We start from the raw sequence: 72,089 nt of genomic DNA, 5'->3' as shown, positions 1-72,089 counted from the left end.
TGAATGTTGATACCACAATGGATGGAAAAAATGTGAGAGGCAGAGGAGGAAGAGGAGGAAGAGTTTGTGTAAGAGGTGGTGGACGAGGAGGAAGAGTACAAGGAAAACAAAGAGCAAGACCAAGAATAGTAATTTCAGATCAAATTCGGGCAACTGTGATAGACCATGTTCTTGTTCATGTAATGACAATGAGGGAAGCAGGACAAAGAGTACAACCCAATTTGACCAGATTCTCTGTGGCCACCATAATCAGGACATTCAGAGAAGAGAACAGGTAAATGTATTGTTTTTCTAATTTGTGCGACTGAAAGTTTACTGTATACATTTGATATAGTACATCAGTTTGTCAATAGAAAGGGGACTGGGGAAAAAAGAAAAAAAGATTTACAATACATTTTACATATGAATGTGATGTCCATTACTATTGTTTCTGTATGTATACATTTGTAAGAGCATTTTCCCTTTTGTAGAATTGCACGACTACCAAATAAGGGTGGAAGGACTCCTTTGTTCTCCCAACAGCAAGAGGCTCTCATTGTTGATATGGTCCGTCAAAACAATGCCATCCGACTGCGTGAAATACAGCAAAGAGTTGTAGAAGACAATGTAAACTTTGAAGGAATCAACAGTGTCAGCCTTTCTACCACTGCCCGTGTCCTCCATCGCAACAGGGTACGCATGAAGCAAGTGTACAGAGTACCCTTTGAGCGCAATTCAGAAAGGGTCAAAGATCTACGATATCAGTATGTGCAAGTAAGTGTACACTTTAAGCACTGATGCTTACAGTGCAAGTTTGTAGCCTACAGTTATTGTCCTATACTGTTACTATAACTGCACTATATTGTAGTATATGTATTTTGCCAGAAGAGTCAGGGGTTTTGTGAATGTAGTTTAAAGACTGGGTTTTGTGTTTAAAGTTTTGAGAATATGGGTGAAGGTTTCAAGAAATGTGTCTTAGCAATTGTGAAATACTGTAATAGGCTTTTCCCCTTTCCTTTATTGTGTTATATATCTTTTTTGTGCACATTATAGGTTTACAAAGTGAAAAAGCCCAAAGTCCACCCCAAAGGGACTTACCATCTCCAACAGAAAACACTGTTCACCAACTGCTCCAAACAGCTCTATTGTAGTCCAGCCTTTACTTCAGAGACAAACGTGGGTCACTTTGTAACACACGTTATAATGCTCGCCTAGCTGCTAGCGTGGCACGCCATCAAACCAAGCTAGTTAGAGCGGAGACCTGAAGAGTTCAGGTAGTTGTATCGCCATGTCCAGGAGACAGTGCAGAATTAAAACGTTACGTATGAAAGACTAATTTGTTAATACTAATTTGCTGTGTTTGGGATCAGACTCGGGTTTGAACATGTACGGCTGAGCTGTAGCCATGGTTACTTGCTGAAGCGGGTTTGTTTTGGATCACTGCTTGCTTGTCAGGGCCCGCCCTACTCAGATTCTGGCTGGCTAGTAGTCCTTACCTAGCTACTGCGCATATGCGACTCCCAACTAAGATAAATAGATAGAAAAAAGATAGAAGTGCGATGCCTCACTCTGTAGCTAAAACAGAGAGCTTGAGGAGCTGCAGCAATGTGCAACAAATATATGGTGTTTTTGGAAAATAAAAAACCTATTCTGGTACAACCTCTAAATACAATTATGAACCTGAAAATGAGCATAATATGAGGTCTTTAAGGTTAGGGGTTCTGTATTGTGATGTTAGAATAATAACCACATGGTTATTAATGTGCAATAAACCAATCAGAGCGTCATCTCATATTCCCTTTAAGAGCAGGCGCGCTTGTTCCATGGCGGATTGCTATTATGACGGCGGATTTGCCTGGCACACGCCAGAGGGAGCTGTCCGAGATGCGGCAAAGTAATAAATGCCCGTCTTGACCGGGTTGTGATGTTGCTGCTCCTCTAGGGCGCATCTCCTCAAGTCTGGAGAGGATTGCTGCAGCCATGGAGCATGGGCCTCCAAACGCACCACCTGCACGTGTTGTGCCCCTTCCTCCTCCCCCCACTCCATCTCCGTCCACCCGCTCCACCAGGAGCGCATTGCCATTCCCGGACTAGATTCCGCCGGAGTGTCCAATCCCACCGTAGTTCAACATCACGTCTCCTTAAGTCCTCTAATATTTCCTCATTTATGTCATCAACACATCCATGATTCATGGAAATGTTGTGTAAATCACAACAAGCCACAAAGAATGCTGCGACTTTTTGAGGATTGTACTGTAAAGTTCCTCCTGACCTATCCAAACACCTGAAGTGCATTTTCAGTAATATTTTTCCTTGTAATTATGCATGGTTTGCAAAAATGGGAACTGCTGCGTGTAGATGAGAGAAGCAAAGTGTATGCTCGTTGTGCACACGCTACATTATGACCAAGCATGCACCCCTAAAATAGCATCTGAATAACGCGCCACTGACTTTAGACCAGGTTTTTCCTGATCAGAGGCGGAATTGTTTTCTGAAACTGCAAAATAGCACCAGGGAACGTTTGCACCTGAACACGCCTCCTCTTTTTGCTGAACCGCCCCCGGGAGCGCAAATACATTCCCTAATTTACCGACGTACGTCTGTGGAGGTAAAAGTCCGCTGTGCGTCGGGTGCAAAATAGGAATGATACATGTGTCGGTGTACAAAGGCAATTGCGCTGAGTGCAAGATAGGGCCCCAAGTCTTCCAGAGTTGCAGCCAAAAACGATTCCAAAGGCCATCGTCTTTGTTTTCAAGTAGCGGGGAATTCACGCGGAACCGTCGCAACTCTGCCGTCATTATGTTAAGCCCGCCCACTGACTCTATACACGATGTGATTGGCCTGACCAGAGTTTGGTTTTTCCAGCTCGCAAGCCAACGGAGTGTTGCTAGACTGACCCTGGCTGAAAATTACATTTGCTGCCTCTAGGGTGGTCTAGATTTCTAGGCTGTAGGAATTATGACTCTTTAAAACTGGAGAACACTGTGTATAAGTTGTTTAAGTTTCGAGGACTTGTTGTGACAAGACCTTTTTCAACACAAATAAATCACCCTTCAGGGCTCTTATATTTAGGCTTTATCTTTGTAGAAATATCTGTGTTGCTGAAAAGCCAAACTTGATGTAAAATAAATTAAACTCATATATGTGATGACTTATAGGATGACATTTCAGATAGACAACTCACAGCACCAGCTTGACATACAGTGCAATGTTGGATGTTGAAAGATACACCACTGAGGAACACACACACACACACACACACACACACACACATAAAAACACGTACAAAATGGCATTGCATAATTAAACAATGCAACGCTACAAAATACCACACAATGACGCTCTTAGAAGGTGAAATGAGCTTGTTAACCATTACAACAATGTGGGATGATGGCAAGCTGATTTTAGACTTTCAGATAGATCTATTTAATTCCTTCTAGATGCTGTAACACACACACACACACACACACACACCAACAGACGTACAGTATAATCGGGTCTTTTCTAATCATTAATACCCAGGGCCATGCGGGTTTGTTTTGAGTCCAGATGCGGCCGACGATCCACCGATTTCTGGCATCAATCTGCTGCTGTTGGTTGCTCGACCAGCCAAACAGAAATATAGATTTCACCCCAAACACACACACACTCTAACATTTACACTTGCATGCACATTACCTTTGGCTGTTATTATCACACTGCACCCACTCAGTGATTCGGTGTATTGGTTGAGTGGCCAGGGGCTTGAAGTATTGAGTCCTATTACAGTGGTCCAAGTCGAGCTGGATAGCATCAATGTAAACTTGGTAAACAGCATGCTTCCAGGCATGAAAATGAGCACAGACTTCAAAATGTCATTTGTGGTTGCTGGGCAGATTAAATGGATGTATACATTTGGGGGAAAGAAAGAACAGATCTGATGTAAGTCAGAGCAGTTCCTGGCTGTTTGGCTGCAGTTAATAAAACAAGTTGCACTTCTGTCTGGATTGTTGAATGGATAAACATTTTCAGACTTTAACCTGCAAGTAGACAAGTGACAAGTCCGTAAATTAAGCTAAAGCTGCATTATGTACACAGTATTCAACTTGTGTTATAGTGGAATGTGGATAAATCAAAAAATTCTATAGCATTATGTTTGCAAGTGCCTTAGCTTGCTAACATGTAGCTAACGTTAGCTTACTAACAGCTAACTTGGTAACTCCTCTCTGGTGGACAACGGGTGTAGAATATCAGCAGTTAAAGTTATATTTGTGCATGTTGCAAAATAAGCTGTGTGCAGTCATTGAGGAAGTGGTTCAAGGAAATGTCACTGACGCATAGAAGGTTAAACTTAAGCCGTAACTATAGTTTAAGCCTTTTATGGCATAAGAATGCTTTGTGTACTAGACAGATAAGCAGAAACACAGGAAAGATAGTTCAAGTTACAGAACAGATGAGGAAGTCCCGACCGTGTGTGTGTGTGTGTGTGTGTGTGTGTGTGTAAGTTTCTGTCTAGAAACTAGTAGACCCTGTGAGGAGATAATAAAGTCACAGGAAAAACTCAGATCAGGGTTCATTTTCAGACGAGATCTTGGTAGACCAGCTCTGACTTAAAGTGTCTGTTGCCAGGGAAACTTAGATGCTGTTTGTGAATCCACAGCTGTGTTGTACTTTTATGCTGGACTCAGGAAACTTTGCTTAACTGAACTCTTCATCTCAGATTGATCCTTGTGTTCTAGTAAACTTAAGTCCGATGTTAGAAGGCGGGGAATCAATAAATTGGAGTCAGATTTGACAGGCCTTAGGGCCTTATTTTAGACATAATTCCCTCTTCACGGGTGCTAAAATAGTCCTTTGACATGCTTTAATCAAATTTTTTCAGCTAGCTTCAGGCACTTTGTTGGCGCTTCAGAGAACAAGTTAGCTGTTAGTAAGGTTAGCTGACACTTACTATAGCTTTTGGTGCCTAAACTTAAACAGGTAGTAAACTTTGTAAAACAGAACTGGTCAAGTTTAGGCAACAAAAATACATAATTAGGGTTAGTAAAATTTAAGGGATTATCTTAAAATGGGTCACGTAAAACTACTAAAATGAGGACATAAAGTGATGTCACAGACAGAGGTCCGGAAAATTCGGTTAATTTCAAAATTACAGTTCACTTTTACTTTGACAAATCAAACCCCGGTCCAAATCCAAATGTTCAGTCAGACTATCCCTTTTCTATTAAACTTCACTTAAACTTAACAAGTTACAATACTTTCAAACATGTTATCCAACCAAATGTGACTCTCAAATTTACACTCCAAAATTTTCACCAAAACGTTCAACTTCTTCCAAATTGATCTTCAAGTTTGCACGTCATAAAATAATCATGTTAACTATTATGCACATCGTGCGTCCAAACTAGATGCGAAACCTTCAACTGTATCCGATACTGTCCTTCCTAATCTCCAGGCCTTCGCTTCGCCTCAATGTTTTTTCATCACTTTGGATGCCTTTCTATGAAGTTGTGCTTTACACACTTTTTCACAGATTATTATTTGTTTGTCATTTAAATCTTCACCATGTAACTTCCCTCCAAGCTGAATCCATATTTTAACCATCTCAAACCTCCACATCTATCCAAACTTTCAACTTCATCCAAATTTTGTTTTTCACCACCTAACTGTGCAGCCAGTCTCAAGCTGTGACTGGCATTTATCACAGCGTGAAACACAGCAGTAGTAGACCCGCAGCTGTAGGCTACATCATCTATTCCTCCTCCGTTTACACTCTCTCCCAAAGGTTTACCACATTGACAAATGTCGGAAATGTCCTCTATTGACTGACAACTGTTCCTGCATTAACTGACGGTCTCCAGGGATCAACTGGCTTTGGACGTCGACTGTTTAGCAGCGCGAAGCAAAACCTCGTTAATGGGGTCCGGGTGAAAACAAAAAAAATGCTCAATTAAACCTAGGAAGAGAGGAGCTGAGGGAGAGAGAGGAGAACCAATAAAAGACAGATGGAGAGAAATAATAATTGAAACGAACAAGACCAAGTGAGGACGGTGGAAAGTGAGGCAGAGGGAAATAATGAGAGGAAGGTAATCCCAGGTAGAGTCAAAGAGGAAGGTGAAATAAGAGAGGAAAAAATAAAGAAAGTTGTAGTGAAGGAGGAAAGTAATGCAAGCCAGTTAAGTATTCGCAGTTTGCATCAGGGAGCTGCAGGCCTGAATGACAAAGTCCCCATTAAACCAAGATGGAGTCTCCTGCCTGCAGCAAAGCGCAGCCAGCGCTCAACTCGCTCAGGTGGATCCATTACCGAGACGTAATTAAAGGGAAGAACACAGTGATTTCCTCAGTTGGGTCACTGCTGCAGTTTAGCACAACTGCTGAACAACTTCACAGAAAAGCTGCATGATTTCTGGATGGGGCAAACCCACATGATGGGTTCTTAAAGTCTGGACTTCTGCCATTTTATCCAAGTTCTGTATTGTATTTGTTGTCTGTTTTAAGATTGGCATGATACTGACATGTTGAGATGTTTAGCATCACCAGACAAATGACAGATGAAAGGGCCACCACTGGTAAATGGACTGTATTTATATAGCGCTTTTCTAGTCTTAACAACTACTCAAAGCGCTTTAACATGGTACAGGAACCATTCACACACATTCATGTGGCCGAGGCAGCCACCTGCTCACCAGATAAACATTCACACAAATTTACGCTCTGATGGCGCAGCATCGGGAGCAATTCGGGGGTCAGTTTCTTGCCCAAGGACACTTCAACATTCTGCGGGGCCAGGAATAAAACTACCAACCTTCTGATTGGCAGTCGACATTTTAATCAACAGAATGTTTTGACAAGATTTCATAAGATTTGCCTCAATCTGCATAAATTTGAACGCGGTTGGGCACAGAACACAGAGAGTGTAGGTCATGAACCATTCGTACATATAGCTACGAAAAGTAATGCACTTGTTATTCGTATGTATTCCACATATTTATTACTGTCAGCATCACATTGACTGGCGCTGTAAAAGAGTGTGAAGATTCGCATAGGGAGGAGGTCGGGGGTGATGTTTGGGTCCTAAAACACAGGGCTTTCAAGCCGAGCGAGCGGAGTTCATGTCCTGGAAGAAGTTAAGGAGAAAACACAATACTTTCACCCAGGAAACAGGTGTTCATGTACTGATAGTACTACTTAAGGGGGCTGGTGTTTTAAGATGAATCTTTTTGGCATTTTTGGGCCTTTATTGATGACAGGGCAAGTTAGACTTGAAAGGGAGAAGGGGGATGACATGCTGCAAAGGGCCGCAGGTCGAAACCGAACTGTCATGTGACCAGCCGCCAGTCGCCATACTTTCATAGGAATATCATACTAATTGTTTTCGTACAATATCATACAAACCTGTTCATGGAACGTGTTGGCCAGGTAGCCATACAGCACCCTCAAATATTTCCACACTGAAAACCAATCCTGAACCGATATGACTCCAATTTATAACTACACAGAGACAACAAGGAAGGAAAAGGCCTGTAAGCTGACCGAAATGTATTGTGTAAAATCTGTTAAACAGATAATAACAGGAAATGAGACCTTGAATAAAAGATAACTGGCAATAAACAACTCTGAGTGTAAACATACATTTGGTAAAAGAGACAAAACAATAAAACATAAAAAAAAAAATCGGTATACAAAAACAGCGGTACAGCAATACAGAGTAAAATATGGTAACGCGCATATTAGAAGAAAGTAAAACACGGCAAAATATACAAAAAAACAACAAGGACAAGGAATAAATGAAAAGTATAAACAATAATCTCATCCTCCAGGCCTCCTTCCATCACTTTTTATCTTCTGTTAGCGCTTTCATATACGTACAAATCTCTCCATCTATCTGTCTCTGTCAGCCACTTTCATTTTCCTGCATATCCTCCGCCATCTTTCATTATTTCTCTCTCTCTCTCTTTCTCTCAGCCTCTCAGCCTTAATTGAAGCAGTAGCAGCAGGGCGAGTGAGGCGATACCTGATTAGGAGGTTAAACCAATGGTGCGGCCCGATGGTAGATCCATCAGCTAATAAAAAACAGGGAGACGATTATATCTGCACAACGCTCTCGCTCTCTTATTTGATTTTCAATTCAAAGGTGTCTTATTGGCAGAAAAATCTAAAGCCTCTCATCAAAACACAAAACATCGTATAAATCTTTCAGTTCACTCGTCCCATATCACATCCAATATCAAATCTATCAAGTGGCAAAAGATAAGACTCAACTATAATAGGGCGAAATTTTATAGCGGACCCTTGACGATGCAATTTGTATTATACCTTACAATACAAAGTCCTTACATTCAAGTATAGAGTTGGGAAGTGACAGGACACTATTCTTTTTCCTAGACAATGTTAGATGACTAACAGTTGGGAAACTGAAAGCAACAAGTCTTTCAAAGAAGAATATAAATAAGATATAAGTTGTTTATTCCTACCCTCTGATACGACCCGGTTGCAGTTTGGATTAGGCAACCAAACTAGTTGGTTAAGTTTTGAAAAAGGTAATGGTTTGGGTTATTCAATTGGGTTCATCCAACTTTGGGTCAACAGTTTGTTGTTTCAACATGACAATCCCCCTGTGGACAAAGCCAGCTCCATAAAGAAATGGTTTTCCCAGTTTGATGTGGAAGAACTTGACTGGTCTGTACATATTCCTGACCTTAACGTCATCCAACACCTTTGGGATGAACTGAAACCCCGACTGTGAGCCAGACCGGATCACCAACATCATTGTTGGACCTCACTGTTGCTCTTGTGTCTTATTGGGACAACGAATCCTACAAACCATACGACGTTATGGGTCGATTGTTCTTACCCTCTAATATGACCCACAGGGGCGATTCATAAATTTGCGCTTGTTGGTCTCGGTTTTGAACGCCGTTAACGTTGTGAAACGGTCGCAGTTTGGTTAGGTTTAGGCACCAAAACTACTTCGTTAAGTTTAGAAACAGATGGTGGTTTGGGTTAAAATCAGACTTTACTCCATGTGATGCTGAAAGAGTAAAATAAAAAAGTCACCGTTACAAACTTGTATCTTCAAATGGATGGGTCAAACGAAATCTTAACCCGGGAGAATGGGGTTCAAGTCCTGTGTTTGTTTGACCCATCCACCACCCAACCTATCTCCGTACACGGAGAGAGCTCTTCTATTTCGTCACCTTACATCCTCCTTTGTTGCCATCATAATTACTACGGCTACTAGAGGGCACTGCCACTAAAAATGTAAATATAGGTCGTAATTGCTACTTGAACTTGTGGGAGCGTTTTTCGGGGGAGGACAGTCTCAAATAGGACCAATTCCCTGCAGCAGGTTCCAACATGATGGGAAGAATGAAACCAGCGTGGAGGCTGTTAGAGCAGAATATTAATGCCCATGATTTTAGAAAAACATGTGACATATGGGTATAAAATTTGTGTGTCCACATTCTTTTGGCTATGGAGCGCATCACCACTTATTTTGGGACCAAATTTCCAGACCAACTGTTCTCTCCATCTTTTGGCGTCCCCAACTGGGCATTTTATTGAGGCTTCCAGTTTGTCCAAATTAAATTCTGGTAATTAAATATCCTCCTCCACACAGGATTGACCGATCCAAACTGAGGAGTCAAATCCAAAACTTTTCCTAAAACAGCCGCACAGTCGAACTGTTTCCTCTTTACTGCCGTATGGGACCAACAAACATACACTTTTAATCAAATAAATTAGAGAATCTGGTCACCTAAACAGAGTCTGCAACTGTAATATGTTGGTATAGATTTTGCTGAAGTTGTGTTTTCGCCTATAATATAATATGCTCTTTCATTTGGGGCAGGGTTTTCAAAATAAGTGCGTACTATTTCAACTTTGGGAGTTGTTACTACAAAGCTTCTATTTCTCTTCCTCTGGTTACACTGTTGTATTAATGGGGTTTCTGACAACACGCATACAGATTTACACACACACACACACACACACACACACACACACACTTATTACTGCAGCCACTGAGGTTCCTCCCTAGGTGAGGCCGAGCTGCTCATAAAGCTATATGAGGTATGGGATTAAACCTCAGTGTGTGTGTGTGTGTGTGTACACAATGAAACACTTTGAATTGTTTCTAAAATGAAACTACATGAAAATCTAAAGAACACAAAACATTTTGAAAGTTGCAGACTTAATCCTGTCCTGCTCCAGGCCCTGACCTCTGACCTTTGGTTAGTGTAGGAGTAGAAGAGACCAGACAGGAACCTAAAGGTTCTGGAGACTGACACAGCTGGAACAGCTGGACTGAAGGGCAGAGGATGCTTTTCCTGCTGTTGTTTGAGGATGTCTAAACCCGGCAGGATGGTGAACTGAACACTGAGAGTTTGTAAGATTAACTCTTCAGTCTTTTGGTTTCACATGTTCTTCACTGCAGAGGATTTTAGTCCACGAAATAAAACGAAACAGAGCCTTTGGAGTCACAGTAAAACCTGAAAGTGTGGGATTCCCAAGGGGACAGGAATTCCCCCAGTGTGGGATTAATAAAGTCTATCTTATCTTATTTTAGGACCACTTTTCTACCTTGTATTACCGTGTAATCTGTATCCGATTTAAGGGAGAAAAGGCGAGATATCATCCCCCTTGTAAGCAAAATGACCAAACTACATCCCCGTGTCTAACATGCCATCCCTCCTCTTCATCCCCCTGTAGCAGAGTGAGTGCAGGGGTAGAGGGTTGTTTAGTTGAATATGTTAGTCTAATCTGCCTGACACATTGATCCTTTATCTAAAGGAGGTTTGTGCAAGTTAGAGTCTATGGCTCCGACCATGGCTCTGAAATATCAGTAGCTAACTGTGCATTAAGAAAAATCCATGCTGCTGTCCGTGGTTCTGAAGAAGCAGGTGGATTTGTAATTGTGACTTTTTCTCTGAGTCCCACCCTTCTGTCAGTTTCTTCTTGGATCTATAATATTTTTTTAACTACTGGAAAGGGCAGGTATTAAAAAATGCAGAACCAAAGGAGCCGGTCATGCCACGGTTCTCTAGTCACAAGTGAATGAAACGAACAATCCCCCCCTGTTAAACAAACCTGATCCCAAGCCTTAGCATTTACACCTGGTATTAATAAGCACATTTTGATCAGGTTCAATATGCAAAGTCCGTATTTAAATATAATGGCGTATTCAGATGCGTCAGGAACTGTCGACTTGTGGGCTTACATAAAACACAATAGGTGCTTGTGTTTGACTTGCGTCATAAACCACTTTAATAAGCTTCATAATTAGTTTAAATGATTTAGCATGATTCCAGGACTCTGGGTCGCCCGCAGCATCTCATACTTATTTAGCGATTTGGGGAAGTTCGATATTGTCCTCATTGATGGCTGTTTCCAAAGGTTGCAAAGAAAACCGAGCCAATCAGAGCTCTGTAGACGGATAAGAATGGTGACGTTATCTTCCTGTGCCCAAGAGAAAAGGCTGTTGTAGCAGCACGTTATTGCCAATGATTTTAGAAAGACATGTTCAATGTTCTTTTGGCTATCCAGCGAATCACCACTTTGTTTTGGACCACGTTTCTGGACCAACTGTTCCCTTCCATCTCTGGTTGTGAATTGACAGAAATGCCAACTCTTAAAACAACATATTTCTACAATAAACATGACAGATATTAACGATCGCTACCACAGAAAGTGATGGATATGTCTGACTGAGTATTGTAACGAAAAATAAATGAGAAATCCAGTCTGGTAATCGGGCATGGTTAAGTACTATACCCCCAAATAAGAAAAGAAAAATAACATCAGACATGTTGAATACAGTTTTATTAAAACATTTTGGAGAAGAAGAAAAAAGCCAATGTTGTTTCAAATAAGCAGAGAGGGATTAAAAGAGACGAGAAAAGGAAAGAGGACTGAGCAGAGGATCAGAGAGGGAGAGAGAGAAGTGAACCTGGAAGATAAACCTCCATCAGCAGCAGCAGCTTAGACTCTAATAAATGTTTGGTGTAGAGTAAATTGCCTGCTAGCTGCTGGTGTTTGACCACAGTCGGCTCTGTCACTGAGCTTTACAGCCTCTGAACTCACATCTGAAAAAAAGCCCATCTGGGCCTCTCACACACACTCTCCACTTGCTGAGGCCTGGAGAGCAAATAAACATTTATCTGCTCTGTGGATGCTGGAATATAGAAGGAAAGAAAAAAAAAAAAACATGTTAATTCTACAAGCTAGACATCGTGTTGTGGCCAGGATTTCGTCATCCTGTTGCTCTCCTCATCCTTTCATTCCTTTAAGGTTTAACTTGACTTTTGTTACATTTTATTCACACATTCTACGCATTTCTGTGACTCCAGAACGCTCACAGACAGATATAAAGAGCTGTTTTGATGCTGGTTTATCTCCAGCTTTCGTTCTTTGTGCACGACCACCAAAAAGACCAAAACAGAATCCCGAAGCCGACACAAAGCCGGCTTTCTCTGTTGAGTGAAAGGAGTATTTGAAACACAGCTAAGTCGGATTGGTTGTTCCTGTGAGGCTGAATGAGTGTTTATCGGTAAAATCACCTGGTGGAGGACTTGGCAGCTGTAAAAACCTGCAGATTTTTGGCTCTATATGGCACATAAAGGCCCAGGAAGATGTATGGGAACATTTCAGTTTACGTGTACCGCACCAGAAAAATGGTAGAAAGGAAGAAAAAAAAAAATAAGTATTGTTTGTTTTTTTAAAATAAAACCAAAATAAATAGAAAAATAACAAAAAATGTACTCGTTTCCAAAACCAAACCAACAAAGACAATAGAGAACTCTAATAGGTCTCATAGTAGAAATCACTTCCAGGTCACGCGATTCACACCAGTTGAAAATATAATTGGATGAAATGCTCGTTTTTTTTTTTTTCTTTTAATTTGAGCACAAATTCTAGAAATTGGAAAAACGAGTCAATATCCGTTTTTTTGTTTTTATTTTGGAAACGAGTCGTGTTTTAGTTTTTTGGATTTTTGGTTTTATTTTGAAAAACAAATGAACGAATGATACGCGGATTATAAAGCAACTTGTGCAGGAAGATGTAGTTCACAATTTAGGTAAATTATTAGAGTTAGACGGAATTATTGATATTTTCAAGTCTCAACCGCTCTGGAGCCAAGAGACGATTAGCCTAGCTTAATATAAAGAATGAAAGAAGGGGGGAACAGCTAGCTTGGATCTTTCTAAAGTTCAAAAATACACTTGGCAACCAACTGAAGCTCATTAATTAACATGTTGTATCTCACTCGTTTTCATCCATACGCAAGCAGACTTCATCTTGAACTTTTTTATTCCGAAAAAAAATGTGATTAAAACCATTGTTTTAGAGGGAACTATGGAAGTATAATTGTGCCTTTATGCTAAGCTAATTGCCTCCCGGCACTATCCCACAGTTCGGAGAGTCAGTACAAAGTCATAGCTTCGTGAGACCGTCCATATCTGGCGAGCTCCAGTTTTCCACTCGCAGATCAGTCTTGCATCTTGAGATAGAGAAAATTTGGAGCCGTTCGCCAAACGACCGACCAATCAGCGTTGGTTTTGAGGCGGGTTTAGGTGTGACGCAACGAGAAGCGACTGTTCAGTCTAAACAACGTGGCGGCTTCCACGGATAAGATGAGCGTAGCTATCGCGCAAGTTTTATCCAAATTAGAAAGTATTCCTTCATTTAAAAGAAGAGCAAAAAACGGCAGTGGAGGCTTTTCTCGGAGGAGAAGATGTTTTTGCTCTTCTCATGACTGGTTTCGGCAAGAGTTTGATCTGAATGGTTGATTTGGCCCAAGAAGGATAGACAGATGGTTTATCCAATCAGCTAACCAGTATTTTTGCCCCTTCCCAAAAGTTCTCCAATGGAAAGTTCCCAGATGGATATGCAGAGCAAATGCAAAGCGATCCATCTGGCGGAGTCAGGTTAACAAAGTCATGTTTGGCTCTCAAACTTTGTTCAAACCCATATAACTTTATAAAAAAATGTTAGTAGACATCACAATGTTTCTAAAGATACCACCTATGTCAGGCTGGATATTGGGGAAATGTGTGCAAAATGATGGACAAGACATTTAGAATATTTCCAAATGTTAGGGGGAAAATCTGGGCTCAAGGCTGATATATTCTGGTATACTTGAATGAAGAACAGAATAAGTGGTTTAGAAGATGGATGTAAGGAAGGAAATGTGAAGGCAGCGTCTCTCCCTCCAGCTGAAGTTAATGTTACGAGCTGATCTCTCCGCAGCTGTCCCGACGGTTTGGGACAAACACAAGAGCTAACAGCAGATCTGTGGAGCGTAGCAGCCATTAGCATCCACGCCGTTCCAGGCAGCGAGCCGTTTACATCTGTTGCTGCAGTTGGACATTCTCCTCAGCTCTCTGTGTGTGTGTTTGGCTGTTGGTTTGTTTGTTTGTCTGTTCTGTCTCTCAGCCACCTGTCACACGCCGCGATTTTACCTGGCGGTGAATGTCGCCGCTGGCCGAACCAACACAAGTCCCTGCCTCGTCCTTTTTTTCAGCAGGGGAAGGTCACCTATTTTTTTGGTTGGTACCAAACTAGTTAGTTTGTGGTGGAGTCACTTTTTATGACTTTCTCAAACTGTTTTCCAAACTGTAAAATATTAGAACGTTTGAGGGAGAACTTCAACATTCCCAAACACAATTTTGCATTTTAAAGTGCTCATTTTCAGGTTCATAATTGTATTTAGAGGTTGTACCTGAATAGCTTTAAATGGTTTAATTTTCAAAAAAACACCATATTTTTGTTGTACTGCACATTGCTGCAGCTCCTCTTTTCACCCTGTGTGTTGAGCTCTCTGTTTTAGATACAGAGTGAGGCATTGCACTTCTGTTCCATCTTTGTTGTGATTCGCACATGTGCAGTACCTAGGTAAGGACTACTAGCCAGTCAGAAGCAGAGTATGAGGGCGTGTGCTGACAGTACCTAGGTAAGGACTACTAGCCAGTCAGAAGCAGAGTATGAGGGCGTGCCCTGACAGTACCTAGGTAAGGACTACTAGCCAGTGAGAAGCAGAGTATGAGGGTGTGCCTTGACAATACCTAGGTAAGGACTACTAGCCAGTCAGAAGCAGAGTATGAGGGCGTGCCACGCTAGCAGCTAGGCGAGCATTATAACATGTGTTCCAAAGTGACCACGTTTGTCTCTGAAGTAAAGGCTGGACTACAATAGAGCTGTTTGGAGCAGTTTGTGAACAGTGTTTTCTGTTGGAGATGGTAAGTCCCTTTCGGGGGGACTTTGGGCTATTACACTTTGTAAACCGATTACATGCACAAAAAAGAAATATAATACAATAAAGGTAAAGCCAAAAAGTATCATATCAGCACTTTAAACTAAGCAGTTCCTTGTTTGGGCATCGACTTTGATACTGACAGAAATGTGTCCTTAGCACAGAGTCTCAAAAACTGTCAAGTACAATGCTCAGACTGTTTCTCTTTACTTATTGTTTTATAAGAATCTTCCTAATTTCCTGAAATGTTTGCCAATTTGAGACTATTTTATTTAGGAAGAGGGTTTTGGTTTTAAAACTTGGTCATCGTATTGTCACTCACACTGTAGTATGCAACCATTTTAAAGAAAATAGTACCGAGCCCATCAGTTAGAAATATTTCACCATCTTTCCTTACATATCTAATATCAGGGTGACCCATGAACATCTGAGGCCTATGGAGAGCTGTGAAGTCAGATTTCTAGAATTTTCATGACATTTTGTCGCTGAAATGAAAAGCAAGCTCAACGCATTCTCATGAATGGGTTCGTATGATATCATACGAAAACGTATGCACAACAGTCCGTATTATATCTTACGATATTAGGGCAACCGTCGAGTTCCACCCACTGGTCACATGACAGTTAAGTTTAGCCGACAAAAGGTGACTGTACGCCGGGTACCCTGCACAGCAGGTGTCCGTATATTAGCCGACAACAGTTAAATTTAAGCACCAAAACAACTAGTTAAGATTGAAAGCCCTGTGTTTTATGGCCCACCCATCCACCATAAATATGTGGGATACATACAAATTACAGTGTATTACTTTTCATAGCTAAATGTACGAATGGTTCATGAGAATACACTGTATGTGTATTCGCCACTGAAAATAGTCCCCAGCACATTTTATTTCTTTTTGAGCAGTGTTTGATAAACACCACAGGGCCCAGCTGCATTTCTATATCTTACAAAATTACGGCGACCGATGTACGGTGACGTGACGAAATTTAGCCGATCGGTCACGTGACAGTTAAGATTAGCCGAGAAAAGGTGACTGACCTGGGGCGACGACAGTTAAGTTTGGACACCAAAACAACTATTAAAGATTAGAAAAAAGATTGTGCTTTGGTTTAAAACACAGTTCCCTGAAGTAGTACTCCCGGGACATGAATACCTGTTTCCTGGGTGAAAGTCTTGTGTTCTCCTCCTTAACTTCTTCAGGACATGAACTCCGCTCCACTATTCCCTAACCCTAACCCCTAGCCCTAACCCTAATGGAAACAAAAATTGTCGGAGTGGTGGGACGTTTGAAAACGATGGAAGTGCCGCCACTCTGACAATTAGACGTCAATGTCGGAGTGGGGGTATGTCGGAATGGATGGCGGAACCCGTGTTAGCGTTCTTATACAGTTGCAGTTAATGTGGTTCATACAGTAATAATAATAAATAAAGAATACATATGACTGCATTATTTTTACGTAGTCACATGTGCGAATGGTTCATGAGAACAGCCAAATTGATCTCAAACAATATTTTTACCGTTTAACGTTAAAATGTTCACAGAAAAAAAACATATTTTTTTCCACTTGTTTTTACCGGTGCTCCATCGCCTCACCAAAACACTTAAAGCCACTCTGGTTTGCTTCATGCACATGTCGCGTCCATGGTAACAGCTGTAAACAGCCCTTGTCCTGCGTGCAGTCCCCAGCAGGGAGCTGACTGTCACATCTGAGATGGTCTTGTTATTAAAAATATCATTTATCTGAACAGAGTTTGCTGTAGAGCTGGTGTTGGTGTTTTAATAGTGACAGCAGCTGCTGTGTCTGTGCTACCATTGTGAAGTCACATTTGTTTCCCTATCGTAAATCAGTAATAACACTGTTAATGCAGAGGAAGATGCACTGCGTCTCACTACACAAAACTACACGCCGTTCTGTCTCTCTAATATGCTGTTTGTGTGTGATTATTTCTTTTTCAGATGCATCATTTTGCAGCGGGACCAATTATTGATCAGTTATCTGTGAGGGAGGCTTGTTACCTGTGAAACCCTGCTGTCCACGGAGGAGAAGCCGTGGATAAAAAAAAAATAAAAAATGCTTGACCTGACTCATCTTGATTTGAGTCTTTGAGGTTCTGAAGCGGCAGTAGTTGATCCGCAGGCTGCTGCTGCCCCCCAGTGTCTCCTGCAGCTTCAGCAGCTCTGTGATCTGTGATCACCACACTGGGCCACTTCTCTCCGCTGCTCTGATGGACCGGTTGTTTGTCCATTGAGTCATCGTGCAACAAAGACGAGAGAGAATTCAAGCTCCAAGATACTTTATTGTCGTTGTATGAACACACCGAAATTACGTTGGTGGCAATCAGTGCAGCAGCAGTAAATACATAAATAAAAACAAGATAATAAAAAAAAGAAAAAGAAAGAAAAACACACATAAAAAGATATTGCACATAGTAGTCATGTGAGCCTTTGCAGAGGTTTTTGTGCTTTCATGATGGGGAGGGGAGGGGGAGCTACAGCTCTGGGGAAGAAGCTGTTCGTCGGTCTCTTAGGGCGTTTTCACACCTCAAAGTCCGAACCAAGGTTCATGTTTTTGTTACATTGTATACATTTGATCCGTTAAGTTTTGGTTTCACACTGCAGTTATGCAAGCGCACTAAAGATCTCTACGTGACAAAACTACGTCCTGCCGTCATCACATACGTGAGCTGCGTCTCCAGATACTTATAACTGATTGGTTTGTAGACGTGCTTCCCCCTCCTCCAGTATCCTCTCTCTATGTCGGGGGTTTTTCTAACTGCCTGCTGCTCTCCCCTACTCCCCTCTTTCTGTTTTGTTGTGATGTTGAGAAGCGAGACACGGGAACTTTCTTTCTTCAGCATTTATTCGGAGACAAACGGAAACCTACACTGTACATTTCCTACCACTTAACAAGTAAACTGCTGATGTATTCTCTGCTCTGATAGCCGACAGCTGTCTGCTCTGAGTAAATTCACCGGCACTCACTCTCTCATGTAGCCTACACACTAAGCAACGAGCTATTCCCCGGTCTTGTAACATGAGGAGAGCCTGCCAGAGCTTCTTGTATTTGGTCCAAAAGTCCAAACCATCCAAAAAATGCTTTCACACTAGAAACAAACCGGACCATGGTTCAGTTTGGTCCCGACCGAGACCACCTCTTTTTATCGGACCAAAATTTGGTCTTTTGATCCGGTCCAGGGGAGATTTCACACCTGTAATTTTGGTTCAGATCAAACTGAAAAGTCCGAAAGTCTTTAAACAGAGTTTTGATGGTTCAGTATCTTTTCCAGATGGTAATGGGACAAACAGGGAGATACATACACTATATATGTGTTGTATGGTGTGTGTCTTAACCACTAGACCACTACAACGGCAAATGTCTTACCTTTACACAGAATTGCTGTGCTAAAATACACGTTAGGGGCCCTATTTTAGTCACAGAAACACAACGACACGTACAGAGTCTCTTTTGCCATGGATATTGTGGGCGTCTCCATTGTTGGTTCACATAGCAATAGACTGAATCACCATGACAATGTGCTAACACAAAAATCACTTCCGGGTAGACAAATAGCAGTTGATTTGAATTGCGGAGATATGTGATTAGCAAATTTGTCTATTTCTGTCAACTTCAGCCATAACTCTAATATTTCAGGATAGATTGTTAAACACGGATGTCCAACCTATCTGTCGTCTCTGCTGTGCTCATTTTATATACAGTGTTGCTTTGCTATAGCGTCTTTGATAAACCAAATCTAGCGTTAGGAACAGCAACATGTCACCGCCGGTCGAACGGACAGCTAGTTTGGGTGGTGTCATTTTCTTTAGTCTGTGGCCCAACTGCTCCCCAAGCTTCACGTTATGCCTACCATGCACTACAATCTGACTACAATCTGACAGCATCTCACATCTAAAGACAATCATATCACATCTAACGTTAAAGACTGTCATAATATGTAAAGACTGGGGACCTTGCAGGCTCACTAGATTTGTTTTGAAAAATGTAACCAAGCTAGCTTGCTGCCGCTAGCGTTAGCTGGTAACTTAAGGGAAAGATTGCAGATTTTCTGTTCTGCCGTACATGCAGATGAATGGCAGCAGTACCCGGAGGACTGTGTTTATCCGCCGGTAAAACTCCCATTGGATGAAAATTGGCAACTTTCCCTCTATAGTGTTTAGCCTAGGGCAGAGCCATAGCAACCAAAACTGTCTCTAGCTGTTTGCTGCTTCCTGTTTGGCACCCATTGGTCGTCCACATGATTTAACTTCACTACCAAGACTTAAAGTTTATGATAATATTAGATTAGATTGGATTAGATTAGATTAGATTCAACTTTATTGTTATTGTGCAGTGTACAAGTACAAAGACAGCGAAATGCAGTAATAGGGTGTGGGCATCAAACACGTTTGATTTTTTGGAACATCAAGACGGGAAAAAGACTGACTGGGACTGAGTTTTAAGAACACCTTACACCGTCTCAAGACAGCACTGTTAAATAGTACGTACAGGACGCAGGAGTTTCCTACCCACATTAAGAAAATGTCTTAATGTCTCCTGTTTTTTATGAGAACTAGTTTTTGTTTGACAGCATTAGGATTATTTGATAATTACTCTTTTATTTGAAGATGCAACAATGGTTAAAATGCAATAATGAAAAATATACAATGCTGTGGTGCCCTGATGTATGTGATGCATTGTTCAATACGTAATTTCACACATTTATTTCCATTTTGTAGGCCCTATGAGATTTTGAGACCAAAGTTAGGAGAAGTATGTGGTAGGTTTTGCACATTGAATCTCTGTTGTGGCAATGAAGCCAAAGCGATTATAAAATACTGTAACACACATTCCTTATGAAAGCAATCCTTTTAACAGCAGGAAGAAACATTGACAACAAGTTCCCCTGCCGATTTCTCTGTTCTGGAAGATTCATTTTCAACTGAATAGTTTATGTGTAAAACTGAGTTATAAACTTACTGGTTAACTTGGAAAATTCAATTCAGTGAAGTTAAGATATAAAGTTTAACATCTTTTTAGTCATTCTGTTCCGCTCTCCAAAAAACAACAAAGATGTATTATGTAAAAGGAAAAAATAGAAAATAAAATAAATTCTCTTTGCAGCTGCGGTCAGAACTGGAGGTTGTAAACCTCAGGTGAGGTAAATCTACAGGGGGAAAAAATCCCAAAAAAAGAGCCTTTTTATCGCTTCTCTTTTCGTCCACCACTTGGCAGGAATTTTGCCAAACCGATCAATAACTTATGCCTGAGCTGAAGAAAACCAGCGGAGTTTTAGAAGACGTGTGTGTGGAGTGAAAACAGCCAAACACAGCTCAAAGAAGAAGCCTACAGCAAGCCTGGAGGCCAAAACCCACCAGCAGTTTAACACTGGAGGAGTTCTACTAAGATAATACAAAATACTTTTACTGTGTTATAGAGGTGTTTACATGAGCTCTGTTAGAACAGCAGGAGTTAGCGTACAGTAGAAACTGTGTTTTTTTTTTAAAGTAAAATGAGATTCTCTGTGAATATGAATGTGTCTTATGCTTTACTGAGATGTGTTACAAGTGTTAGAGTTAGAAAGTGTAGGTGTGGCTCTACTTCAACAGCAGACAGAATCCTAAGCACTGTTTGCAGTTATTCACTTGTTTGAGTTCAACCCATTATCACTCCCAACTCGTAAAATACTGACGCTTGATCAGTGGCTCTCAGCGTCAGATACTGACGCAAAAATCCCCCTTCAGCGTCTGTATGGAACGCACCCGGCAGTAAGATGACATGGTATTAAGAGCGACAATGGTAGCGAGTAGTTTGAAAGACCGAAATTCTGAGTAAGGAGGTTGGTTGGGGTGGTGGATGGGTCAAACAACACAGGACTTTTACCCAGGAGACCGGGGGTCGTGTCCCGTGTGTGATGTGTTCCCACATTTCTAAGATTTTTCTTAAAATTAGGCCCTATGTTAGGGTTAGGGTTACATTCCATCTGTAGTCCATTGCTAGTGGATAATAGGTTGGGTGTAATTGGCTACCAAACTGGGAGAAAGGGGGATAAAATCTGATACAAATTTATGAAAAAGGAAATATGGGAACATGGGGCCTAATTTTGGAAAGAAATCTTAGAAATGTGGGAACATAGGGCCTAATTTTGAAAAAAATCTTTAGAAATGTGGGAACATAGGGCTGTGGGAACATAGACACGCTCCCACTCAAACGTACATTTTGTAACCCCACCCACCATCTTTTCCTAAACCTAACTGTCCCGTTCTTGTGCCGCATGTCAGTTAAACGTACGTCCCAAGAGTCCCAATGTTAAAGGAGACTTTTAGCGTGAATAACAAAGGCCAAGTGACCAAGCGTCCGTATTTGTACGCTGGGAGAATGTGATTGTGCAGTTGAGTTTTATCAGCTGAAAGTTTGTCTCATGTTGTGGACAAATGAGTCAACAAAGAGGTCGAAACATGAGGAAATGAAGATGTTTTCAAATTGCTGATATCAGTCAGATAACAAAGAAAGACAAGTTTGAAGAAGGAAACATGGAGGACCACATGTATTCAAAATCCAAATTTCAGTAACAGGCGTCTTCTTCTTCTTCGCCCAGAAAAAGAAAAAGGAGATTGAAAAGAGCAAGAGACCGGCTTTTTGAAGCGTGAAGGCTACCGTAGCTGTAATACATGCGTGGCGTGGCGCGAGAGAGTTGATTGCAATATATGATCTCAACGCTAGATGGGAGAAATTCCCACACATTGGACCTTTAAAGGCTTTCAAAATCTAATTTCAGAAACAGAACGTGATCATGAGACAAGAAGTGTTTTCGCTGAAACTAAATGTAGGAAAATACACTCTTCGTTGTGTTGCATTGTGTCCATTGAATCCTTATAAAATATAACTGATAAGATCAGCAGAGATTAGAAATCCCAAATCAGAAAAAAACATGTATCCGTGTAGATGAATCACACCTTTTTAATACAAACAGCAGTTTATTTCCTCTGCTTTAAATGATATTTCCAGCTCTTTCATCATCTGGAGATGACTGCAGCGAAATTAAACACCTGTTGTTGGAACACTGTTTCTGTGCGTCTGCTTTTATTTATTGTTTCTTTATACATATTTCCATCGAGGCCCGGCTGTGTTTTATTCTGCAGCAGGTGAATCTACTTTCCCTCCTCCGCTTCAGCTCCTCCTGGGACTCACTCCGAGGCCCAAAACATCTTCACCTTTCCAACAGAAATGAGTTTACACTCTGCTTCTATTATTGGGCTTTACAAAATAAAATACCTGTGTTGTTTTAATAGACTTTTTATTGGATTTTTTGGTTTCTCTCACATTCGGTAACTCACAGGTGGCACATTTAAGAGCAAACTGTGCAATAGCGGTTTCCAGATCTATTTCCTGCCTTCAGGGTTGCTTCTCCTCTCCCTCTACCTGTTTACTCTCCATCTGTGGGGGGGGGAGGGGAGGAAAAGTGTTTGTTTTGCTCTTCCTGTTCCTCAGTAAATCTAAATCGGACCAGCTTGTCTTATAAATTAATATTTCCTCCACAGACTCAGATCGTTGCTGAGATAAATGCGTGTAGTGCATCGGAAGTCTCTGGAGAAAATCTGGAATTTAACTGTGGCTGAAGAAAGTAGCAACTCCTGCAAACTCTCAGCACTAAGAAAAAAACTTTAAAACTTTAAAAAAAGGTTATTTTTGCATCAAAATTTAAAATAAAAACTTTTTTTTCAACGTTTTGGTCGTCTTTTTCAACACTTATGTCACTTTACTTTTTTCTCTCCACTTTTTTTCAACGTTCTTGCCACTTTTCCAGACGTTTTTGAAACTTTTTCCGACATATTTGTCACTTTTTTCAACATTCTTTTGTCATTTTCTTTTCCAAATGCTATGCAATTGAATGAAACAACCAAATTCAATGAAAATACTGAACTTATCATTAAAATTACTTGTGAAGAGAGTTGTATGGAACCATCCACGTTATTTTTTTTGACAATTTGGTTGCAAGAAACCCACATTTCTGATATAGAAACTTGTTGAAAGCCGGTCAAATTTGACCCGAGGACAACAGGAGGGTTAAAGTATCTAAAGCTAAAACAAAGCTAAAATACAAAATGCTGTAAGGGGGATGCAAAAATGTGACAACAGGAGTAGTTCAAGTAGAATTAAAGTGAACGAAAGATTATTCCAAGGATTCTACACAAACTATAAATAATAAAAAAGATAATACAGTTTGGACAACAGTCAGATCAACGGAAGGATAAAGCCTGACATCCGTCGTGTGGCTCACACGCAGGATCGTTAGTACATCTGGCCCCCAGTGTGTGGCCGTTTGTCAAAATCCGTTCACTTCAAGAAACAACAACTAACTCCGAACTAGCGAGCTACACGCTGAAAATGTCAAGTTTTAAAGAAAATTTGGATGGTGCAACAAGGCAGGCCTGCTTGGTTATTTCAGTAAATGATCGTGAAGATTTACAAAGAATATGTTTAGGGCATTTCCTCTCTAACTGGGACGTTTTGGGACCGATTGGTGGGATTTCTGTGGACGAAGTACACACGGAGATACACTGGTAAGAGCTAATGAGGTTTAACCATGTATCAGCTCATTTAAATAGCTCACGTTACTGTATTGTGTCAACAGTTAACTTCATTTAATATTGTGGTGTTTTCTTTTGCGGGGTGCAAATGTTCCACCGAAACAAGTTCCTTCCCGAGACTATTCTGCAGAACCACCATCACCGCGTCCGGAGCTTAGCGATTGTGATTGGTGATTGGTTTAAAGAAATGCGAACAACCCAAAGTGTTTCTTTCGCCTATCCTGTAACGTATCTGTGGGTTAGCCAGACCTTCCTCCACAGCTCTTTGGAGATAGGTCTGTTAACGTGAGACTGACAATCAGTCAAATAAATTTGATCTAATCTAGAAGTATTTTTAATAATCAACACCTGAAAGAAAAAAGTTATAGCCTACATAATGTTCAAATTCTACTAATGAAAACATACAAAAACAATTCTTAAGAACATATGAAGTAAATAGCTTAATATTAATAAATCAGGCTATCTCAACAATCTTTGGACTGCTGCCTGAGAGCAATCAACGCTCGTCAGGGAGAATTTGACTCAACTGGACTGGACTGTCATAATGTCACTGAGTTTTTAGTCACAAACTTACACTAATATCAAACAGGTTTAATTTTGTCGTAACGTCAAGACTTAAAACAGCTCAGATTGAGTTTTATGACCTCTTATGCCCCAACTCTAGCAAGGCTCATGATTTAATTCCATTTTGGAGATTTTTCTGCGACAGTGGAGTCGCTTGAAAAGTCGTTGGATGTAAGGTCGGCATTACATGTGTGTTGGTTTGGCTGCATTTGGTTGAGTTACTCTTTTGTGTAATGTAACATAAACCTATTTTGAACCTGTGTGTGTGGTCTCCCTAAACATACAAGCAAAAAATAAAGGCAGAACAAAGGCCCAAGCTTTATCGGGGGTCCTGCACACTGCCTGCGTGGCGTGAGCGTGTCAGCTGCGTGGCGTGTCCGTTTTTATTTCAGCTCCCATGTTAGAGCTTTCACACTGCCTGCGTGACACGCACATCTCACGCATGCGTGCTAGAAATAGAACCGACGCCTATTTTTCACGCGACACGCAAGCATGTTGGGAGCACGTTTCCAGGCAAAATAGAATAGGAAAAGATGTTTATATGTCATTTTGACACAAATACATTTAATAAATGACATTTTGATGTTTGAATGTCTCTAGGTTTTGACATAAATGCATTTATAAATGTAATTTAAAAAATTATATATCTATATATATAATAATTATTGATTTTCAAATATCCTGTCAATACAGAACGAAATATTCTGGAGCCTATTTTGCCATCAATACTGCCAACGTTGTCTTTCCTGTTATCAAATCAGTATATATTTGTTTATAGGAAACATTCATGTGTCCAGACAAGGCTAGCAGCAGCAGCGCCGTGTCTGACACGTTTCTGGTATAGAAAACGCCACACAGCCGCCACACAACACAAACGCCACCAGTGTGCAGGAGGCCTTAGGCTTTGTCCATCCACCCTGGTGGCAATCATTCAGCATTCAATTACATGTCGTTTAGCTGACTCTTATCCAAAGCGACTTACAATTGCTATATATGTCAGAGGTCACACGCCTCTGGAGCAACTAGGGGTTAAGTGTCTTGCTCAGGGACACATTGGTTGATGTATCGCAGTGGGAATCGAACCCAGATCTCCCACACCAATGGCACGTGTCATATCCACTGCGCCATCACCACCCACCTTTCTTGCTATTCCTCTGCCTTGCCTGGGTGTGATTTTATTGCAATAAAAAGGGTGGATGCTGTAATGCTTCATAATATAAAACTGCAGTATTGCCCAGTCTTAGGTTTGACTGATCACTCCCACCATCCTGGTTCCTTAAATCAAGTCTCACGCCCCCCCCTCCCACACACACACACACTCGCTTTGTATAAAACAGTGGTTGGCGCATTTTCTAGACATAGTTATGCTTGAGCTCTCTACAGCAAGGATTAACAAAGCCAAGTCATCGACTATAGACCTATGGAATAACGCAGCAGCACATGTATTAGTCCTAATGACCTCAGCGCCTCAAGAACTAGAGGAGAGCGACTAGGCAAGGTGTGATCTCTGTTTGTTCGTTTGTTTGGTTTCCCTCGACTGCAGAGGGTGGGGGGTGGGAGAGGGTTTGTGTTCCTGTTCAATTTGTGTATCTTTGTTCTGTATGTTTAAAGGTAAAAAAGCAATACAAATTTGATCTTGAAAAGGCAGCATCATTTCCCTGTTGCTGCCACCAGGCGGTGCTGTGTGCATGAATGGGTGTAATGTTTCTCTCAAACACCAGAGGGAGATCTAAACAAGGGGAACATTTGAGCAGTTCACATCCAAACACACACACATTTTGTCACTTGTGACAACTTCAATATTCATAATTTGGAGGTTCACCCAAACCTTAACCATCCATCATTCTAACCTTTGCCAAAAAAAAAATATATTCACCCTAAAATAAGCAGTTAACTTTGTGGGGACCAAGTGTTTGACCCCACAGAAAGGAGGTGAGTCCTCATAATGCCAGCAGATGTTTAAACACACACACACACACACACACACACACTCCAAGTCTCTGAAGACTGGTTATCTCGACACATACTTAAAATGTGTTTTTCCAATTAAATTCTAAAAGCACTAAAGTGTATCTTGCCATTTTGTATTAGCTGTACTTGTGATTTTGTTTGACACATGATGGCCTAGATGCTGAATTTTACACCATGTATTGTGAATTATGTTTATAGGTCAAACATACCATGCACTCACCCGTGCACACCTGCAAACAGAATCACATTTTTGTGTCTTTTTGTGTCACTACACCCCGAGGAAGGCTCAAGCCAGAAGGCATTGCTGTATTTTTAAATGTCTTGCCAAATGAATTAAAGGCCTTCTTATTACTTTTTGTAACCAACCTTGAGTGCCTGGATATGTTGTTTTGACTTTTTTTGGTCATAACTCTTCCTCCTCTCCGTAAGTTCTGAATTCTGTTTGAGTTTCCACATGTCAAATAACATAAACATGATGACCACTTTAGAAATTCAGTTTAAACATGATACACCCTTTATTGAAAAAGTTACAAAACTAACTTTCAATGAAAATGTTTTGCAAAAAGTTTAACAAAAAGATTATGTACAAAGTGCTGCTCATCTGGTTTGCTAAATACAGTAAAAAAAAAAAAAACTACAAATAAGACAACTTTGGATAGAAGATAAACTAATAACTTAAGACATAACTGGAGAGTTATTGCTACTTATACTTCCACAGTATTCCCAAATCATCCTGGAAGAGCAGAGACGGTAATCCTAAAGAAGTTCATCTTCAGGAGGTGGATTTCAGAGTTGGTGAACGGGTCAGCCAGACTCAGCTGCTCTACTGTCAACAAACACTTTTTCGTCCTTGAATTCAGCTTGTTTCTGTTTAGTCTTGGGGAAAACCAAAAAGACAATGCAACATTTCCTTCTGGCCGCCGGCTCGCTTTCTGCCGGACAAAACACCAAACTATAGCCAAGTTTATTGCGTCCTGACAGGCGCTTCGTCCGTCCAAACAGGATCAAGATAACAAGGAAACTAGACACATTTTCAACTTTTTTAGATTCACCATTAATGTTCCTGCCTTCACTTCCTGTTTTCCTTCACATCATCGTTTTGTTTTCCTCCACTGTACCTGTCTTTCCGAGCAGATATTCTGAAACTAAATCTGTAACTAAATCTGTTTCTCATTTAGTCTACAGACTTTTCTGTCTTTGTTCGCCGTCCACCATATTTGATTCCTTTCATTTACTGTTAATTGAAGTTGAACCGAAGAGGTTAAAAAAATACAAAAAGGTACTGTGAAGCACCATTTGAACATGATCTGTCATTTTCAACAAATCTGCATTCATACATTGGTGTGTGGATGGTGAGTCTGCCCATCTGTCGAACCATTGATCCAAACCGAAATGTCTCAACATCTACTCCTCAGAGAAAATGAAATGTACACACCTGACATTTTTAGCTTTTGAGATATTTGATATTTGATAATAAGCTTGAATGATCAGCAGGTTGGTTGTTCTGTCCAACACTTGAACACTGCAGCCTGGGGGGGTGCCAGAGAACGGGAAGTGAAAATGAAAAGTCTGTGATAAACCATTAAAGGATAATTCCTGCGCAAAAATGAACCTAGGGGTTAATAACACATGAATACTGAGTCGACCGTTCTCTGGGATATGTTTTCATGCTAATCAAATGTGTCTCTAGCTTGAAACAAGATAGCGCAAACCGCTAATTAGCTTATAAAGCTATTTGGACGTGCAACCAGTAACCAGTAACAGAGGTCAAGCACGGCGTTCGTCGTTCGACTGGTCGTGACTGTTTTCCCAAGATGGCGCTACTGTCTTTATAATCTATCTTTTTAATAAACTGTCTGTACACTTACAAAGTTCTCAATGCTTCGGTTTCCATGTAGGGACCCTCATTATGCTACCGTGGAAGTGCGGTGCTATTTTTAGCCTTGTTAGTGGTGTAGAAATAGCGATTTCTTTTTTACTTTACCCTTTGCCCCGACAACTAGCTTATAAGCTAATTAGCGGTTTGCTCTATCTTGTTTCAAGCTAGAGACACATTCGATTAGCATGAAAACATATCTCAGAGAACGCTCGACTCGGTAATCATGTGTTATTAACCACTAGGTTCATTTTGCGCCGGAATTGTCCTTTAAGTCAGAGGAAAGACGTAAACAGACATTTTCATTGTAAGACGTGAAGACTGAGTCTATAGTTTGTAGGTGTCTTAGAGTTAAAAGAAGTAGGGATCTGTTTTCATGCCTCGCTAGGTGTTTCATGTCCCGGAGGCTCATTATATCGTGTTGAGAATTGAGAAGGCGTTTTTCTCCATTTAGTCCAAATCTCTTTAAATGTCCTATGACATGCTGCTTCTGGATGCTTTTATATAGGCCTTAGTGGTCCCCTAACACTGTATCTGAAGTCTGTTTCCCGAAATTCAGCCTTGGTGCAGAATTACAGCCACTAGAGCCAGTCCCACAATGAGCTTTCCTTAGGACGTAACCTTTCCCCTTATGACCTCATAAGGAGAAGATTCCCGATCGGCCCATCTGAGCTTTCATTTTCTCAAAGGCAGAGCAGGATACCCAGGGATCGGTTTACACCTATCACCATTTCTAGCCACTGGGAGACCACAGGCAGGCTGGGGGAACTCATATTAATGTTAAAACCCTCATAAAGTGACATTTTCATACCATGGGACCTTTTAATGAATCTTCAGTGGTTCCGTTTCCTGTAGAGGTCAAAACGAGCACTATTGGTGGTCTGTCCCACGCATCAAGGGTATTTGCATACAGTTGAAACTTCAACAACCCCTCCGTGTTATGCCACTAAGTTTGAGTTTTGGAATCACGTTGCTTCTCCAGGGACATGGACTACAAAAGCACCCGAGCAGTCATATTCATGTTGAATGAGGCAACAATTAGCTTCATGTTCACTCTGAAATCATCTTCGCATCATATAAGTGTTGAAAGACACACATCTTTTATAATCAAGTTCCGATTCTACAAAAAAAAAAAAACGATTTAATTGTGTCATTATTTATCATTTAAAATCATATTTTTTTTAAGTATTTTATCATGTAATGCCTCTATAACACTCCTCAAACGCTTGTGAGCTCAGTCTTTTCCAGTGTTCATCAACAGACTTTACTCTTATTGATAAAGTCCCGAGGGTGCAGCCAGGCCCGCCCTCTTCTCGGCGTTCCCAGAGTTCCTCGGTGCATTGCCTGCGGCAGTGGTGGCGGAGCAATCCAGGCCCAGCGAGCGGCGGTATGCTGCGGAGAGTCGGTAGAGGACGTCTGGCCGCGGGCCGGGGTGGGCGTCGGCCTTCTGCGTCATCAGCATCTCAAACAGCGTGCTGACCTCGGACAGGAGGGCCCCGCCCAGCGGGCCGTCCTTCTCTGGAGTTTTACCTGAAGGTGGAAGAGGAAGGTGTGTTACTCTGCTGCTGTGTCTGCAAACTGAAAACAGTAACAGGAGTTCTTTAAAGAGTTTCAGAAATGGCCGAAACTCACTGGTTACATTATTTGTTGTATTTTTTTTTTACGCCTTCGTTGTTTTCTTGTCCTTTGGGGTCGACGTGCTCAAACATGAGTCCATTCTCCACCGGGCGCGTCTGTGCTACGTTCTGGTTTTGTACCCTCCACCGCCACGCACTGTCGTCTTAAAAGTGGAGCGCCTTGCTCTCCGACTCGCTGATTATATTGTCTCTACAAGTACTATACAGAACAATCCTGTGTATATTAAGATGGTATCTACCTTCCACTCTAGTTAAACCCCATGCCTACTCTTTTCGGCGTTGTCCTTATTAAAAGGATCTGTGATGTTGAATTTAGGGCTGTGTTCGATTGAAGAAATTCTTAGTCGACTAACACTCATTCAATTGTATCGACTAATCGATTAGTTGATTTAATCGACAGAGCCTGTAAATCTGAGTTTCTCCGCAAAGAGTCGTGCAAAAGGATGCATATATTGAATAAGATAACGCCTCCTTTGCATATTTAAACACATTTCAGAAAACGTGTAATACAACAAAAAATTGCCTTAATGAAAGTAATGAAAGTAGGTTTCATGGTGATATCTATTAGGTAAATTGTCAACCCTTAATTCTTGTTTTTACCAGAGATGTGCTCGTACATTTCTTGGAAATAAGTCATTCAGCATGAAAAAAGCATCAAACAGGACTAATGGACTAAAGAAATCTAAGTTGACTAAGACCAAAACGACCGATTAGTCGACTAATCGACTAAGAGGGAGCAGCCCTAGTTGTATTATGGTTTTCAACCTCCAAGATGAATGTTTCGTCGTCCGTGGTGTTGTAGAGGAGACATAAATGACATTGGGGTGTTTTAGTAAACTGACTGGATGCTCTCGCTGTTACGCTTCCTGCCCGGCTGTCCGAACAGCGCGCGGCTCGCGTGAAACTAGACCTGACGCGTATCTTTAGCGGAGCAGGGATCTGCTTCCCGCACGCTTCTGGGGAAAGCCCGGTGGAAAATAGGGGGTCACATTTATTTTCCTTTCTCACTCAGACTTCATCATGTCACGTTTTTCTCTTTTTTTCCACAAACAAACAATGAACTATAACGAGCTTATTTATGCACAAATCAAAATAAAAGTTAATATCGAAATCATAACTTTGGCTCCAACAAGAACTGATTTAAATAACATTAATGTTAAAGGACATTTTCAATTCCACATTTTACAGAGCGTAGAACAATCAAGACAATAATTGGAAGGTTGATTAGTAATGAAGATAGCCGTTAGTTGCAACCCTTAAACTAACTAGATATCTCTGACGAACCCCAATTTTTGAAATAAATCTACACATCTGTAACTTCTTTTAACCATAACAAAAAGTTTTGGTAAAGTTCTGTTTAGGGGGATAATGTTTTGATAAAATAAAAAAACAACTATCCATATAGTCTTTTTCATGACATTAATTTAGATTAAATGAAATATGTAAAAAGTGCTCAGGAAAATAGGGGACAGGTGCTGAGATCTGATCTTGGACCAACTTTGAGTAACCGCTGTGATTTTTTTAATTTCTTTTTTTAAGATAATTTTTGGGGGTTTTCCGCCTTTATTTGATAGGATAGCTAGGTGAGAAAGGAGGGAGAGAGAGAGGGGGAAGACATGCAGGAAATCGTCACAGGTCGGACTCAAACCCTGGACCTCTGCGTCGAGGCACAAACCTCCAAGTATATGTGCGCCTGCTCTACCCACTGAGCCAACCCGGCCACAAACCGCTGTGATTTTAAAGGTGCACTATGAGTTCCTGCATGGTTTCAGCGCAATTTCATTTTTGTCTTAAATCGTAGGCATCTCTCGTTGATCCGCTAGCTGCCTGCCCCCCTGAACACACCGTGAAAAAAGCCCGGTCTCGGGAGACAACACAGGGGTCGTAAACGTCAAACAAACACTAGGGGCACAGGCTGTGCACCAAAATACAACAAACCACGTTCCAGCCAATCACCGACAAGATGGTTTGGGGAGGGGATGGGGGTGGGGGTTAGTGACAGTTAGTTAGTCATGACAGTTACGGAAACACGGGGGGAGGGGGGAGCTTGCTGTTTTGTTTGGTATTTCCTTGGAACGTCAACAGAAGTGACGTCACGCAGGAACTCATAGGGCACCTTTAACTTTAACTTCTTCTTTGAAATGACAGCGAACAGAGTTTCTTTGTGTTCTTTACCGAAGGTGGAGAAGGACGAGGAGTCCAGGGGGTCCCGGGGGAGGACCTCACTTTCAGGGGACGGAGGCCCATTGGGGACAAAAACATTGTCGTGGTAATCGCCGCCGAGTGGAAGAGAGAGTCGGGCCATCCAGGCCGGGTCGCTGACCTCCGAGAAGACGTCATCTGCAGAGACAGAAAGAGAGAAAGAGATGTTTGAACTGCATGTTTTTTTTTACCAGATCTTCTCACAGCAGAGTCTGAAGACATGAAGTGCCTCTGCCATGTTTAGTTATGTTTAGGTTGTGCAAAAAATAAAAAATAAACTCCTGGTAAGAGATTAATTTAGAAATTGTGTGGGACTTTTCTTAATTTGTTAAGTAACTAAAACTGTCAGATGAATGTAGTGGAGTGAAAAGTACAATATTTCTCTCTGAGATGTAGCGGAGTAGAGGTGGAAAGTGGCACGAAAAGAAAAGACTCAAGTAAAGTACAAGTACCTTGAATTTGTAATTAAAGCTACAGTGCGTAGTTTCTGTCGCCCCCATGACGAATTCTAAGTAATGACAACAAAACTGTCGGCACGTCCACATGATACAAGCCTTCCGTGATCGCGCACAATCCCCAACCCAACCACACACCCCCCTCACCGCAGTTGCTAGTAGCCAAGGAGGACACGGAGGATTAAATAAACATGATGGACTCTTCAGAAGAACATAGCCATGTTGAGAAATACAGAGAGAGTTGTGTAGAGTGAAAACATTGTAATTTACCTTGTGGGATTAATAAAGTATAAATTATTATTATTATTATTATTACATCACTTGAGTAAATGTAGGTCATTCCACCACTGGTCCTGATACACCTTTCCATGGCAGATCACAGGTTTAAGAGTTTCTCTCTAACTGTTGAATGAGAACGAGGCAGTAAGAGAAGAAGGAAGCGACATAGTGGTTTTATCTGGCTGCTGTCAACAGGCGTTTCCTGCCATCCGTGGCGTCCCGCGCGTGCTCCGAACCTACCTCCTAAGCATCACGTCCACGGCGCCATAATAAAACAAAACAACCTCTTGGCGCACTCGCTGCCTCCAGTCTGACATTCCAGTAACAGTCAGAGGCGGGTGTGTCTGGGTGCAAACACACAAAGCCGAGTCTCTGTGACGCAAATAAACTCATCCGAGATGATTATATATGTCTCCTTTCAATTATTTATTCACTGTAAAACATACCGTCTTACTGCACAAAACGGGAAAGAAAAGTCTTTCGTAGCCTTGTTTTCTCTGATCTTATCCTCATCGTATCCTGTTTATGTCCTGTGCTTCCTATTTGTGTCGTTATCTGCTCGCTCAACAGCATCATTCCCCGTCAGAGCTATTTTAAGTTTCATCTGATCTAATTCAATCTTAAAAAACAATGACAGAGCTTCTCGGCATATAGCCGAAGTCCCTTCATGCATGTGGAAGATTACTGAAGGAAGGTGAGATGAGAGACGCCAATATGTTCATCAATCATCAACACTAAACATATGACACAGATTGTTTCAGTTTCTATATATATATACTGTATAAATTTATGTATTTATACACAGAGACAGTTTGACCTGATGTTGTTGATGCTGCCATGAAGAACGAAATGTTTTTGATTATTTATTTTTTTTAGCTTTTATTGCCTTCATCTATAGGACAGATTAAGACAGGAAAGTGGGAGAAAGAGAGGGGGGAATGACACGCTGCGAAGGGCCGCGCAGGTTGGAGCCGAACCCGCGGCTGCTGCGGCGAGGACTGAGCCAACCGGGCGTCCCCGAAAATGAGCAGCATCTGCAGACGACAGATTAATGTGTTGGAGTAAAAGCTCGACGCTCCTCGTCTCTCAGCTGAGACTGATCAGCCTGCCGAAGAGCTGCGGCCTCCTTCATCTAACCACAGCCAGATGCGGAGAATTAACACACACACACACACACACACACACATATAGTACATAAATACAGCAAAGCTTGGATATGCAAACTTATGCACACATGGTGAAGGCCCTTAAACACACACTCACTGACAGGGTAGACAAACGTTCACAAATGCACATACGGTACGTTTATATACACACACACACACACACACACACACACACACACACACCCAGTGTGACACAGACCGCCCCCGGAGTTAATCCCCCTCCCCTTCTTTCCTCCTTTTGTTTTGGCAGTGTTTCACCCAAAGCTCCTTTAAACACGAAATGCTCTTTTAATTACTAAACGCATCGAGTTTCATCAAATCCTTTAGAGATAAAAAGTCTGCTGTATAAAACCAACGTTCATGCCTGTTTAACGTGTAAATTTAACCTCCAGTTACCCCTGATCTTAGCTGGAGGCTCACTTTTGTTCAGGCTGATACATGTAGAAATCTTTGGCCATTGTACAGTACAGAACAGTAAACCTGATGTAAGTAATATGAGGATGGGATGTGCAGCTACACCGCTTGAAATCAGCTGTCAGTATCAGGTTGAAAGAGTAATACATACACAGTTAGAGCTGCAACTAACGATTATTTTCATTGTCAATTAATCTGACGATTATTTTCTGGATTAATGGCTTAATGTTTTGGCCTATAATGTGTCAGAAAATGGTGAAAATGTGGATCAGTGTTTCCCAAAAGCCCAAGACGACGTCCTCAAATGTCTTGTTCTGTCCACAACTCAAAGATATTCAGTTTACTGTCACAGAGGAGAGAAGAAACTAGAAACTATTCACATTTAACGAGCTGGAATCACAGAAGTTTGACTTTTTTTAGGGATGCACCAATACCACTTTTTTTAAGATCACAAGTACAAGTACTTACATTTGGGTACTTGCCGATACCGAGTACCGACATGAGTACTTAATAATCCCTCTGGGGTCCGAGGGTGTTTTTAGACCCACAGATGATTTTGGCCTTCTCTGATATTGTTTTCAATTAGAACAAAGCAGTTTTTTCAAAGTACCATGCCTTTTGTTCTATTCGAAGCTCAGTGCCTCATAACACTGAGTGAAGTTTAGAAAGAATGAAGAACGCAAAGTCTGATTCATGTGCATATTAAGTACCCATGTGGCTTTACCGGTCCTGCGGAGAGCATGGTTTGTTTATGCCAGCAGCTAAGTTCACAAGATTTTGTCCAAAAGACTTGTGGCAAACTACAACAGTTAAAACCGTTAGACTACACACCGAGAGCTTTCGTTTCAGCCTGTTCGCTATTTGCAGAGTAGCACTGTGGTTGTTAACCCTCCTGTTGTCCTCGGGTCAAATTTGACCCATTTTCAAAAGGTTGCTACATCAGAAATCTGGGTTTCTTTCAACCAAATTGTCGAAGAAAATAATGTGGATGCTTCCATACAATGCTGTTCACAAGTAAAATAAATGACCAGTTCAGTACTTTCATTGAAATGGTTTTTGTTTTTGTTGTTTTATAAAATTTCATAGCATTTGAAAAAAAGAAATGACAAAAGAACGTTGAAAAAAGTGTAAAAAATTCCGGAAAAAGCGCCAGAAAACACAGCGAAAAACATCGACGAAAACATCAATGAAAGCGACGAAAAAAATCTACAAAAACATCGTAAAAAGTGACACAAATCTTGGAGAAAAGCCTACACCTGTGCTTGACGGAGAAGTTATTGTCACATTGCTATGAGGTGGTATCGGGTGTGGTAGTATGGGAGTAATTTTATGACTACAAGTGCGAGTACATGCGCACGGCATCGGACGGATACCCGATACTGGTATTGGTATCGGTGTGTCCCTAACTTTTTTCATAAAAAGTGACTCAACCCGCTTAATCAATTATTAGAATAGATTCCGATTCATTTAATAGTGGGCCACTAATTGATTATTCTTATTATTCTTCTACTTTACCTACTTACCTTACCCAAGATAAGAAGTTTTTTTTCTCTTCGATGACACAAACACAATATGTCACAGACTTTAAAGAAAGAATCCGAAAAACCTTAGTGCTAGATTGTGTCTCACTGTGATACCAAACTGATAAAACACATGAAAAGCAGGAAAATAAGTTTCACACATTACTATCATAAACTTAAAGGTCCCATAGCCCTGGGTATCCTGCTCTGCCTTTGAGAAAATGAAAGCTCAGATGGGCCGATCTGGAATCTTCTCCTTATGAGGTCATAAGGAGCAAGGTTACCTCCCCTTTCTCTGCTTTGCCCGCCCAGAGAATTTGGCCCACCCATGAGAGAGAGAGAGACATCATGGCTTTCAAATAAGCAAAGTGGCAGTTGGTCAAGGCCACACCCCCACCCTCCACCTTGCCCCCCTCCCTCTCTCTCCTCCTCAATAGCTACAGACACACAAATGGCACATCCTAAGGAAAGCTCATTGTGGGACTGGCTCTAGTGGCTGTAATTCTGCATCAAGGCTTAATTTCGGGAAAGAGACTTCAGATACAGTATCAGGGGACCACTAAGGTCTATATAAAAGAGACTTCAGATACAGTATTAGGGGACCACTAAGGCCTATATAAAAGAGACTTCAGATACAGTATTAGGGGACCACTAAGGTCTATATAAAAGAGACTTCAGATACAGTATTAGGGGACCACTAAGGCCTATATAAAAGAGACTTCAGATACAGTATTAGGGGACCACTAAGGTCTATATAAAAGAGACTTCAGATACAGTATTAGGGGACCACTAAGGCCTATATAAAAGAGACTTCAGATACAGTATTAGGGGACCACTAAGGTCTATATAAAAGAGACTTCAGATACAGTATTAGGGGACCACTAAGGTCTATATAAAAGAGACTTCAGATACAGTATTAGGGGACCACTAAGGTCTATATAAAAGAGACTTCAGATACAGTATTAGGGGACCACTAAGGTCTATATAAAAGCATCCAAAGAGCTTTAACGGACCTTTTAAGGACCTTTAACAATAGTACACCTGAGAAACACAACTACAGTCCCTAAAAACACCTACACACAGAGCCATTCACTCTGCTCTCAACACCGGTAATATCACCTTCACACCCAAACAAAGGGGCAGGTTTGTGTTTGGATGATTAATCATGACTGTCTCGAAGAAGAAGCAGTTACAGGTCGCAGATATAAAAGAGAGAAAGAGGAATGTGTTGCCCCGACGGCTTCATCAAAGCTTTTAACACCCAGGCAGAGCTGTCACAGTCCTCTGGTGTGAGTTACACTGATAGTACAGCCTGCAGGGGTAGAGGTGAGTCAAGCATCACACACACACACACACACACACAACACAACACACTCCCACACCCACTCACTCTTTTTGTTTCTCTCGCTCTCCTGTCATAAAGTGCAGCTCGCTCTACCATCATCAGGCGGTAAACCCCTATGCTCGCCCCGGGGCTCTGACCACCACAATACCAGGAAGAAACTGTTTAACACCCACACACACACACACACACACACCTACTTTACACAATCCGAGTGCTGGCCTACATAATGGCATTCCCAGCTAAAGCACTGTAAGTGTGTTTGATGTTTGGCAGCTAAAACTTCTTAGTTAGACTTTGGCATGTTTTCAACTAAACTAGGCGGTCGTGGACCCATCTGCTGGCCTGACTCGTATCTGTCCCACAGCCTCACTTTAGACGGCACAAAATAGGGTTGACTGGTGCCAAAATGTCCATGCATTTGGAGCATTTTAGCATGCTAACAAAATGAATATGCTAATGACACCAATGCTGTGTCTCAAATCGTACACTTCTGTATTGACATTCGCTATTTTAAGTACATAGTGCGTTCACACTGAAAAAGTGTGACCAGTACCCAGATGCTGCACTCAAAAAGGTCCAAACATTAAGTGTTGAACCGCTGGACACTTCTTGCCCTCAATGGTCACCATCTTTGCTACGAAGCGGAAGCTACGTATTTTCAAACTTGGGAAAATGTGTAACCCTAGAAAACAAGCCAGTATATATTTTGTTGGGTGACGATAGGCGACAATAGAGACAACACAACCCTTTCGAAATGTACACACTACACAAGTGAGTACATAGTGTACTACATGTAAGCGTACTCCCGGAAGTATAAAAATTGAGTCACACCTTGAAACAACATGAAACCTGAACTTATTTTAGACATTTTCATCAATTTTTTGGCCATTTTCAAGCATTAAAACATCCCGTTGAAGACAAAGAAAGAAACATGTCTAACAATCTTGGAAACACAGCCTAAGTTGTAGTAAGAAACCCAGCTGAGTGGAGCATGTGGGTGGATGTGGATGTATAACCTGCCACTATGTTATTTCCTCCTTTCTTCCTGTTTTCTACATTTGTCGGCGTGTGTCCATTGTAAGTGACCAGTCTGTATGTTCTGCAGGGGTTCGAAGTTCAGCAGCTTTTGTCCTGATGAATCAAAGAGTTTCACCAGGAGGTCGCAGCTAAACTCAGTGACACCAGTTGGGTTTTAAAGAGTCCAAATAGAAACACAAACATGGTAGAGTCACGCAATAGTAGTATGTTTGTATTTCACTAAGAGAGTGTCAGCTAGTGAGAGCTTCATAACAGAAGCGCTGATTCCAACTAGACGTTACTTTTCATGTATGTTGTTTACACACCTGCTGTCACCGGCAACTCCCACGCACACAGTATCACGGAGTAATGTACGAGCGAATTACGGAATTATGATCCGAAGTAACATACATCATGGAGAAATGTACAAAGTAACATCCAAAGTAATGTACAGAGTAACGTACGGAGCATCATGGAGAAAATGTACCAAGCAACATACAAAAGTAACGTACAAAAGTAACTTATAAAAGTAACGTATAAAAGTAACGTACAAAAGTAACTTATAAAAGTAACGTATAAAAGTAACGTACAAAAGTAACGTACAAAAGTAACGTATAAAAGTAACGTACAAAAGTAACGTACAATATAACGTATGGAGAATCATGGAGAAATGTACAGAGTAAGGTACATAGAATATGAAGCGATGTACAGAGTAATATACAAATGAATGTAACGTACAATGTAACGTAAGAAGTAATGTACGGGGAATCATGGAGAAATGTATGGAGTAAGTAATATACAGAATAGTTTAGGTAAGTAAGTAAGGTAGCGTTTGAAGTATCATGCAAAGTACTGAGAATCCTACAATCCTATAATGTACAAAGTAACATACAAAGTAACATACAAAGTAACGTACAAAGTAAGCAGTACAAAGTAATGTTCGGTAACGTGCGGTAACGTGCGGGCGCGTCAGTAACGCGTAAAGTAACGTACAAAGTAACGCATTACAAAGTAACGCACAGGTATCGTCGTGCGAGTAAAGTGCAACATAGCATAACGTAATGTACAAAGTAATGTTCGAAGTAATGTACAACGTAACGTACAATCCTATAACATACAAAGTAACATACAGAGAATCATGGACTAATGTACAGACGGTTGAGTGCTGAGGTTTTACCAATTAAGTTACAGTAGCCAAATTAAATTTTAAGCTGTGCTTTCACTGCAGAATATGATATTCTGACCAAATAAGTACAGAGGTAAAAAAAAAAAAAAAAAACTCTTTGATTTGTCCCTGGCCTCTAAAATTGATCTTGCTTTCTGTAGCTTTCTGAGTGGACCTGCTGGTCTTGTGCTATGTCTTTTCCAAACGTTTCACAAACACGGCTGCTCTGCTTCCTTTCAGCTTGCGACTGTTTCTGATTATTTAACCTAATCCTGTTGATGTCAAAGGCATCCTAAAAAGACCATGATTTGATATGATTTGATTTGATGGAGGATTTTGCAGCAGCCCAGGAATGAATGCTAGCCTCCGTTAGCACCTGGCATTTTCCAGCCTCAATCAGATCTGTGTGTGTGTATGTGTGTGTGTGTGTGTGTGTGTGTGTGTGTGTGTGTGTGTGTGTGTGTGTGTGTGTGTGTGTGTGTGTGCGTGTTTACCGGGGTTGTTGAGCAGATTGTTGAGTCCCTCCTCCAGCTGGGGGTCTATGGGTGAGTCTCTTCCTGGTTCCCAGTCCACATCTCCAGCCTCGCTCTCACCGTGTCCGCTGTCTTTGGTGCTCTGCCAATCAGAACAGTCCTGGCCTCCATATCTGCAGATACATTACACACACACACACACACACACTGTGAGATAAAGAACACAACACATGACAACTTACTCCAACTCCTGTCTCAAACACAAAGGAGAAGATTACTGTAATACTCTGTAAAGTTTGATTAACCCTTAGTCCGATAGTCTGATTCTCCAAACTCATTCCTCAGTTTGCTTTAAAAGAAACCCTGCGTAAAAGTTTGACAAAGTCACAGACCAGGAAATTACAACAATAAGGTCAAGTCTTAGTTTTATTTATATATCCCAAAATCAAAAATTAGTCTCAGGGAGATTCACAGTTTGTATGCTTGTATGACACCTTTCGCTCCTTAGACCTTTGATTTGTCAAAGGGAAAATAAAAGTGTTGGGTATTAAAAATGTGGTCCTTGGTTTGAGACAACTTTTGCAAACATGTATTATTCATCAAGATTTGTTGCAAAACTATATTTTGAAGAGAATTTTCCTGGCTCATGCATGAAAACATTGACATACTGTACACTGCTGCTTTTAACCGAATAACAATTGACAGAAAATAGAAAGGAACACTTTCTACTAAATTTGAAATTTTATTTTTTGAATTCCACGCATAGAATCCCTACAATCCTGCGTGTCACATGTGTTTCTTCACAGAGAACATAAATCCTGATAAAAACCAGACGGGACTCCGGTGCTTATCTTCGCATCAGACCAGACGTTTGGTGTTAGATAAAATGCCTGAGGTTTCAGGTGACAAATCCACTGATAACCACACACACACACACACACACACACACACACACACACACACACACACACCGGTTTGTGGCACTATCTTTGTGGGGACACGTCATTGACATAATGCATTTCCTAGCCCCTTACCCTATTCATACCCTAGCCCCTTACTACAACTAAATGCCTAACTTTAACCCAAACCATAACCTAATTCTATCCCTAATCCTAAAACCAAGTCTTAACCCTCAAACAGCACTTTAACCTTGTGGGGTCCAGCATTTTGGCCCCACAAAGCTGTTGGGACCCCACAAGTATACTGGACTCCCGGATTTTGGACCCCACGAATATAGTCAAACAAACACACACACACAAACACACACACACAAACACACACACACACACACACACACACACACACACACAAAACACACACACACACAGCTGGAGGCAGGCTCAGACAGGAGGTGCCAGTCAGATAAAGGTGAGCTCGCAGACAAGTTAGTCACTCTGAAGCAAACACACAACCTCAGTTCATTACGGTATCAAAGATTAAAATCTTATCTGACTGTGATGTGATAACTCCGCTCGTTTTCAGTTCAAGTTACTTCATGATTTTGTGATGGATGGACTTCCAATACCATGCCAGTATTCAACAACAAAAAATAATCATTGGGACATACAGTACAGGCCAAAAGTTTGGACACACCTTCTCATTCTATGCGTTTCCTTTTTATTTTCATGACTATTTACATATTTACATTAGATTCTCACTGAAGGCATCGAAACTATGAATGAACACATATGGAATTATGTACTTAACAAAAAAGTGTGAAATAACTGAAAACATGTCGTATATTTTAGATTCTTCAAAGTAGCCACCCTTTGCTTTTTTATTAATAAGGGAAATAATTCCACTAATTAACCCTGACAAAGCACACCTGTGAAGGTAAAACCATTTCAGGTGACTACCTCATGAAGCTCATTGAGAGAACACCAAGGGTTTGCAGAGTTATCAAAAAAAGCAAAGGGTGGCTACTTTGAAGAATCTAAAATATAAGACATGTTTTCAGTTATTTCACACTTTTTTGTTGAGTACATAATTCCATATGTGTTCATTCATAGTTTTGACGCCTTCAGTGAGAATCTACAATGTAAATAGTCATGAAAATAAAGAAACACATTGAATGAGAAGGTGTGTCCAAACTTTTGGCCTGTACTGTAAATAATAGCCTGTCAGGGTGAAAACACAGACTCTTATCAATATCTTTAAAACTACACACGAGTTTGTTTCCGATCCGTCGTCCCTTTCGGCAACGTTTGTCCCCGCGTTTCAAAATCCTAACAAATGACGCCTCCAAAAAGGATTTATATGACTGTTTGGCGGTTGTAGATCAGCAAATTACCTCATACATACAGTAAGGTGTGTGTGTGTGTGTGTGTGTGTGTGTGTATGTGTATTTGCGTGGAAACAGTGCCCTGTGTGTATCAAGGTGATGTCAGATCTAATCTCATCGCCACACTGACGCTGAAGGTAGCGGCTTCCTGTCAGAGACTCTGAATCACTCAGATAGAGCTGCTATAACCTGCCTGCGCGCACACACACACACACACACACACAACACACACACACACACACACACATACACACATTAAACACTTGGGGGTTATGAGACACTCTTCCTGTGACATTGAGTTTTTGACTTTGTGTCCTGTTTGTCTGTTGCTGTTAGTTGCAGCTGGTCAGTTGGACAGAAACACGGAGGAAGACATTTATCAGCTACAACTTCTGTCTTTCGCCACGTCAACAAAAAATAAACGTCCGCTCTGAAAGGCTCATACAAGTGCAGCTGTAGTAGTGTTACACTTGCGTTGATCTTACTGGTTGGTTCGACGCATTCTCATGAACGGGTTCGTATGGTATCGTACAAAAAATGTATGCACAACGATTCGTATGATAACCTCCGGCCGGTCACATGACGACTTCAGCCGAGGAAAGGTGACTGGGAGCCGGGTGCAGAGCACCATGAGGGGACGGTTGTTTAAGCGGTCGTTGCAGTTAAGTTTAGCCGACAAAAGGTGACTAGCATGCAGCGACAACAGGCTCAAAAACGAGTTAAAGTGCTCGTATTATGTTCATTTTCAGGTTCATAATTGCATTTAGAGGTTGTACCAGAATAGGTTTACATGTTTTAATTTTCAAAAAACACCATATTTTTGTTGTAATGCACATTGCTGCAGTTCCTCTTTTCACCCTGTGTGTTGAGCTCTCTGTTTTAGCTACAGAGTTTTGTACACTTTTGTTCCATCTTTGTTGGGAGTCGCACATGCGCAGTACCTAGGTAAGGACTACTAGCCAGTCAGAAGCAGAGTATGAGGGCGTGCCCTGACAGTACCTAGGTAAGGACTACTAGCCAGTCAGAAGCAGAGTATGAGGGCGTATCCTAACAGTACCTAGGTAAGGACTACTAGCCAGTCAGAAGCAGAGTATGAGGGCGTATCCTAACAGTACCTAGGTAAGGACTATTAGCCAGTCAGAAGCAGAGTATGAGGGCGTATCCTAACAGTACCTAGGTAAGGACTACTAGCCAGTCAGAAGCAGAGTATGAGGGCGTATCCTAACAGTACCTAGGTAAGGACTATTAGCCAGTCAGAAGCAGAGTATGAGGGCGTATCCTAACAGTACCTAGGTAAGGACTATTAGCCAGTCAGAAGCAGAGTATTAGGGAGTGCCACGCTAGCAGCTAGGCGAGCATTATAACGTGTGTTACAAAGTGACCACGTCTGTCTCTGAAGTAAAGGCTGGACTACAATAGAGCTGTTTGGAGCAATTTGTGAACAGTGTTTTCTGTTGGAGATGGTAAGTCCCTTTGGGGGGGACTTTGGGCTTTTTCACTTTGTAAACCTATAATGTGCACAAAAAAGATATATAACACAATAAAGGAAAAGGAAAAAGCCAAACAGCATAATATGAGCACTTTAAGATTAAAAGAAAAGATTGTGGTTTGGTTTAAAACACCGATCCCTGTAATTAGTACTCCCCAGACACCAACACCTGTTTCCTGGGTGAAAGTCTTGTGTTTTACCGGTAACTTCTTCCGGGACACAAACTTCGCTCTCGGGCTCAAAACCCCTTCGTTTTATCCACCCGACCTCCTCCATACGCGGTTCTTTCGCGCTATTCATCGACAGTTATTGTGGTGCTGACAGTAATAAAAAAGTGGAATACATGCAAATTACAGTGCTTTACTTTTCGTAGCTTTACTGTATGTACGGCTGGTTTATGAGAACACCCAAGTGAGATACCTGATTTTACACAAAAAAAAACTAACTGAACTGTCCTGGTTTTGGGGAGAAAAAAACAAACATCTGTGAGTTCTTACAAATAGGTGGCATTCCCCTTTAATGTGTGTCTGTCCTGCTATCAGCGGCAGCCTGGTTTGATCAGAGAGCGCAGCAGTGATCACAGCGCGAAACCTGCGGCCAACTGGCTCTAAAACAAACCACTGCTGATGAAGACAGGGATGGAAAAGACGAGGAAAGAATCAAGGACTTTTTTTTTTCCTGAGGGTTTCAGTCTGTTTTGAAGTCGAGCAGCAAGTGGAGTTTCAAAGTCAGCAGAAAGAGTGGTTGTCTTGAGTGGCCCGATAGTATCATCTTGAAGACAGCGGTAAGAATATATGAATATGTATATGACACTGTGGCAAACATGTCTACTAGAAAACAACATCATGAAGTGCTGAAAAACCCACAAACACTAAAGCCAGCTTCCCTGTAGTCTTATTGTTTGCATTTTAAAAACCCTCAGACCACATGAGACGGACAGTGTGAGGTCTGACTCGCCACATTGCATTTCAAGTTACGGCGAAATGAAAAAGGACTTATAACGGTACAGTAAATCACGCATCATCTACGCAATTCCTACAAATTTTATAAACTTTACACATGTTCTCACAAACTCTGAAAAATATGTTATATGTTATTTGAGAGTATGCTGTCAAATAATATCTCAAATTAGTATTTCAGTTAAGAATTGCCTTGTTTCAGTCTATATACTTTTTGTACACATGGTTGCAAGACACTGGCATAACTTTTCACATTATGATCATGCTGACAAAATATAATAACATCGGTTAAAACAGACAAACATATAGGACCCCCCCCCCTACACACACACATACACCAAAAAAAAAGGCTTTACAGCATATACTTATTTTCATTATGCACTGAGGGAGCTTTCTGGTTTGGCTTTGTTGTGGTTTTGTTGTGTCTACGCTCCAGAGGAGGAGGAGGAGGAGGAGGATGGAAGATGGAGGAGGATGGAGTGATATATTGAGGACGGGGATTGGGAGAAAAGAGGAGGAGGAGTCAGACTGACCTGCCGTTGCGGTGCGAGTATTTGTTCCCCCTAAAGTTGGGCCTCGGCTGCAGCTGACCCTGCCGGAGTAGAGAGAGGAGCTGGGAGATCTGCTGCGGGGAGGAAGAGGAGGGATGGAGGTGGAAGAGGAAGACAGAGGGGAGGGGGGGAATGGTTAGAATACTCCAGTAGTGAAACCGCGTGGTCTGACACCGGGCCTTCAAGTGGCAAAGTCATAAGGTTTTATTTTGTTTGTTTTTTAACCCTGGTGTTGTCCGCAGGTTAAATTTCACCCGTTTTCAAAGTTTTTTTATATCAGAAATATGGGTTTCTTAACAACCAAATTGCCCCAAAATAACTTTGATGCATGCGTGTATGTTGTATGGAACACATACATTCGGTTTTGTCATGACAAGATATGGTTAGAGTTAGGGTTAGGGTTAGAGTTCATGTGTTCATGACAGTGTTATGTCACTCTTATGTAGATATCTTCAAGAAATTGTTAAAATAGATTTTTTTGGCCATTTTAGGCCTTTATTTGACAGGACAGCTGAAGACATAAAAGGGGGGAATGACATGCAGCAAATGGCCGCAGGTCGAAGTCGAACCCGCTGCGTCGAGGAGTAAACCTCTATATATGAGCACCCACTCTACCAACTGAGCTATCTTGGCACCCAGAAATCTTTAGAGAGTTACAAACATAGTTTGTAGATAGTTATAAACCTAAACGGATGCAATAAATCTGATCAAAATTCTTTGTTTCCTCACTTCATACTCAAGGGGTTTTAATCTTGAATTAAAAAGTTTAAATACAATAATAAGGGATGTGAAAAAGTTCATTCAGAGGCAATTAGCAAATGATATACTTGAATACGATTTGATAAAACCGCACCACAGGACAAATCCTGAGAGAGTCTCTGATGGTTTGGACTGTGTCCATCTGGACCAGTGAGTGTGTCTCTGTGTTGGTTTAGCTGGTTGGACAGCGACGCTCAGGTAGGAAGTGAATAAACATTTTTCTTTCGTTTTTTTTTTTTTGTCATACAGTGTGAGAACCGAGCGGCTGCGTTCGTCTCACTGCTCGGAGTTTTCTGCTGACAGCTCTGTTATACAGCGGATACACTCTGCACACCAGGGAGGAAACACACACACACACACACACACACACACACTGGGGAAAGTAAGCATGTGTGTGTGTGTGTGTGTGTGTGTGTGTGTGTGTGTGTGTGTGTGTGTGTGTGTGTGTGCTCGCAAGCTAATATATGACTTTGTTTTAGCCATGACATTTGTGTGTTTATACACGTGCATGCTGCTGCAGTGAAAGGAAATGGCCTCTACGTAAAAGCCTATTCTTCTCTGACTGGTTTCCTTGTAGGTGTGTGTGTGTGTGTGTGTGTGTGTGTGTGTGTGTGTGTGTGTGTGTGTGTGTGTGTGTGTGTGTGTGTGTGTGTGACAAGCAACAAAAATGTCGTCAAAAGTGATAAAAACTTTGAAAAAAGCGAAAACAGAAAAAAGCTACACAAATCTTGCAAAAAAGGGACTAAAACATTGGAATAAGTGACAACACACAGTGTGTGTGTGTGTGTGTGTGTGTTGAGGTGGAGGTGAACAATAAATCCCTCCCCCCCCCACTCCTCCCAGGCGTCTACAGGCCTTTTCCTCTGCAACCTCGAGGGAGGAGAGAAACGTCTGAAGCCCGAGGAGTGCCAACTGGGCCGATTGGGAGGGCAGAGGAGAGGAGGATGCTGGGTAAAAATATACAAAGGCCTCTTCCTTTCTCTAATGGGATTCACATGAGGATGTCGGACCTGGCCGAGCTCTTTGTTCTCCGTCTGCTGGGCGTTGGCAGCAAACTTTGCCCTCGGTGACGCTGGTCTAGGTTTTAAACAGCGTAACATTTCGACAGTTCCAAAGGGTTAAAACGGTTGTTTCTGATGCCAAGATGACGTTCAGAGCTAAATTCACCATGACTGTGATCGTTCTCAAAATCCCTCCGCTACAGGAAACGACGACAAACTTCGAGCTAGCGAGCTACACGCTGAAAATGGCAAGTTTTGAAGAAAGTGTGCATCGTGCAACAAGGCAGGCCTGCTTGTTTCTTTCGGGGTATGATTGTAAAGATTTACAAAGAATATGTTCACCTTTAACAAGATCCTTTCCGCAGAGTTGCTGCGTCTGGAGCTCAGCACCGCCCCAAGACGATTGTGATTGGTTTAAAGAAATGCAAACTTACATTTTTTTCTCCTATCCTAGAATGCATATGTGGTGTAGCCAGACCTTACAGTACTCCACAGCGCTGTGGAGATAGGCCTGGCAATGCGCGACTAGTAATGAGTGATTTCACATTACATATGAAGCACAGCTCATAGCAGGCCAATATCACACACTCGCAGGCAAAATCGTCAAACCTCTGCCCTCTGATAAAACACAGCTCGCAACAAAGGTAACAGCAAATTGATTAAACAGGACAAAGAGTTGGAAATCGGTTGCGTTTGCAGTCCCGCTCTGAAGGTTAAATCTGTGCGCACACACAGTATCTGTGCTCTGGTATGAATATCCTGCTCTGCACTCTGAGCTGCTGTTTTTAGCCTGATCTGTTTTTCTTTTCCTCTGGCAGCAGCTCAGCTCAGTAAAAGTGAGTTTTGGGTCATTTGTAAGTGACAGAGCAGCGTGTCAGAGCGGTGTTAGTTTACACTACAAACACATCACAGCTTACTTTAGCCGGCCTTACTCTCCACAGACCCCCCCTCCTTCAGAGCATGAAGGTTTTCACCCCCTCCTCCTCCTCCTCCTCCTCCTCCACTCTCTCTTCTCTCCTGGTTTCAATATGAATATGATATGTGATATTCAGTAAAAAGGACTGTCAGAGTTTCTCAGGCGGGGGTTACTGTCTGTGACACATGAGCACCTGAATAAACTCACTGTTTTTTGGCTTCACATTCATCCATCAGATAGTTATACCCCCCTCACACACACCCCCACCAGACTCCAGGCTTCAGGCTGTCTGAGTAAGCCTTCGAACAGGAGGCTAAAAAAGCAGAAAGGCTGCTGGGAAAATGTAATGGAAGCTCATCTGTGTGTTAGCTGGGGTATATGGGGGACTCATAGTCTCTAATGGACTTCACTTCAGATTAATCTCAAAGCCTGCAGGGGGAGACTTAATTACACCAACATTAACTGTAAGCACATGTGGAAATAAATGTGATCACACGTTTTAGATGGAAGTTAATGGCATTTAAATGAGAGCCAGCAGCAGCGCATTAGCCTTAATGTTTAAAATATAGTGGAGAATGTAAATAAGAAGACATTAAGAAAGCATCATTAGGTTAAATCATTAATGCAATGTAAATAGATCAACTTGCAGAGAAGTTTTTTTCTTTCTTGAAAACAACTTCAGAACTTGTAATCATGAGTTTCAGACTTGTGACATAAGATTAAAATGATTGCAAAGATTAAATGATTAATTGACAAGTTGTCAACTATTTGGGTAAAAAAATTCTCTGATTCCAGCTTCTTAAATGTGAATATGTTCTAGTTTCTTCTCTCCTCTGTGACAGTAAACTGAATATCTTTGAGTTGTGAACAAAACAAGACATTTGGGGACGTCATCTTGGGCTTTTGGAAACACTAATCCACATTTTTCACCATTTTCTGACATTTTACGCACCAAACAACTAATGATTAATCGAGAAAATAATCGATTGTTGCAGCCCTAAAAGGTACCATGGAATAAGAGTTAATGTTCCTGTGATTGTTGGAAAGTAGTAAGATAACGCAACTCACCTGCACTTCTGGGGAAGCTGAGGAAAGCTCAATGGAGTCTCCAAACGCAGCCATGGACAGTCGTACCAGGTTTCGAAGCATCTGCCGATGTTCTGCATCGGGCCCCCCTCGTCCCTCCGAGGTCCTTGGCCTCCTGAGGGTCGCCTGTGATGCTGAACTCAGCGGCTCCGCCTCCTCCCTTTCAATGGGGGTCTGGCGCTTCAAGGTGCTCGAACGTGAAACCGAAGAGGATGATGATGAAGGGTTCCTGGCTCTCCGAAGAGTCCGATAAGAAGTGGCGGGCGTCAGAGGCAAAGTTCCATCAAGTTCGATGTTTCCAGGTTTCCTAAGCGTTCTGCAGTGGTGGGTGGCAGGTTGAGTGGCATCCACTTCTGGGTAGCCTTGGGAATGGAAGCTCGTGTTCATGACTGATGGCGTCAAAGTATACTGCCTCTCAGATTGTTGATCGTCTGACATCATTGGAGGCGGAGCCAGTGGCTGGGCTTCACTGTCATCCTCATTAGGCTCCTCTTTTCGCCCTCTGATGACAGGAATTAGCTGGATGTCAGACTTCCTGATGTTCTTCTGTGGCCGCCGCGGGTGGCTGGTGTATGTTGACTCGGCTTGTCTGCAGTTGTAAGCCCGGCTGTCCCGTTTCTCTGGGCGGCAGAACGTTGTCACCAAAGCGATGGCCAACAGAAGAAGCAGGCAGGTGCCACCCAGGCAGATCGCCATCATCATTGTGAAGCTGAGCTGTCCACGATTACCCGGTGACGAGTTCTTTAGATGGTCCTTGAGATTGATGAAAGTCACCTCCAGAGTTGCCTTGGTGGTCAGGCTGGGACTGCCCATGTCAGACACAGCAATGTTCACCTTAAAGGTTTTCCCAATTAGCTCAGTAGCATTGGTGGTGTTAACAAACAGCTGGCCTGTAGCCTGATCCAACCAGAACAGTCCAAAAGGGTTTCCGTCAGTGATGTGGTAGCTTAGTTGTCCATTTAGCCCAGAGTCTGGGTCTTCAGCCTGTATGGTGGATGCAAGGAATCCAACAAGTCCCTCTTTGACTGAGTGATTGATTGGCAAAGGGGTGAATCCCTCTTCAATGTCATTTCCCAGCTCAGTCACAATCTCCCCCTTGTCTGTATTGACAGGTACATTTAGAAAAGCCACGCCCTTTCTGGGTTTTGGCTCCTTGATGACTGGGTAGTTGTCGTTGACATCCTGGACGTCGATTTGCACAGAAGCCGTGCTAGTGAGAGGCGGATGACCCTGATCTATGGCCTCCACCATGAAAGAGTAGGTGTGTGATTCCTCATAGTCTAGAGGACGCTGGACGCTTATGACACCACTGGTCGGGTGGATGGAGAAAGACAGTGGGTTGGTTTCCACTTCATTAGGGTTGCGTATGAAGTAGGAAACTCTTCCGCTGAACTCCAGGTCAACATCGTGGGCTTCAACTTTGAGAGCGTGGTAGCCTGCCATGTTGTTCTCCCTGAAGGAGGCCTTATACAGGGAGGTGGAGAACACCGGGGCATTGTCGTTCTCATCCAGAACGTGGACAGGCAGGTGTTTAACACAAGACAGTGGCGGATCTCCATAATCCTGGGCGAGGACCGTGATGTTATACTGCATCACCTTTTCTCGATCCAGGCTGCCATTGGTAACAATCATGTAATTGTCACCATGGATCCGTTTAAGGCGAAAAGGGCCAGATCCTTGTTGAATTTGTGCTCTCACTTTGCCGTTTTCTCCTGAATCTGCATCAGAGACCATCACCAGAGCAAGGAAGGTGTCCTCTAGTGCTCCTTCCAGCACAGTCGCCACAGGTGAGTTGGGTGGTGTCCAGGTCATGTGTATCCTTGGTGCATTATCGTTTACATCCCTAAGCTTGACGTGCAGTTTGCAGTGCGTGGGGATCGCATTGGGCCCGCGATCACGGGCCTGTATGATGACTTCATAAGAGGTCTGGGCCTCGTAGTCCAGAGGTGCTTTGAGACTCACAGCTCCAGTTTGTGGATTGACTTGGAAGAGCTTATGAACCTCTGGATGTGTGTGCTTACTCAGAGAATACTCCACATCCCCGTTGGCACCCTGGTCTGGGTCAGTGGCCTTGAGGTTGATGATGGTTGTCCCACGGGCCGTATCCTCAAATAGCTCCACAGTGGGAGTGCTGTCCTCAAACATGGGGCTGTTATCATTTGAGTCCTGAATATTAACACGGACTAATGTGCTCCCAGACCTGGGGGGGTTTCCTTTATCCCATGCCACTAGGGTTAAGTCAAATGTGGCCTGAACCTCCCTGTCCAGTTCTTTGATCACCACCAGCTCTGCCTGTTTTGTCCCACCTGGTGCGACTGTCACATCCAGAGCAAAGTGTTGGTTGACGGACAGCGAGTAGGTTTGGAGGCCATTCGGTCCTGCGTCAGGATCGATGGCCCGGTCCAAAGGGATTCGCATCCTGAGGCCAGCAGTCTCTGAGATCTCCACTTCCTGCAGTGCGCTAGGGAAGCTGGGGCTGTGGTCATTCAGGTCCATCACCTCCACGCGAACCCGCAGGCAGTTCATAGCACCAATTTTCCTGTAAAGGACACTGAAGGCCACCTCGCACAGATCCGACCCACTGCACAGCTCCTCCCTGTCCAGCCGGCCCTGGGTGGAGACAACCCCATCTCGAGTGCTGACGGAGAAGGGAAGGGCTTTCCCGTGCTCCACCACCTGGAAATCCTCCAGAGGACCGCCTTCGTCCCTTTGCCGGAGGTCGTCAACCAGACGGCCGACCCGGGTTCCCGTCGGCTGTTCCTCCCAAACCCGGTACTGGATAGTTATCGATGACGGCTCAGAGGAGCGAGCGTCAGAGCAAAGACTCAGAACCAGAAGCAGCGCCAGCAGCATAATGATGTGAAGTAATACTAATATCTCGCTAGTGGCTAAACTTAACTTAACATTTCTAAAAAATCACTATGAAGAAGAAAAAAATGATGTCAAAACTGTTTTTTTTTAAATAGAAGTGAAAAAATATCCTGTTTATCTGTAACAAACATTACATAAGATGATGATCAAATTCATTTTTTTTCTAAAAAAATTGACAGTTTATTTATACAAAACAAAAAACCACAACCAAACCAGTAAAGAAAACTGTTGGTTTTATACCTAGAAAAAATAAATAAACATCCAGCCTGGTCAGGAAACAATTTTAGAAACCTACAATTAAAACATTATCCTGTATCTGTTCATACACTACCAGGCGCTCTCTGCCTGCTGTTGTTACTCACTCATACAGCTGCTGGCGTCCAACCTCTCACTTCATCCTCCTCAACTCAGGAAAGTTTTTGCTCCAACTGAGAAAGTTTGGATGTGGGCTTTCCACATGCTAGCGGAGCCCCAGCCAATCCGAAGGGAGGAGGAGGGTCATATGGAAATGTATCGAGACTCAACACAAAGAAAAGCCCTCCTGCCCTGAGGAAACTCGCCACAACTCTGGAGTGCTTTTAAAGAAACATGACACCGCCTCTCCGTCACTTTAAGCTTTTCTCCCCCCTTTCAGTCTGCATAAACTCATCACAACCTGGAGTCTGGGCCCTTAAATCATTTGGAAAATGTGTGTTAACTCCCGGTGGGACTTAAGTCCACAGCAGGATATATATTTGTACTCCATTGCAAAGACGTATGAGCTGGGTTTTTGGCAGTAAAAGCACTATCAAGATAGGAAGAAACACCATCATTATAAATACAGACAGACAGTTTCAGAGGCGTCAGTCATCAGTTACACTCGACTTTGCATTGAACTTTCTGTGAAAGCAGACAGGATAAAGAGTAAATTATCATTGTGTATCTAAATTCAAAGTTTGCATGTGTCCAGAGTCAAGGACGTCCAACACAATGACGGCTTTTATCTTCTTATAACTAACGCTTGTTTTTGTTGTATGTCCTTGGGAATGGACAAGATATGATTGCTTTTGACGCAAGAAAAGCAATCCTTGAAGACTCAACCAGCTAGGAAGTGAATGCTCAAAATTCAGAAGCCTGTCCTTAATGTGACAAAACACATTCCAGTTTTTTTTTCTTTTTTTTAACCCAAAATATAATTATGAAGAGTTAGAGCGTTCATCTCCAACCACAGGCCACAGAGGTCAAAACATTTCCAGAAAATCATGGCGGGAGCTCATTTCAGTCATTCCTTTGCAGTTAAAGGTTTGTAATTTGTGAAAAGAGTTGTGAGTCTTTTGAAACAAGTAAATCATGATTGATGGGGAAGCCGTGCAGAGTAAATATGCATTCTATAAGCAGCTGATGGATTTGGGATTTGTTTGTGTTAAAGATTAGCTCAAAATGGAGAGTACAAACAAACAGTTTCATGCACATGTTTAAATTGCATCTTCTTTTCATGTAGATTTAGGACTAAAACTGTATGATATTGCACTGGGCTTTTGTACACAAGGCAGACTGCGAGTGATAATTAAGAGAGTTTACAATTACGCTTGAGCTTAGGAGACATCAAAGTAGAGGTATGAAAACTTGAGAAAATACTAATAGGCTACTGCCAAAGCCCTTGTAAAGATTATGGAAACATTCTATGATACAGTATTTCAGATGTAAATACTTTATAAGTAGTATATTGCTGTCTCTTCTGTTTGAGCGATTAATCTTTCGTTGATTAATTGATTAATCTTTCGTTGGATTCGAATCCTTCAGACATCAAGTTAAAGCCATTTAAACCAGTTAGAGGTCAACAGCTGCAGATCCACTGCTGAATATCTAACCAGCAGGCACAGCTCTTATTTTTCATTTGGTCCCCAGAATATCCTGCAGGCTGAGAGCGAATCAGGCCGAGGGAGGGTTCAGGCATATCCCTTTCCTCTCGGCATCGGCGCTGTCATCGGCCCACGGGAGACTTCCACTGGACGGAGAGATGGATGACTGAAGAGATAACTAAGAAGGGCAGGGCACTACTGACCGGGTTGGGGCTTCGATTCCTAAATATACGAGAGACGAAATACACGACTCACTGTAAAGTCATGTAGTCCATTTAAACAGATCTTTGATGAAAGCAAAGCACAACCAAAGCAACGAATTCTCACGAACGGGTTCGTTTGATATCGAATGAAACTACAGTGACCGCCGGCGGTCACATGACGACCGGTCACATGACAGTTAAGTTTAGCGCTCTTTACGGTTAAATTTACCTGACGAAAGTAGACTGTGAATCGGGTACAGAGCGCCATGAGGGGATCCTCTTTCCAGCGGCTGTTGCAGTTGAGTTTAGCCAGCGAAATGGGATTTTCATGCAGCGACGACAGCAAAAGTCTTGTGTTGTCCCCTTAACTTCTTCCTGGACACAAACTCCACTCCCCTGCATTTAAAAACCCTTTTTTATCCACCCAACCTCCTACCTACATATACATCGGCAGTCAATGTGGTGCATACAGTAATAAATAAGTGGAATAACATACGAATTACAGTGCATTACTTTTTATAGCTATATGTAAGAAAGGTTCATGAGAACAGCCTGATCACCGCTACATTTCACAAACATCAGTTTCCACGTGTCACATTTTTTGGAGAGAAAAAGTAGGACCTCAAACCAACATCAGAACTATACATGGAAGAATTATACCTGTACATATAAAATTACGTAATTCCTAAAGCGAACTGGTAATATTTTAAACGCCGTAACCGACGCTCCTCTGACGCAAACCTCCTCTCCCCACCACTCAGGACCAAGCACCCTACCTGGGGGTGACAGAGCTTTCACCATTGCAGCCCCCTCCCTCTGGAACTCCCTACCCACACACATCTGTGACTGTAACCGACCTGGACACATTCAAAACACTCATCAAATCACACCTCTTCAGATTAGCTTTCCACATGAAATAGTCTTACATCTCTCACCTGATAGTTATTGATTTTATTGTTTTTAATTGCTTCTAATATGCTTGTCTTATGTGTTGGTTTTATTGCTTATCTGTTTTTAATGTGATATATGTGCTGGTTTTACTGTAAAGTGTCTTTGAGTACCATGAAAAGCGCTATATAAGTAAAATGTAATATTATTATTAATGTATTATTACTATTCTGTCATGTCTGCAGTCAGGCATACAGGCAGAGCAGAGGTCAGCCAATCAGATTAGATTATCAGCAGAACAAACACCGGCATGTCTGCAGCCAACTAAATGGTGGCACTGTGTGTGTGTGTGTGTGTGTGTGTGTGTGTGTGTGTGTGTGTGTGTGTGTGTGTGTGTGTGTGAGAGAGAGAGAGAGAGCAAGAGACTTCCCAGCTGAATAAGTTAAAGGAAGAGAATGCTTTTGCAGACACACACACACAGGAACACGTCTGTTTCCAATTAATTCACCACCTGTATGGAAGAGTGTGTGGTCAGGACGTTACGTATCATCGATCTCTCTGTGTGTAGTTACAACTTTCTTCACTTCAAGACTCACGGTTCAAGCTGTTAGACATTAACCTTTTTCAGTGTTTCATAAATTTGTTTTCATTAATTTACAATTTTGAGATAATATAATTTGGATTTTTTTTTCTTCAGTTGCTGGCATTGAATGAGACATTTTCTACAGGAAGCAAAAACTGAAAGAAACCCTGAATGAAGAACATCTGCAACAGCTGCAATGATTTAGCATGAATTTGTGATTAAAGGAAAACTTTTTTCCACAGTGTAACCTGCAAGTTTAGTTGATCCCTTTCTCCTCCATGGAGGCTGATAAGCCATGAGATAAGATGGCAGCCTGCTGGCTTATCTAACACACACACACACACACACACTCACGCTCACACTCACACACACACACACACACACACACACACAATTTTGGTCCACCGGTCCTAATATGGAAGATGCTTGTACTGCTTGAGGTCCCAATAAGGATAGAAAACACACACACACACACACACATATTCCCTCAACTTTACATTATCCATTTTCGTTTTTACTGTTTTTAATTTATTTTGACAAGATACTGAAACTTGTGTGAATTACCAACCAGAAAGGCAAGAACTTCCATATTGGATGATTATGCAAAACAACACATTCTCCTGAACGGGTTTGTATGATATCATACGAAAACCTATGCACAACAAATCTTATGATATTCTACGAAATCACGGTCCAGTCAGTCAGGTGACGACCGGTCACATGACAGTTAAGTTTAGCGGTCTTTACTGTTAACTGTAGTGACTGTGAGCTGGGTACAGAGCACCGTGAGGTCCCGGTCGTTTTGGCGGCCGTTGCAGTAAAGGTAGTCTGTATCGATGACGTTTCATTTCGGGGATTGTTCAGGTGCTGCCGGAAATTTCGCCAGATGTCCTTCATTTTTGGCCGGATGTCCGTCCCCTTCCTCTTTCTTTGTGTTGCCGTTCTAACCTCCAGTGGATTTCTGAGGACTATGGTTAACTGCTCCTCAGATCTCTGCAGGGTAAATCCAGACAGCTAGCTAGACTATCTGTCCAATCTGAGTTTTCTGTTGCACGACTAAAACTACTTTTGAACGTACACATGTTCCACCAAAACAAGTTCCTTCCCGAGACTATTTTGGAGAGGCACCGTGGCTCCGTCCGGCGCTTAGCACTGCCCAAGACGATTGTGATTGGTTTAAAGAAATGCCAATAAACCAAGGGCACGTTTTTCTCCCATCCAGGAATGCTGTGTGGACTAGCCAGACCTTTCTCCGCAGCGCTATGGAGGAAGGTCTGGCAATGCAAGACTACAGTAAAGGTGGACTGTCATGAGGAGACGACAGTTGACATGAACATGAAGACTCTAGTCCCTACACTCCCATCCAACACCCTTCTGCACCGTTATGATCTGTTTCAGTACATAAAGAGAAAACTTCTTCCTGCGTTGGTACAGCCCGTAATTCATGACGTGCAGAATCATCCAGTTTGGACCTAACTCCCAGGATACTGTGCCGATAAACACGCCTCCAACAAGACATCAAGGTGAGGGACACCTTTCACCATCCTTCTGTCCTCTGGAGAAGAGAAGAAAAGAAGTTACCGCTATTATGTGAAAAGGTGGCAGCAGATGTATAGCTTCACCTGATTGTGTGTGTGTGTGTGTGTGTGTGTGTGTGTGTGTGTGTGTGTGTGTGTGTGTGTGTGTGTGTGTGTGTGCGGTTGTGTGTGTGTGTGTGTGTGGGTGTGGGTGTGTGTGTGTGTGTGTGTGTGTGGGTGTGGGTGTGCAATTATACATGCCATTAGCAGTGCAGTCAACAGTTAATTCACCTTTTGTTTGGCCTGAAGCCTCACTGAAAGCAGCTTGAAACCCCAGTGTGGTGTGTGTGTGTGTGTGTGTGTGTGTGTGTGTGTGTGTGTGTGTGTGTGTGTGTGTGTGTGTGTGTGTTTGAAAGCAGGATGTAGCTGATCTGCTGACCCCCATCTTGCCAGATAAGGATCAGAGTGAAGAAGACAAATACCACACTCTCATACACTGTGTGTGTGTGTGTGTGTGTGTGTGTGTGTGTGTACGTGTTGAACTCTCACTGCATTCATTTTCCTGTCCTACTAAAACTTGTGTTATGTGACCTGAATTAATGTTTTCATCAACTCTAGTATACGGAATTCATACCTGATTTTGTTCCTAAAAATATTGAAAGAAGAAAATAGTTTCCTGTCTTATGGAAAATAGTCTGCAGATATTCTGTATTTTTCTAACTGTCAACCACCACATTGGTGGATGCCACATGACAACAGGTGATGACACGGGACTGTTGTGGCCCAATCAGTGGCCGAGCTGGACCCGTTCACCTCCCGTTCCATTGTCCTGCTGAACCACTGATTTGTTTGTTTCCATGGTGACCTCTGACCTCTCCGCTCCTCCTCTCCCTCACCTCCTCTGTGTCTGCCTCCTTCACCTCCCCTCCCTTCTTTCACCTCCTTAAACCTTTCTGCAGACTGCCGTCCCCTTCTCTCCTCCTCTCCTCCTCCACCTCTTCATCCTGCCTCCTCTCCTGCGTCTGTGAACTGGCTTCCTGTCGCAGGAAACAGCCCAGTGGTGGAGGTCAGAAACAGGATGTCCTGCAGAAAGGAGAGGAGAGGAGAGGAGAGGAGAGGAGAGGAGAGGGAGATAGGAGATAGGAGATAGGAGAGGAGAGGAAGATAGGACGGGAGAGGAGGAAAGGAGAGGGAGATAGGAGAGGAGAGGAGATGAGAGTATAGGAGAGGAGAGGAGAGGAGGGGAAGATAGGAGAAGAAAGGAGAGGATAGGAGATGAGGAGAGGAGAGGATGATAGGAGAAGAGAGGAGAGCAGAGGAGAGAGGAGAGTTGATGAAACAAGGAGAGGTGAAGAGGAAAGAAAAAAGGCTGAGTTTCTACTCCTCTCAGACAATTGCCTATGTATCTGGCTTTATGGTGAGCAATCACAGACAAATCAGGGTATGTTTATTTAATATTGCACTTTTTACAGACAAAGTCACAAAGGGCTTCACCGTGTCATCCATACAAATGTGGTATTTCTAACTTTTAATGGGCTCAAGAGTCCTCGTAAATTGAACAGCTCGTGGCTTTCCGTTATTGATTTGAACCGGGAGAGATATGGAGCAGTGTGCTGACTGACTGACACAAGACTTCTAAGGTCTAATTTCACACCCAGTTTGGTTCTGATCTGTGGATGTATCTCAGACTCTAATATTAGTTTTCTGATATGTATTGGTTCATATTTATTTTGTTGGCGTCTTCCTTCCTTAACCTTTAACATTCTCCTTTGTAACTACTTTCTCATTTATTGTGTGTTTGTTTCTCCTGCAGAAGAAGTGATGATTTGTTTCACATTTCCTGTTTGTTTGGAATAAACGGAAGAACAACTGGATGTAGAATCCCCACGGCAACAAGCACTGAGCAGCAATGAGAATGAATTTGACTTCTCCTGATTTCAAATCATCAAATCTTTACATTTTATTTTTTGCACAATGTGGACAAAGCCTGTTCTGTTCGGGGGATCAATATGTGGAATTCGTTACCTACTGAACTTAAAAAATGATCCTGAATGGGATCATTTTAAACTTCATCTGAAACTGTTTTTGAAGAGGGGGCAGTCATGTAGTTGATGAATAATCTGATGCTCCAGTTTTATGGTGATTTATTGAATTATTCTGTATTTTGTATTTTCTTGTGAGTTTTGGCATTTTAAGGTAGGCATCTATTGATGAGTTTGTGTTCTTGACTGTCTTTTATGTAAGTGGTGAGTTCATAGAAATAAAATGGATAGAAAGGCCATTTCCTTTCTAATCAACCAACCTGATCCCACAGAGTTCCGTGAAATGAACACGGCCCCTTAACTCAAAATCTGCGGCGGTTTCACGGATTGCCGAAAATCTCGACACGGCGCCTTAACTTAAGGAAAAGGTCGTGGGTGGGCTTACGGTTCTGTGACACACGGGAAGAACGGGACGGAAAAGAAGAAAGCGACTTTAGGAAACTTGACATGCGAGACAATATCCCCGGTCTCCTGGGTGAAAGTCCTGTGTTTGACCCGTCCGCCCTCCCATCCAACCTCCTTATGCAGAATTTTGGCCTTTCATAGGCTACTACTCGCTACCGTAGTGGCTATTAATGCTACGTCATCTTCTCATTGACTTTACATTGGCATTGTTTTCCGCGATGGCCACACGGAATTTGCACACATTCCGTGTGGCCACCACCACCTAATGCGGTGTTAACGATTCGTGATCATTTCACGGAATTCTGTGCAACCAGGCTGAATGTGTACCATTGCCATGGTAACGTATAAACTTCCGATAATGAGCCGACTTCTGGCAAGTCGCGGAGCGGAGGTTTTACAGTAACGGACAAACGAGCGGAGTAGTAACGTTACGAGGCAGAGAGCCAGCCGCTAAATGAGTCAACTTAACTTCATGCTTTATTTGGCTCGTTTTCTGTGAACGATGTGGCGATGGGGTAACGTTAAGGCGGGGTTAGCAAGCTAACGTTAGCCAACTAACACCGGCTGGCTGCCTTGTTGGTTCCGCCGTGCTTTCATGCTGCATCGGTTACAGAGAATGAGCTGAACAGCGGGCTGGGTCTAACGTTAGCGGTCTGCTGACCCACTGCTGCTGGGTCTAACATTAGCGCCCGCTGACCTACTGCCGCTGGGTCTAACATTAGCGCCCGCTGACCTACTGCCGCTGGGTCTAACGTTAGCGCCCGCTGACCTACTGCCGCTGGGTCTAACGTTAGCGCCCGCTGACCTACTGCTGCTGGGTCTAACATTAGCGCCCGCTGACCTACTGCCGCTGGGTCTAACATTAGCGCCCGCTGACCTACTGCCGCTGGGTCTAACGTTAGCGCCCGCTGACCTACTGCCGCTGGGTCTAACGTTAGCGCCCGCTGACCTACTGCTGCTGGGTCCAACATTAGCCGCTGACCTACTGCCGCTGGGTCTAACGTTAGCCCGCTGACCTACTCGCCTGGGTCTAACATTAGCCCACTGACCCTCTGCCGCTGGGTCTAACGTTACGCCCACTGACCTACTGCCGCTGGGTCTAACATTACGCGCCCGCACCTATGCCGCTTGGTCTAACATTAGCGCCGCTGACCTACTGCCGCTGGGTCTAACGTTAGCCCGCGTGACCTACTGCTGCTGGGCCTAACGTTAGCCGCTGACCTACTGCCGCTGGGTCTAACGTTAGCCCGCTGACCTACTGCCGCTGGGTCTAACATTAGCGCTGCGCACCTTCTGCCGCTGGTTCTAACGCGTAGCCACTGACCCATTGCCGCTGGGTCTAACGTTAGCGCCCGCTGACCTACTGCTGCTGGGTCTAACATTAGCGCCCGCTGACCTACTGCCGCTGGGTCTAACATTAGCGCCCGCTGACCTACTGCCGCTGGGTCTAACGTTAGCGGTCCGCTGACCTACTGCCGCTGGGTCTAACGTTAGCGCCCGCTGACCTACTGCCGCTGGGTCTAACATTAGCGCCCGCTGACCCACTGCTGCTGGGTCTAACATTAGCGCCCGCTGACCTACTGCCGCTGGGTCTAACATTAGCCCGCTGACCCTCTGACCCTCTGACCGTGCAGTTCCACCTGGCCATGCGACATTTCTGTTGCGCCACGCTCCACTCTATTCCTATGGGTGACGTCAAGCGACTTTAACGCGCCCGCAAAGCATCCCGGGAAGGCGCCGCTGCATTTTGAAAAAATGCTGCGCGTCAAAAAGCTGGCCGATGTCCATCTTTATGCAAATGAATCCGTTGAACGCGACGCGACTATCCAATAGAAGTAGAGCAGAGGGGAGACTGGGGGAAGTCTCTCGCCGGTCCTTTGTTCAACTTTCCCCGCTGGCTCAAAACCACGCCCATAGTGGTAAACTTGAGGAACGCCCTTCAACGTACAAATGAGGGGAGGCGTTGCATCACCACGCTTCAGTCGTGTCACGAAAGTGGATCGGCACGGTGAGCTGAACAGCGGGCTGGGTCTAACGTTAGCGTCCGTTGACCCACTGCCGTTGTGGTCTAACTGTCCCTCCTCCTCACTCCCTGCGACTCTGAGAACTTCTCTCGAGCTGTGACACAGTTTACGTCCCCACTGACAACAATCGGCATTTTGTTGTTGTACAATGTGTACAATGGCCTTTCTATGGTTGAGATATTGTATTTAAAAAAGGGTCCATCTAGGGACTTGCATTGCAAATTAGCTCAGGCTATAAATGCTGTGGTGTGTGGCATAGGTCTATGCTACATACTTGTCCTTATACAAATAAACAAATTAAAAATAATGTGACGATACATAACAGCGTAGTCTTTCTTTGTCGTGTTATTGAACTGATTCAAGGGGACACTGAACTGCTGCCGAAGGAAACAGCAGCATCGTAACATGTCTGGGTGTGTGTGTGTGCAGGGTTAATTGTTTCTTCCTGTGATTGTGGATCTTCCTCCACCTCATCCAGACCTACTGACCTCCTCGGCGCGTGTTCACACACACACACACACGGTTCTGGTATTCCCCTGGAATTCTTGCCAAAATCGGCCACCAGGAAAACCAGTTTGTTTGTCTGTTTTATTTGGATCCCCCATTAGCTTCAGCATAAGCTAAAAGCTATTCTTGCTGCGGTCATACAATCTGTCGTGTGACAATACAATTTACAACATCACATTACACACCATACACACACACACACAGACATTACTTCACATTACACACCATACACACACACACACAGACATTACTTCACATTACACAACATTTGAAAATACAAACAACCTCATCCCTACGCGGCCAGCCGCGTTCTTATACAGCGGCCGCCAATGTAGAGAATACAGAAAAAAAAAACTGTGGAATGCTTACGAATTACAGTGCTTAACTTTTCGTAAAAGTATATTCGTATAAATGTAAGGAAGCACCCACTCCCTTGCTAACTTTTTAAATATTTTGTTCCCTTACTACCTATTTTGTTTATAAATGTAGACACTTTCTTTCACTATGTTTTCTTTATTTTTCTTCATTTAAAGTTCCTCCATCAATTAACAAAGACGAAGGATTGATTTGTTGGATGGATGTTAAATAACGGGTGATGTACCACACCTGATCACTGACCTCAGTAATGACCTGATTGGCCAGTTTGAACTGGAGAGGCGGGCTCTCATCCTATATGTGGGAGTAGAATGTGAGAGTAGGTTTTTTTTTGGACCGTTTTGTTTGAGGAGCAGCACCAGAACAGTTTGAGCAGAGTAAAGACGAGTTCCCTCTGTGTTTTTTCCTCATTTAGATTTCGATCCCATTTAGGCCTGCGTGCTTTCTGATTGGCTCCCCTCCCCCTTATTGCATGATGTCAGAGGGTGAAGCTGAGAGCTCGTCAGTGATGATGCGGTAGGAAACGTATATCACCTGCAGGATCATCTCACTTTCCCTTTTGACCTGCCAGCTGACAGAACGTCCTTTTTATTTTTGCACCCACACGCCTCATAAAGTGATAAACCACTGACTACGTTTACATGGACAAAATATTCAGTTTTTTGCCCTTTTTTTGAAAAGACAGATATTCAGGCTAAGCTGTTTACACGGCTAAGGCCGGTTACACACTGCCTGCGTGGCGGCTGCGTGGATTTTTCTGTCTTTACACACCAGACGTGTCTATTATTCTATTATTTTGCCTGGAAACGCTTCCAACACGCTTGCGTGTGGCGTGAAAAATAGTCGTCGGTTCTATTTCTAGCATGCACGCGTTTTCGGCGCGGTTCGAGCAGCACCTGAGACGTGCGTGTCAAGCAGGCAGTGTGTAACCGGCCTTAGCCGTGTAAACAAACACTGACAACAATCGCCATTTTGTTGTTGTACAATGTGTACAATGGCCTTTCTATCCACTTTATTTCTATGGTTGAGGTATTGTCTTTAAAAAAGGGTCCATCTAGGGACTTGCATTGCAAATTAGCTCAGGCTATAAATGCTGTGGTGTGTGCTATAGGTCTATGCTACATACTTGTGTGTGTAAGCGCTAACTTATTTTCTAAACGAAAGCACACGGAGCGGAGAAACATTCAGATTAACAGCAGTTTAACCTCTTTCACGCTCTGACAGCGTCAGCAGAACATTCTGCTCATTTCTACACATTCCTTAAACCTGAAGAGTCAAATTTTAAATGAGTGTAAAGAACAACAAATATGTCCCTTAAAGGTCCACTGTGTAGGAATTTCTCCCTTCTAGCGGTGAAATTTACGTTCATACGAATAGTGCTCTCTAGCGCCTCGCTTTTTGTAATGTGTGTTGAAACTACGGTAGCCGTTACGTACCAAGAAGCTATGACAACAAATTTTGCTTTATTTGGCTTAAGAAGTTAAGAAATTCTTTGCTTACGAGGATAGGTCAGATCATTGACAAAGGTCATTTTACACCAATGAGGACCTATTTATGAATGAAGACATTGATTTTAGCTAATAAAATACTTCAAACACTACACAGTGTACCTTTTTAAACATGTCTGAGGAAACCCAGTCAGGATGTTTCAGTGCACACAGTAAAACACTGTTTCAGTTTCTATGAAGAAGCATGCAGTCTTGTATAAAGTACTTGAAAGCAATACTTGAGTAAAAGTACAAGTATATTACCAAAAGATGACTTTGGTAGAAGTTAAAGTAGCCTTTAAGAATATTACTTGAGTAAAAGTCTAACAGTATCAGATATTTACTGTACTTACGTATCAAAAGTAATTTATGATATTAAAAAAAAACTTTGATAATTACTTTATCGTGGCTTCCTTACAGTGAAGCATAATATTCAGGGTGTCAACACCTTCCTAAAAATCAAGTGTGACATCAACAAAGACAGAAACAGAATTTTCTTTTTGGTGAGGAAGAGTCTTTCACGCCAACGTACGAAAACATTTCTTGCAAGTAACGAAGATGCTTAGGGGAAATGTAAAAGTAAGTTTCCTGAAATATAAATAACAAAGTAAAAGTACAGATATGTGAAAATTCTACTTAAGTACAGTAACAAAGTATTTGTACTGCATTCAATTGCAACACTGGAAGCATGTGTTTGCTAATGTTAGCCTTTAGGACTCAGGCAGGAGAAGTTAAATGGGACATTACTGTGAATGCCACTGCCCTCTAGTGGCTGAAATCACACAATGCAGGTTAAGACACTCGAATGAAGTGCATTATTATGTTAGTATAGCACACGTAGGCTGCGCCTGGTGTCCACATGCTGTGTGTTTTTCTCTAAGTGAAACCACATTAGCTTCTCTTTGGTTTTAAAGCAGCGCACTTCCTGTCTGAGGCTAAGAGACAGCTGCAGACCAATTGTTCCTCTAAAAGGCCAACTGAAATGAAATTGCATTTAGTTTAGATTAGATTCAACTTTATTGTCATTTTGCAGAGTACAAGTACAAAGACAACGAAATGCAGTTTGCATCCAACCAGAAGTGCAAAAAGAGCAGAAAAGTGCAATGTGATATACAAAGTATAGACAGTATAGACAGGTGGTGCATAGACAGGGCAAGGAATTATAGTGCAGTATACAGTTGGTATACAGAAGGTGGTTTAGAGTAATATAAATTAAATATAAATATGTGCAGTGTATTAGCAGTTACCTTACAATAGCAGAATAAATATGGATGTTCAGTATGAACCATATAGACAGATATGTATGTACAGCTATGTGCAGTGTAGTAACATCAGTGTAACATCGGAAGAAAGAAAAACATGATAAATAAACAGTTTACAAGACAACATATTTAGGCCTACTTAATGTATAGAAGAGATGAATTAGCAAAGCAAATTTATAAAAGTAGCCTAAGTTATTGTTAGCCTTTTAAATTCATGTCTCCTTTTTGTTTTGACACATGTTAGGCACTATGTTAGAAACATGATGGATTACTTCACTCAGGTCTCCAGTCTGGGCAAGTTGATTCTCATATGGAAATGAACTCAAACCTGTCTGGAAGGTAGCCCCCCCCCACCCCCAAATTCTCTTGTTATTATGATCAATTTAATTATTTCCTGGATTTTTTGTCATCGTAGTCCTATAAATGTATGTAGAAATGCAAGTAATGGATTCAAATCCCTACTTTTGAACGTACACATGTTCCACCAAAACAAGTTCCTTCCAGAGGCTATTTTGCAGAGGCACTGTCTCTCCGTCTGGGGCTTTGCACCAAGCCAGACCCTCCTTTGCAGCGCTGTGGAGGAAGGTCTGGCAATGCAAGACTAGTTTCGTACTAATGGTGGTGCTCGAATAAAGGTCACAACATTAGTCTTTAACGTCTGCTCATTACCAAAATAAAACTGGATTGGACGCTGTGGTTTGTTCGTCTCCGGAGGTTCCGTCACTCTGCTGCTGTTTGTCTGTCTGATGTGAACTCTCAGTCAGACTTTCATCTCTCATGAAACCACAAAAGAACAGTTAATGAACGTTACCAGACGCAGACCGGAAGCTCGTTTTCTTGAGCAGTGCATCATGAAGGAGGCTGAAAACCCATGTGAAAAGATCCCAATTCTGATTCCTTCACTGAAATGTTTTATCTTACGGTTTTATAGCTTTTCTTTTGTTGTAATACACATTTGTTCTCCTTTGTTGTCTTTGTCAGCTACTGTTATAATGTCTTTTGTGCCAGTACAAATCAAGTATGTCACAAACCCACCCCCCCCCCCCCCCCCCCCCCCCCCCCCCTCCTCCCCCCCCCCCCCCAGCTTTTGACAGGTTTTTGCGTGTTTTCAAATGTTTTTTCCTACTTTTTTTTTTCTTCTTCTTTTTTTAAAAGAATACTATTTGTATAGGGGCCAGTAAAAGTACTACTTTTTTTTCACTTGCTGGCCAGACAAGTTATAAAAAACCTTTAACCAATGTAAATTAGTTTTTCAGATATTTTTTTCTTGGGATTTTCTGGTTCTTTTCCTTATTTTGTTGATACTTGTCTAAGTTTATGTTTATTTTATTTTCCTGTAAGGTGAGTTTTTTTGTATCTTTTTTTTTAAGACATTTGTTAAAGTAGTTACGGAGGGGCAGCTCGGTTGGAAACTTAAACAGTCATATTTTCAAATCTCCAGTTAGCTTTTAGCACTGACCTAATGTAGAGCCCTATGGAATCTGTCTTTTAGCTTTTTTAAATTCTTAAACTCTTCGTGATTCTGTCCATGATTTAGTATCACTGAAACTATTGGGGCTCTACATTAATACAGCCGTCAGTCTGTGACTGGCCCCAGCCGGGCCCTCGGGCCTAACAACTTTTCTGGGGGAAACCCTGAATGTACACTGTACCTGTACCTGTCTGTTGTACGCACAGGTCTTCAGTCATTTTCAATCCTCTCCGGCTGCTGTGTCAACACATTAACACTCCCATCGTGTAAAATACAGATGCTTGGTCAGGTGCCTTTGGCGTTGTTATTGATGCTAAAAGTCTCCTGTAGCATCATATCTAAACACGCTTTATCTAAAAGCACTTGGTCGGGACTATTGGCGTCACTTTTGACCCAGTTAAAGTCAAAAAAGTCAAAATATCTTTATTAGTCTCCCAATGGAGAAATTTGTTTTGGACACAGAGAAATTGCTGCAAGAGTTACAACAAAGACACACAACAAACAGAGTTAAAACAGTTAGAAGACAAATGTACATTGAACATATAGGCTACTCCAGAGGTGTCAAGTAACGAAGTACAAATACTCCATTACCTTACTTAAGTAGAAATGTTGGGTATTTATACTTTACTGGAGTAATTATTTTTACAGCATACTTTTTACTTTTACTCCTTACATTTTCACGCAATTATCTGTACTTTCTTCTCCTTACATTTTAAAAATAGCCTCGTTACTCCTATTTCAGTTCGGCTTGTTTTCATTCCGGCTTGTCATCGTTCAAAAAAAACACACACACAAAAAAAACCTATCCAGATAAATCGCGCCATCCGGAGAGAGTGAATTTGATTGTTTGATTGTGGTTGGATGAGAAGTATAAACATATACCATTCCGACACCCTATTCATTCATATCCATATATTCAGTCACAGATATACATTAATAAAATTCATGGTCATACGTTCATCGCTGCTCATTCATGAGCTTAACTGAGAGAGGGACAAATGAGTGCTTCTACCTGTTATAGTTACAGAGAGGAACTCTGTACCTCTTTCCTGAGTTCAATAGCTCAAACTCTGAGGACAACACGTGAGAATTATCAGATAAAATGAGCTTAGCCTGCCTGATTGTTGCATGATTAAAAAGCTCCTGTGGGTTGAGGGGTGCAGGTGTTCCCATAATTCTGCCTGCTGTCTTGACCAGATTGAAAATCTGAGTTTTGGTTTTGACTATCAAATTTCCAAACCAGCTGGTAATCCCATACCGAACAATTGACCCCAAACACTCTAAATCTGCGCAAAAAGTAGAGACGCTGATGAGTTTTGGCAGAGATATTTGTTACATGTGTGCGCCAACTCAGGTCATTATCAGTATGAACTCCTAGATATTTAAAGGACGACACCTGTCATAACCATGGATGGGCACAGGGCTCTGATCTCCAGCTGATCTGGGGTCTACCAGCATTTAGGTTAAGGAAAACGTCGTGGGTGGGCTTACGTTTCCATGACATGCGGGACAAGAACGGGAGGGATGGCTGGGTTTAGGAAAAGAAGAAAGCAACAGTTGGGTTTAGGAAAAGAAGAACGGGACGGTTGGGTTTAGGTAAAGAAGAACGGGACAGTTGGGTTTAGGAAAAGAAGAACGGGACAGTTGGGTTTAGGTAAAGAAGAACGGGACGGTTGGGTTTAGGTAAAGAAGAACGGGACAGTTGGGTTTAGGAAAAGAAGAACAGACAGTTGGGTTTAGGAAAAGAAGAACGGGACAGTTGGGTTTAGGAAAGTGACACACGAGACAAGAACCCCGGTTTCCTGGGTGAAAGTCCTGTGTTGTTTGACCCATCCATCCATCCCCCCCAACCAACCTCCCTATGCAGATTTTTGGCTTTTCCTACTACTCGTTACCGTAGTCGCTCTTAATGCTGCTGCTCTCCCCGGTGCGTTCTACACACACGCTGAAGGCCGATCGACAGCCACTGCCCCAACGTCCGTAAGTTCGGAGTGAGAACGGGGTTGGCTGTGTAGATATGTTTGTTCCTTTGTGTGTAATTCCTCACTTTCCTCCTTTTGTTTTCAGTTTTCTTTGCTGCTTCCTGTTAACATTCACCGCTGCAGCGACCTGCAATCTGATTTCACACTCAAAGAGTCTTTGTCATAATAAAAATCAACCAGGATGTTATTTTATATTTAGTTTAGGTTTGTTGCATTAGGGAATCTGACAAAGTGTTTTTCTGGTTCAGTAATTAATGATTGATTGATTCTTTATTTCTGTGCCATGCACACAAAGTGCCCAATCCTCAAAGGTTTAAAGGGCACCGACATTTCAACATTTTCATAAAATTTCACAAAATGATGGCATGACACAATGGTTATTTTCTGCTCCTGTTCTTTAAACAACGGATTCAGTCTTTTCTCCCGAGCTTGGAAACTAATAACTGAAGAAAAAGGCTCCTTTCTTAAAGCATAACTCAATGTTGAATAAAATCATCGCAAATAGGTCATTTAACCCTTGTGTTGTCCTCTGTCTGTTTTGCCTGTTCTTAAAGCCTAAAGTATAAATGATCACCCAATTCTGTGTTACATCTTCTTAGCCAGCTTCATTCCAAATAATGAACACTAGTTTAACACTTATTTATGGAGTTCATAGTCAATAAACCTCATTCATATTAAATTATACCAAATTTTCTATTAAAACCCCCCAGAAATTATGACTTATTTTGACTAATAGTTAAGATCAGAGAAACCTATGTTGATAGATAATCACAGCCTGTTTTGTGTATGGAGCCATCCGAGTTATTTTTGGGCAATTTGTTTGAAAGAAACTCCTATTTTTGACATAGCGTTAAGTGCTCCTCGCCCTGCTCTCTCTTCCTCCCTGTTCATCTCAGGTGATCCTGACCTCTGATTGAGTGTGCCCCGGATATAAGAGAGGCTGGGAGACAGGAATTTCCTTGAGAGACTAAGCTTGGATCACCGCAGTCCTTTTGTTACCTACTTTTGTCTTTCTTTTGCATTCTATTGCTTTGAGGATGGAGGTCTGGTAGTCTAGTTTTCGCGGCCTCGTTTCTGTTAGTTAGTTACTACTTTTTTAGTTTAGCGGGTGGGGGGGAGTTCTGGGTCTGACGGCTCTTGATGGGTTGGCTCAGGCTTCTTCCCTTCTTTTGTTCTTTTTGGCCAGACCTCCAGACTCCCATAGTTTTGGTTTAATTACTCATAGTTAAGTTGTGAATAAACTTTAATTAACTTTAATTAGTCCTCTGGTTTGGTGTTATTCCACACGGTGACGGTCACATTTAGTCTAAGTTGTGTGTTGTTTGCTGTGGCCGTAACACATAGAAACTTTGAAAACGGGTCAAATTTGACCCAAGGACAACATGAGGGTTAAGTAAAATGCACGTCTTCATAAACGGGACAAGAAAACTAAAACATTAACCTCAGACTCAATTTCAGCCCGCTCATATAATGAATAAAGTGGGTCAGCAGTAGAGGGAGCAGTAGTGTGAGTAGGTAGGTAGGTAGGTAGGTAGGTCAGTCTTTTAAAAACACACAGTTATTGAAGAAGTCCCGCACACTGTCCATTACACATGCAAATACTTTATTTCACAACGTTTCGGTCACACAGACCTTCCTCAGGTGAATTTACTTTAAGGTCTGTGTGACCGAAACGTTGTGAAATAAAGTATTTGCGCGAGTAACGGGCAGTGTGCGGGACTTCTTCAACAAGTGTTGCTGGTAACCTTTGCCTTTTTCCGACGCACCTGCCCCAGAAAAGAGGTGTGCAAAAGCGCTTTTGAATCGAGTAAAAACACACCGTTACTTCACACAAACATGCACAATACATTTGAATAAATAAATAAAAAGACACATGAGTTACGAAATACAAATTATTTTAAAAGACAGCATAATTGGGGCACAAAAGTGTAAAAAGTCAGTTTTTAAAAGAGGCTTGAAACAGTCAAGAGATTCAGCAGACCTACGCAGGACAACGGGTGGGGTTATTTGCTGCCATTAAAAAAATTGAAATGGTTTCAAAACAGTATCCTGACTAAACTTTGACTTAATAATAATAATAATAATAATAATAATAATAATAATACATTTTATTTAAAGGCACCTTTCTCAGCACTCGAGGACACCGTACAGGGATACATAAGACATTTAAAAGCAGCAAAAAAATATAAATAAAGAATAAAACAATTGAAACAACAGAACTAGGCAGAGCAATTTTAAACAGATGTGTTTTGAGTTGCAATTTGAAATGGGGGAATGAATCGATGTTTCTGTGATAACTCATCAACATATGTTACTCTGATTTCAACTGTGAGTCAAAATAATTCATAATTTCAGTGTTTTTTAACTCAGAAAATGGTATAACTTTATATGAATGAGGTTTTTTTGACCATATATAAAAAAAAAAGAATGTTAAACTAGTGGTAATAGGTTGGAAAGAAGTTGGCTAAGAATAGAACATAGAATTGGGTGCTCATGCTTTATAAACTGGCAAAACAACTGGGAGGACAACAGGTGCGTGGTCAACGGGAAGAAAACACAAGGGTTAAAAGACAGCATAATTGGGGTGCAGCACTTTACACAAAGGCTAAAGTGTAAAGGTGGGTTTTTAAAAGAGGCTTGAAACAGTCAAGAGATTCAGCAGAGCGAACAGAAAGAGGGAGAAGATTCCAGAGGGTTGGAGCTAAAATGGCAAACACACGACCGCCTTTCGGTTTTGTAGTTGGAGCGAGGAATAGATAAAGGACCAAGGTTGGAGGATCTGAGCGGGCGTGTAGTGGAGTGAGGAACAAGGAGCTCAGATGTAGTGTAGTGGGGAGTAGAAGTACTGTTAAGCGTCTCAGTGTGAGTAGTTCAGTGTCACCAGAGTTTTAGAGGAAATGCTGCCACCTCGTGGTAAAACCTGGAGCTGCTCAGTCACTTGATCGGGCTGTTTTTTTCTTTTGTACACATTCTGCATAGCTGCACTACGGAGGTCCTGTCTTATGATCCGTGTTATGTAGCCCCACTAACACTAACTAGTGGGCACAAAATCTCTACTTGGCGTTCACCTTTCACGTGGAGTCTGTGGAGCTGTGTTGGAAAGCGTTTCCTATCACAGTATCACAATAGGGACCACAATGGAAATAAGTCTTTGGGCTTTATTATGTTATCCCTGACTATTTATGTCTTTTTAATGTATGACATACTGTTATGTATGAGTGCTGTTTCATATTTTTTACATTTAAGTGGTCAAATAAAATCAATCAATCAATCAACAGTTCACTTATATAATGTGTTCGCCATTCTTTATGTTTTACTTTTGTACACATGGAAACACATACTAGGTTTTTGGACTGTGACCATAGACAGTATATAAGAATGGACCACCAGACCCCGTGTCTCTGGACGGAGACCAGTGAAGAATATCAGAAGTCTCTTTCCCGGTGCTGGCTGAGCGTTACTGAGCAGCCTCCAACTGAGCTTGAAGACGTAGATGTGACGTGAGCAACCTATCTGAAAGTGTGAAGTCTTCTGGTAGCTGTGCCGAGAGAAATCTCAATCATTCCCAATCTTACAGAGACGGAGAGCGTAGGTATATGTAAGGAGATAACATAGGCACAGGCTAATTATTGCTAACTAAAATGCTAGTTAACATTAGTAATTAAACCTAAACAGCTCATGTAAGTCCAAACTGCCTGTGAGCTTCTCCT

General features: G+C 42.2%; 1 protein-coding gene across 2 annotated transcripts; it reads right to left on the bottom strand.

Moving 5' to 3' along the window:
• Positions 1 to 29,014: 29,014 nt before the first annotated feature.
• Positions 29,015 to 52,224, bottom strand: pcdh12 (protocadherin 12). 2 transcript variants are annotated; one of them, XM_039814389.1, is made up of 5 exons: positions 48,904 to 52,224; positions 45,142 to 45,233; positions 39,901 to 40,052; positions 32,019 to 32,183; positions 29,015 to 29,736 (listed from the first exon to the last, which is right to left on the bottom strand). In XM_039814389.1, exons 1-5 carry the CDS (start codon positions 51,772 to 51,774, stop codon positions 29,477 to 29,479), a joined length of 3,540 nt encoding a protein of 1,179 aa, XP_039670323.1. In that variant the 5' UTR covers positions 51,775 to 52,224; the 3' UTR covers positions 29,015 to 29,476. The 2 variants fall into 2 exon arrangements, with proteins under 2 accessions (XP_039670323.1, XP_039670324.1); XM_039814390.1 differs by having other exon boundaries at positions 45,142 to 45,230.
• Positions 52,225 to 72,089: the final 19,865 nt, after the last annotated feature.

Source organism: Perca fluviatilis, chromosome 10 (assembly GCF_010015445.1).
Source record: "Perca fluviatilis chromosome 10, GENO_Pfluv_1.0, whole genome shotgun sequence".
Classification (NCBI taxonomy): Eukaryota; Metazoa; Chordata; class Actinopteri; order Perciformes; family Percidae; genus Perca; species Perca fluviatilis.
This window is presented reverse-complemented; position numbering and strand designations above follow the sequence as displayed.

Bases quoted from the DNA above. Each gene is read 5' to 3' on its own strand.
- pcdh12 (XM_039814389.1), bottom strand. From the start codon at position 51,774: ATGCTGCTGGCGCTGCTTCTGGTTCTGAGTCTTTGCTCTGACGCTCGC. The intron at 40,053-45,141 runs GTCAGTCTGACT...ATGTATCTGCAG, and splicing joins TACTCGCACCGCAACGGCAG to ATATGGAGGCCAGGACTGTT. The intron at 32,184-39,900 runs GTAAACACGCAC...CTGTCTCTGCAG, and splicing joins CAATCTGCTCAACAACCCCG to ATGACGTCTTCTCGGAGGTC.